General features: G+C 41.6%; 1 protein-coding gene across 1 annotated transcript; it reads right to left on the bottom strand.

Annotated features, from left to right (window-relative positions):
* Positions 1-21,063: 21,063 nt before the first annotated feature.
* LOC119657574 (uncharacterized protein DDB_G0271670) lies at positions 21,064-50,669 on the bottom strand. Its single transcript, XM_038064540.1, has 2 exons — positions 50,342-50,669; positions 21,064-22,628 (listed from the first exon to the last, which is right to left on the bottom strand). The coding sequence occupies exons 1-2, from the start codon at positions 50,412-50,414 to the stop codon at positions 21,127-21,129; spliced, it is 1,575 nt and encodes a 524-aa protein (XP_037920468.1). The 5' UTR covers positions 50,415-50,669; the 3' UTR covers positions 21,064-21,126.
* Positions 50,670-72,089: the final 21,420 nt, after the last annotated feature.

The raw sequence follows: 72,089 nt of genomic DNA, 5'->3' as shown, positions 1-72,089 counted from the left end.
CGTTTCGTCACTGAAATTCAATAACAAGCACAAGCGTCGCACGAGGAATTTAGCTGGAACAAAAGACATAGCAACGAAATTGACAAAAGAGACAATATTGGAATTAGTATCAGGAGGACGAAGGTAGACCACGGACCGCACGATTCGTTTCATCTTGACAACAGCAAGACTGGCGTAGGTAATGTTTCTTGTATGTTATCTAAATTGTCTAGCACGGATCACTGGGTTCAATTTGTATTACCCAAAAATGGTCATTTTATGAGGTCGTTGTATCAATCGATTTTCATTGTGAGCGTTGTTACAGATTTCTTCGTCCTTTCGTTGCTGGAGATCCCTTTCAGCATGCATGTTGTAAATATCGAGTGATGACACTGGGAAAGTGGTGATATGCCTAACTGTCCGAAATTTGAGTAGAAAATTTGGAGGAATATCACAGAATAGGTCCAGCTACACCATAACAGAAGGATGCTTTCACTGAAAACGGTTTTGAGGCAAGATATTGATTAATATTAATCACTACATTCTCCTTACCTCGACGGATGCAGTTGGAAACGACATTCTTCTGCCTTTTTTTCTTCAAGTGCTTCACGAAATAACAAGCTCCTCCGTCTTTTCCCGATGGGAACGGCATCGAAGCAGCGACGAAGGGTACTTTCCGTTCGCTATAGTGAGATATCAGTTTCCTTAGTTCTGACATCATCTGAAAGTGAGCTTTCTTCCCTTCGTTTAATATTACCGAACGATCGGCAATGGAGCAATTTGGCTTTTGAATTATTCACACTGTGTTGCACCTTTAGTTGAAATATTGCAGTATTGAAATAACAATGAAACGACTATGGCTGATATACCTGATGGGAGGACGTGCATCTATCTCTTTATCTACATATGTTGTACCGAGATATACTCGCATCTATTCAATTTTCCGACTTAATTGAAAAGAGTGAATCAATTCCAATAATCAAAGGTAGGGAAGAAAACTGGAAAAATTTAAACTCGTTGCAAATCCCGACCATAGTTGCAAACATAAAGCGGCATGGGGTCAGGCGCTTGCATGAACTGCGGATGATGGTATGACCCATTAAACGGGTCTGCAACCGTCACAAGTTAATCTTGTTAATAGGTAGCCATGGGTAGGGGGAATGCTTCCCTTCATGTAACTTTCATCCACCGCCTTTCCTGAGGTAATAGACCTGTTGTAAAATATTCCAAGGTGAATAAATCAGCGCATCCATCGCGTAAATTGCAGTGACGGTGCAGTGTCTGCCAGTGGCTAGACCTTATCAACTGCAACTACAGTTTGTGCGGGTTGACCATCCATCGCCGCCATAATGGTTGGAAGAGCAGTAGGCAACCACTTTAACTACAGACTTCGCATCAGTGGCTCTGGAACTGCGGTACCGCCGAGGCACTGCAGGCGACGGAGTGTTCATGCATGATCTATTTCAAACAAAATTTCGGGGTCATCGGGAAATCTTGGTGCGCACTTTGTGTTTGCACACATGTTACGTGCTTTCGGCATTTTCACCGTCACTGCTTTTATGTTTACCATCATCATCAATAACGTAACAACCGGTATTCGGTCTAGGCCTGTCTTAATAAGGAAGTCCAAGGAACTCCAAATTGATATCTGGATTGATAGCTGAATTGCGTCCTGGTCTACATCATCGCTCTATCTCAGGCAGTATTTGCCTCGTCTTCTTTTTTACCATAGATACTGCCCTTATAGAATTTCCGGGCTGGACCATCCTCATCCATACGGATTAAATGACCCGCCATCGTAACTTATTGAGTCGGATTTTGTCCACACCCAAAAGGTCGTGGTATCGCTCATAGATTGTAGGTCAGTGAATCGTCCGGGATTTGGAGGATTTTTCTCTCGAACGCGGCCAAGAGTTCGCAATTTTTCTTGCTAAGAACCCAAGTCTCCGAGGAATACATGAGGACTGGCAAGATCATCGTCTTGTACAGTAAGAACTTTGACCCTATGGTGATACTTTTCGAGCGAAACAGTTTTTGGAAGCTGAAATAGGCAATGTTGGCTGCCAACAACCGTGCGCGGATTTCATCGTCATAGCTGTTATCGGCTGTGACTTTCGACCCTAGATAGGAGAAATTATCAACGGTCTTAAAGTTGTCGACTCCTATCTTTATTCTTCCTGCTTGACCAGTGCGGTTTGATGTTGTTGGTTGGTAGGTTTATGATGCTAACTTTACTACCATATATTTTGCCTTACCTTCATTGATGCGCAGCCCAAGATCTGGATGAAGGCAGACTATTCGTATCTGGTCGTTCTTCCCATGATGTCGATATCGTCAGCTTAGGCTAATAGTTGGGGGACTTACGGAGGATCGTGCCCTTCGCATTTACCTCAGGATCACGCATCACTTTTTTTAGGGTCAGGTTAAAGAGGACACATGATAGGGCATCTCCTTGTCTTAGACCGTTGGCGATGGTGAATGGTCTCGAGAATGATCCTGCTGCTTTTATCTGCACTCGCACATTGGCGAGGGTTAGCCTAATCAGCCTTATCAATTTCTTCGGGATACCGAATTCTCTCATAGTCGTATACAGATTAGCCCTGGCTATGCTATCATAGGCGACTTTTAAGTCGATGAAAAGATGGTGTAACTGATATCCATATTCTACCAATTTTTCCATCGCTTGACGTAGAGAGCAGATCTGATCTATTGCTGATTTGCCTGGAGTGAAACCTCTTTGTTATGGAACAATAATGTTCTGGGCTTATGGGGCTAGATAGCAGAGAATATCTTATACATGGTACTCAGCAACGTGGTACCTCTATAATTGCTGCACTGTGTAATATCTCCCTTCTTATGTATGGGACATATAATACCTCGTTGCCAGTCATCAGATCGCAACAGATTCGCTGTAATTCCATCACCACCTGGCGCCTTATGATTCTCAAGCCGATGAATTGCATGGACTGTTTCTTCTACACTTGGTGGTGGCAGTATTTATCCGTCGTCTTCAGTTGGCGGGACCCCAACTCGCTGAAGTTCTAGTTGTTAAGCAGTTCATTAAAATACTCCACCCATCGCTCCAATATGCCCATTCTGTCGGAAATCAAATTTCCGTCTCTCTCTGGGGAGGATGGGCATCGAGGTGTGTAAGGCGTCATCTTGCTGACTTGTTGGTAAAACTTCCGCGCCTGGTGTGGTTGCTCCCTGTACTTTTCGAGTTCACAGACTTCTTTTTTTCGTCCGACTTCACAAGTCGCTACTTCTCTCGCCGAAGATCGTGAAAAGCTTCCGCGCGTCCTTTGAGAATGCAATATTACTCGATATGCGGCATTCTTCCGTTCCGTTGCTAGCTTACATTCATCTCCAAACCAGCTGTTCCGACTCTTTTTGCGACTGGGGCCAAGTATGTTTGTGGCCGTATTTATGAAAACGTTCTTCAGGTGATTGTGAAGACCATTTGTTGATGCTTCACCTCCAGGATCTCTGTTGACTGTGGTTATTGCGGCATCCATTTCCCTGTTATAGGTGTTGCGAAGAACTGTGTTGTGGATGACTTCAGTGTAAACTCTCACCTGATTGTCAGAGGGTAGTCTGGGTGGTGTTGTTATTCGAGCTTATATTTCTAAATTTGCCTCGCAAGAGCAGAGCGCATTGCCGTTGACTTATGTTTTCAAAGCCGATAACGGCAGGTTTCATTTTTGGGCATTCTCCGAGCACATGGTTTAGTAGATGGCCACTATACTATATGGTGTATTGACTCTTCTCCAGGAAACCGGTCCCTGTCCAACGTATCTCCTGCAATGCTGCTACATCAGCCCTATATTGGGACAGGGTATCGGCTAGCTGTTTGGCAGCTCCATCTATTTACAGGCAGCGCACATTCCATGAGAAAATGCGCTAATCGTTATATTTATTAATCGTTATTGTCGTTTCTGGGTCCGCCGTTCCGTAGTCAATCCAGTCCGGTGCTCCTTTTGTGGCTTCGTAACAGGACCAGTTGGTACAACTTTTCCCATTCTTAAGCGCGGGAGACTCGCCTATATCCTTCTCTGTTTGCAGCTTTTTGTTAAGAAACAGCTCCCAGCGGTCACCAGGTAGAGGTGGAGATAGGGTTTGGTAGTAGAGCCGTTGGTGTTGGTTCAGCAGGCGGGGAACCTATACTGCCCTTTGACCACTACCACGTTTACTATGAACCCGGCAATTCTTCTTTTGAATTTGGGGTCACGACTTTTGCCAGTTAGATAAATGGTTAGCAGCATAAATTTAGTGAAATCCTTTTTGTTAAACTTGATGTGTTTATTTGAATGTATCTGTCGCAGTGTTCCGCGGTGTGCACAACGTGGAAACTGTGAGTAAACTCCCGAGTAAAGTTGCCTCTATAGAGTGTTTAGGCCTCTAGATACCCTCCGCACAGATATCTACCCGTTTTGACTTATTTTCTTCTTGATGTCAACTTTTGTCTATTCTTCGGGGTACCCTGTGTTGTAAAAGTAGCTACTTTCGCCAGCTCAAATTTCATCGGGGAAGAAGCTTTTTGTTCTTCGCAACTGGCTGGATCCCGAGAGCCCACTGGCCCTTCTCTACTTCGTTTGCTCCCTTTTTCGCCTGTTTTATGTTGAAAAGCAGTCACCTGTGCTTTTTGCTTGACTTTCTCCGTTAACTCTTGGACATTTTCTTTTCCTGTGCCCTAATACCACTGAATGCCTTTTATCAAATACCAAATATACTGATGGATATTCCGCCTCTCTTTTATGAGCTCGCCTGGTTTACTTATACATTCCTGAAAACCCCGTTCTGATTGCGTCTCCCTCACGTTTTCACCAAAAGCAATTATTTCTATGCGGAGACTATCTGCATTCCTTTCTGATTTCCCCGGTAAATCTAGAAATAATATGGCTTTGGGTAGTAACCATCATTATCTCTGGGAGTGAATCTCCAAGCCTCCCCTGTGAAAGGGAGCAATTTACTCCCTTCATCAGTACAAAGCTACTGAAAAATAGTAGCTTTGTACTGATGAAGGGAGTAAGCTGCTCCCGATATAATATACATAATAAAATAAAATTGTAGTTTGGAGTAAGCTACTCTATAAATTTTTTACGTTTCTGACGTCAAGCGTTACGAGGAGCACCACCTGTCGAGTTCGGGCTATGTGTCTCCGCTCGTCGAATGGCATCCACGACGTGCATGACAGCGTCAACTACGGACCTCCCTACTCTAAAACCGAACAGCCGTAGAGATAAATCTTCCACATCGCGTATCACTTCAGTGAGTCTACTTCTCATGAGCTTTTCGAACACTTTTCCAGCAGTGTCAAGCCTACATAGTGGGCGGTATGAAGACGGTAACTGGGGTCGCCTTTCCCTTTGTGGATCAGCGCAAGTTTCGTCACCTTCCAACGGGCAGGGGAAGTGCCCTCTTTCAGTCAAGCGTTGAATGCGCCGAGCAGTAGGTCTGGCCGGTGTTGAAATACCAGTTTTTATACCGCTGGAATTCCATCAGGCCCTGGCGCCTTGTTGCTTTTCATAGGGAGGGCTGCCTGTTCCAACTCTTTATAGAGAAAAGCGGGCAGCCCTCCGTGCTCTCCGCGCCGTCGTCATCATCCCATACGCGCATCCCAATACGGTCCATCTGCCTTGAGTGAACTGGGTTTCCACTGAGCCCCGATTTTTCGGGTCACCAGTTTGTAACCGAATCCCTCAATTTCCCTCGTCGACCAGGTCCCATCGGCAATGAGCTTTGCTTTTGTTTACTGCGCTGCAAAGTCTCCTTTTAGCTGATTTGTACTCCGCCATTATGGTACATGACTCCTCCCGGTCGCTTAAACTTTGTGTTAAGCGACGAAGCTTGTGACATTCTTTCCGGAGCTCAGCAATTTCTACCGTCCACCAATACATAGAAGGTTTACCACTTCTCGATGCCCTCTAGACCTTGGAGGCTCCACAGGCCGTCGTTATCAGTACCCTCCAACGCAGCCGCGACTGTTCCAAAAGTTTCGACAAACCTCCCGGTGTTCACTTCCGTGACGTTCCTACACGGGAATTCCGCCGGGGTGGCGCACACCGAGAATTTGCATCCATCACTTCGAAGGCAATGAATTGATGATCACTTGCCGAGAAGTCTTCCAGAACTTGCCACTCGTCCACCAGCGACACTAGTGATTCCGACGCGAAGGGTACGTCTGGAATGCTTCCCTCGCAGCCTGGACGTCGGAACGTTGGTGTGCATCCGGTGTTTAGAACTGCGAGTCCTGTTCTCGCCGCCATTTCCATAATTCATTTCCCTCTGGAGTTTGTATGAGGCATACCCCATTGAAGTCACCCTCGACCAGGATCCGCCTATCAGCGTCCTCCAAATTATCAAGTCTGCGTCGAAAGTCCAGCATCGTCTCATTCGGCGTAAGATAGACACTGAAAAACATTATCCCTGAACACCGAGTCCACACAAAGCCGACCCCACGGCCTTGGTTAAGAACCCGAAGGAGGCTGCCGTCCCGAACCCATATGGCCGCGGTACCTGATATGTCAAGGTGCCATGAAACTCGGTCAGAGACAAAAGACCCAAGCCGTGTTTTAGGAACGGCATAGCCTCGGAATCGGGGAGTAAAACTAAATCTCAAGCTCCGCGAAGGGTACTTCAGAAGTGTCTGCACTATGTGTGTTATGAGAGGTATTGCGGAAAGTAATATCTAAGTTGGCAGAGCAGTCCATCGGGCAATTGGAGAGTTTGAAAAGAGTACACATATCAAGGAAGATGCGGCGTTGCTGCAGGAAAGGCAGATTGAGGGTGAGGACTCGTGACAGATAGTCAACCCATGGAAGGTTCATTTTGTAAAAGGGGGTCAGGGTGAATTTACGTTGTACACTTCAACAGCGCGACAGTCACGTATGCGGAAGGGGACCAGACTACTCAGCAATATTCAAGAATGTTTCTGACTAGGGAGTTGAAGAGTGTTAAGGAGGGTTGAATTGAGGTAAAGTTGGAGGAGGAACGTAAGACAAAACCAGACATTTTGGAAGCTCTATTGATGATATAAACGAAGTGGGAAATGAAACGGACTTCGTCGTCGAATATTACGCTCAATTCTTGGAAGGAGTTCAGTAGTGAAATGGATTTTCTACTAAGAGAATGGGAGAAGAATGTTGGGGACGGTTCAAGCGAATAGCACATCCAGTAGCATTTGCTGATATTCAGTGTCTGCTTGTTGACCGATCACCAACGGATCAGATTATCAAGGTTGAACTGCAAGAGAGCTCAGTCCAGCGGAAACGAAACGGAGGCACATAATTTAAGATTGTCTGCGTAAAGCAAACATGGGCAGGTGAGGTTTGATGCGAGGTCATTGATAAAAAACAGGAAGAGTAGGGAGCCCAGTATAGCGCCTTGGGGAAGAAGAGAAGGAACGAGTAACCATGCGAGATAAGAGGAAAGCCAGGAGATGATTGAGGGAGGGAAGTTGAGTAGAGAGAGTTTATATAGGGAAAAATTATGGTCAATGGTATAAAAAGCTTTGGAGAAATCAGTATAAATGGCATGTAGCTCCTGTCGTGAATTAAAGCATTTATCAACGAAGTTGCTAAAGACCAGAATGCTCTGTAGGGGTGTGAAAAAGAAACTTTCTTTATCAAATTTCCTAGACTGTTTCAGTCGGCAAGTATTCACTGAATTGCTTTCTACTCCACTTAAAAGTGAAATACAATGGTAGGATGGTGGGAAATATATTTTTGAGAGCCTGAGTTGCACTAAACCACAAAAATTAGCTCTAAAAAAGAAAGTATCTGAAAGAGACCACAAGTCCGAATACATTTGTTTCCCTATTTATGTCCAATTTAGCCGGAAGTCAAGTAAAAATCGATCAGTTTTACATCACGTTGTTGTTCCACCGCTACAATTCCTCGATCCGCTTTGCTCTTTCAAAAGCTTCTTTAGTTCCTTTGAAAAGTTTTCGTTGTGTAGACTATGTTTGGCACATTTAAATCCAGCTTTATCTGGACTCCCTGAAACAAAATCTGGAATTAGCAGTGAACTCAAACCCTGAACTGAAGCATGAATGCATTTTAATTACAGTCGTCATTGTCATTCGAGTCCTGCAGACACGATACCTTTCAAGATTGCCACAGAAAACGGACTCTTTCGACGAACTGCAAATATATTCCAAAAGTTGGGAGAGCTAAAAACAAAACAAGTAACGATTTGACCACAGCCCCAACTTGAAAAACTCTTCCAACATACGTGAAACGTACACATTCGTATGACGTACTACCCTCTCCATGGTAGGCAAAGAGATATCTTTAAACATTTAGCTGAAAAACAACTGTCGTCTCTATTCGGCTTTTGGAATGCTATCAAAAAGTCCCTTGAAGGCATGGTTTAAAATGAAAATAATGTCCGACTGGAGCAAGTGACCCATGCAAGAGGATTTCTAGCCAATGTGTATTTGCAGATGGACCGGACCATATTCCTGCAACACTTCCATTGCTTCCTCATGTCGAGTATCTATCAAACGAGGACGAGCACCAGCCTGCCGCCCCCAAGTTCCCCCGTACAAGGACAATGCCTAAAACTATGTTCCTGCAGGAAAAGCCTTTAATCTGCTTCAGGATTTTCTTCAGTTGAAATTTTTTTGCTTGGTCTTCGTGATGTGTGCCCATTTAGTAGTTGTGAAGTCGAGAGGTCCTTGTCTGCAGTATTATGTCCCTCGCTTGTTCCTCCACATTAAGCCCGAATTCATACACACACACCGGGGGAAGGTATTGTGTGTGTCTCTGCCCTTTTGAACACGAGCACATTAAATTATCACAGAAACAGGCTTTTGCATTAGCTTGGCAAATATATGGCGACATGTGAATAATCCTTTGGGGAAAGATATCCGGTTTGTACTTTATATGGGAGAAGTCATGTCAGTTGGTTAAAATACAATGCATATACTTTCATACATGATGATGTGCCTGTGTCATAGAATTAGTTTAAGTAGGGGGGATTCCAGTCATGTCGGCAGGTGGTCAGGTCAAACCATCCCCGCCGTCGCTGGGCGAATGTTTCAAGGAGTACGAGTAGCATTTGCAGGTCTGGTTAAGTAGAATTCGATGTTGGTCGAATTAAATGAATGCTTCATCTACGGGTGTTCGCTTCACACAAGGAATTCTTGGGTTTTTGGACATTCTCTCGTGATGACTGCACAATTCGTCCGTATACAGTTTAGATTTCTCATAGTGCTTATTCTGAAATATCCCTCCAAATAGATGCCTTAATATTTATAAAACACTTGAATGCCAAAAAAGCCAACCTATGCGGCTGCAGTTTATGCATATTACGAGTACCAGAATAAACATCACGTGTACCAGCAATGTCGCCATATTCCTCCGCAAGACGATGGTTCATGGCGTTCTGTGGAAGATTCCCGCCCCAGTAGCTCAACTGGAATCGCTAAATATTGACCAGTTAATCTTATTATACAATCGCTAGCTTGGTCAACAAAAACTCGATCTGGTGAATCCCCTCACCTGAAATACCTGTTCGTTAGTTTAGCGGAACTCATACTGCTTTTCAGAGATTAATGGACACATGTACATATATTATGAGTAAATATATGTAGATTAGATATCCGTCGGCATGGCTATGGTTAAGGTCATCTGCAAACCTTAACCGCTACCACTGCCTTCGGAACGGGTTGGCCTAATCGACCGCCATTGGTCGCTCGCTCCTCATAATTGCAAGATGAGATAACTTGTTTTCGGGGCTGAATTTCCATGGGGGTAATTACTCTTGAATCATTCAACGAATCGAACATTGAATCAATTAAAATGACCAATTAAATGACATAAACATTTCGTGCCATCCAGCCCAGTGAAGGTGAGAGTAGATCGATGAATTGATAATGTTCAAATATAACACTTGAAATGGCCATGATCGTGGTGAAGAACGGCAGGTTGTTGTTCCAACTGGTCCGGTAGTTGGGGGTCGCACTTCCATGGGTATATCAGGTTCTGAATTATCTATTTGTTTTCGATAGATACGTATCTACATATTTGCTTTGAATGTGTGTTTATGAATTTGACACGCCATTAGATTGGAGCCAAGAGATGTGATTTTCCATCGAAATGAAATACACAAAGGAACATGCGACGCATGTTTTTGTTTAACAAATGTTTGAAAAATGTCCTGGTTGATTGGAAATATTTTGCATGCTACCTAGCCCATTTGGTTAATTTAGGTATGAATAATTACGCGGGCATTCGGAGCTCTTGATTGGGATTTGCTGCAATTAATGGAAAATATTCTCGCGAATGACATCAACCTTTAATTACTAAGTCGTTACTCGAGATAGAAGATTTCAGAGCCATTTATGGCAATGATTGTGGAGGTTCATTTATTTATTAGCAAACAATGGACAGAATAGAGTCCAGTTACTTATTACCTTCAGAAGGACGAGAAAGCAAGAACCTTAATCTATTCTTAGAAATACTGAAGGAAGAGAAATTTAAGGGACTAAGCTGTTGCCCATTATAACTTCCACAAAATCTTGGAATCTCTAAATGGAAATAGATTTAGAGATCCACGGAGGGCGCTTTGAAAATATCTAGGCTGCATGTGTTATAAGACGCAAGACGGCATGTCGTTAAAGCTGGAGCAGTGCATAACACCCGTGGAAAATTTTAACAAGAAAAAAAAAAATAAAACAAAAATGGAAGAAGCAAGAAGTAAATTTACGGCGGAGGGTTTGAAACCCTGCCACCGGCGGCTACAAGTGATTCAGATTTGGAAAAAGAAGTGCGAAGTGAAACCTTACCAAGAACAGCAATAATGAAGGTGGACTGAATGGAAACTACTAGCCCACGGAGACCGTTTCGACACACACCGCATCTATCCAAGAAGGGCGGCTGTAAGAAATACTCCAAGATCGAAAGATTCACTGATTCAGTAGAAGCTCTTCAATTCTCCAATTTCCACCCATGACAAAGACGCAAAAAATCTGAAAAGTACATTAAAAGCTAAGGGCGACGGAGTCTGTATGGTTGATCGAGAACAAAACCCTGACACCCTTCATGTAGCTTAGAATAAAAATACTTAGAGTTTTTCATTTACCAAGCTATTAAAAAGATGAAAGAGTACCAAAGCAAAAGCTGCCACCAGCCATCTATACAGTGTCACAGGCGACCCATGTGTCATCTAACCATAGAGCCATCGACCTGCCAGTAAATAAAAGAGTGCGGCGAAGAAATGACTATTTATCAGCTGGCGCCTAAGAAGGAAGAGGGCACACTAGTAGCTCCGAAGAATGAAGCTAAAAGTATGGAAAGTAAATAAATAGCTTACAAAGACTGTTCCGCTCGAAACGTCTCACCATAGGGTCAAAGCTCTTACTGTACAAGACTATGATCTTGCCAGTCCTCATGTATTCCTCGGAAACTTGGGTTCTTAGCAAGAAAAATTGCGAACTCTTGGCCGCGCCTACACAATGACGAAATCTATGAGCGATACCATGACCGTCCGGTTGTGGATAAAATCCGGCTCAATAGGTTACGGTGGGCGGGTGACTTAATCCGTATGGATGAGGATGATCCCACCCGGAAAGTCTATAAGGGCAATATCTATGGTAGAAGAAAAAGAAGACGAGGCAGACCCTGCCTAAGATGGAGCGATGGCGTAGGTCAGGACGCCAGACAGCTTTTAGGGATATCGAATTGGTGGACCTCGGCGCAAAACCGGGATGTCTGGAGTTCCTTATTAAGGCAGGCCTAGACCGGATACCGGTTGTTGCGCCGTTGATGATGATCATGATGATGATGAAAGTAAATAAGCTTGAGCCCTTAGTGTCATTGTTTGCAAAGGGAACCGATTATGGTAAATGGACGAAGGTTACTCACAAAAAGGCAAAGAAGAAATCCAAGGTGCGAATTTGATCAGAGGCAATTGCTATCTCCACCAAGGGCAATTTGTCCTGCGCTGAGATACTAACAAGGTCAAAGCTGACTTCGGTCTCATAAATCTAGGTGGAAATGTCAGCAAGATCCGAAGGACCTAGAAATGCGATCTCATGTTTAAGCTAAAAAAAATCTAGCTTGGCAAAACTGACAGTTTTCGCAATCATTATTTGGGAACATGTTACGGTATGGACCCAAAAAAATAAAATCTATATATAGTGCAAGGATAATAACTCCGTCGAAAGAGCAATTTGAGTTGGAGGATCTGTGTCATATAGATCCCCTAGCTCGAATTGCTCTTTCAACGCAGTTAGCATTTCTGAGCCTGAATAAACCTTTTAGTAGTACTTAAATGGCCGCAATGCGACTTCCAGTGGAAGCATCGCGAAAACTATTAGCCACAGGGAAAGTTCGAATCGAAACGGTTGTCTGCCGTTTGATAGAGCAGAGAGGTGCCTCAAGTGACGAAGGCAAAGTGAGAAAGATCATATTGGCAAGGAATGGTGACCCAAACACCTATTGTGTGAAGAAAAGAATGAAAAAATGAGGTTTATTCAAATAAACCTTAATCATTGCAGGGTCGTATGTCCGGATGGCCCAAATGGTTAGAGCGATGGGCTGTCGTAGCGGAATGTCGCGGTACAAATCTCACTGGTGGTAATGGAATTTGTATCGTGAAGCGACCTCGGATTCCAGTCGACTCAGCTGTGAATGAATACCTGAGTATAATCAGGGTAATAGTCTCGGGCGAGCGCAGTGCTGACCACATTGCCTCCTGCAGGCTATCCTGAAGTGTGCCGTTTCGATCTTGAATGGAGTGCTCTTCAACACACTACAAGGCCCTGAGCCAATATGGATTGTTATGCCAACGAGTATTTTATCATTATCATGAGTCTGAAATGGAGCTTGTGACTGTAAGTGAACCATGGCGTATAGGTCACGGTTATGGGCTCACGGAATCAGTCGATGAGTGGCTTCGTGTGGAAAAAAGTAAGTAATCAAGCCACACTCAATATTACATTGTCTGAGTTTGAAAACGTGTTGGACAACTTTGTTCAAGGTGAAAGGGGCGGGTGATTTTAATCCGTGGGTCTTGGAATAGGTAAGCAGAGAGAATAATCTAAAGGGTCGAAGTCTGTTACAGGCTTTGCCCAGTTAGATGTTGGTCTTGCCAACGAAGGTAATGTAAGTACCTTTTGGAATGAAGGGTCTGCTTCAATCCTACCTAACCTTTGACAGGGCTGCACTGAGGCATTGTATGACCGTTATCGGGAGGCAACGAGGCAACGGACGAACTAGCCAAGAAGGGAACAGGGACGCCTTTATACGGGCCAGAACCCTTCTGTGGAATCGGAAACGGTTTCATGGCTATGAATCTAAGAAGTGAAGAGGAACGGTTGAGGGAACTATACTGGGCAGGCCTACCAGGGATGGAGCAGTCCAGGGTGCTTATTGGGGGATACGAACCCCTATGCACAAAGGATTGCTTAAAACTCACCAAAAACAACCTCCGAATCATAGTGGGAATTCTCACTGGTCATTGTCGGCTCAACTATCACCTAGGGAAGCTAGGGATATCTACAGACACTGCCTGCAGGTTTTGTGAGGAGGAGGACGAAACCTCTATACACGTCCTGGGACAGTGTCCGGCACTTGTGCAAAGTAGGTCGAGACATCTGGGAGAACACTTAATACCAGATGCAAAGCTGACAGATCTGGAAGTGGGGAACATACTAAAGTTCCTAACGGTTACAGGCCTGCTTGAGATACTATGATCAATAGGTACACTATAATCAGTAAAAGGGGCAAAATAGTTCTTCAAGGACGCGATGCGACTTTCCCTTAACAGAATAATAATAATGACTGTTATCGAGAACTAGACCCAACATTGAATTAAAGAGGAAGTCACATGGTAGGCAAATAATATACTTAAAGCCGAGAGGGACATCAGGTCGGTCCAAATCTGTGTTTGCACCAACCTACTACGGCTGGCCGCACCGCAAAAAAAGCTGGCCATGTCACATAATACGTCTCTGAGGGATGTCACGCGGCCATGCCTAGGAGATACACCTTGCCCAGTAGAAAACCCGACTATTGGTGGAATAGTGAACTGGCCGACCTTCGATCAACCTGCCACAGGAGCAGAAGAACGGCCCAGAGAGCGCTAAGTAGGATCGACCAGGTGGAAAAAAAAATGTATAAAAGAAGCCCACAAAAATGTCAAGTTTGTATCCAGCGGAGCAAAGGGGAATATTTTAAGGAGCTCTGCCCTGCGGCGGAAATAAACCCGTAGGGGAGCGCCTATAGCGATGTGATGGGATGATTCAGAAGCCAGTCATCTCCACAGATCACGTGCCTTATTCTCTTCTTCAAAATCATTCAAGGGTTATTCCACCAGCTAGATAGGGGCGCTTATGTCTTTTAAAGACCTCTAAATGTAACGACAGCGATCATAGTCGAATTCCTGCAGTTCGGAACCGAATATGTGGCAACAGAGCTCCAGGTGGTCAAAGGGTAGTATACATCTCAGGGCGGAACGTCGATTGGTACCCACGATGGAGCATAACACCTCTAAAACTCCTGCTGAACCAACACCAACAGCTCTACTATCAAATCCTATCTTCAACTTCACTTGATGACCGCTGAAAACTCTTTCTTAATGAAAAGCTGCAGATGGAAAAGAAAGAAGGCTAGTCCCCCGCGCCTAAAAACGGGACAAGTTGTACCAACTGGTCCTCCAGCTTGGAGGTTTGGTAGGGCTGACAACCCTATATGGAAAACAACTTGTTACGAAGCCACAACAGGAGCTTCGGACTGGACTGATAATATAATAACGATTTGCGATTTTCTCTTGGAACGTAGGCTCCCTGTACAGAGGGAGCTGCCAAGCAGCCGACACGCTGTCCCAATATAGGGCTGATATAACAGTGTTCCAGAAGATGCGTTGGACAGGGATCGGTTTCATGGCGAAGATTCGCTACACCATCTATTGTGACGATCCAGTAAACCATGTGCTCGGAGTAGGTTTCTTAGTCAGCCAAAAATGAAACCTGCTGTTATCGGCTTTGAAAATATAAGGTAAATTTAGAAATATAAGCCTCACTAACGTACACGCCCCTATAGAGGAGACTGCAGAGTCGGAGTATACCTTCTGCAATGCAGTACAACCAACCCTCCAAGCCTGTCCCAAGTGTGATATCAAAATTTATACTTGGGGATGGAAGGAAGGAGCCCGCATTCCCACGATACGTTGGCTACCATAGCCTACATAGGGATACCAATGATAATGGACTGCACATTATTCAGTTAGCAGTATCGCACGAAATGGTTATTGGAAGTACCTAGTTTGCGCGGAAAGTGGTCCACAAACATATGTGGGCCCCTCCAGACGGGACCACTTTTAAAAAAGTACAGATTGAACGCCGCCACCTCTCAGACTTCATGAATGTCAGAACATATAGGGGGACCAATATAGGCCCGCATCACTATCTCGTTGGCATAGTGCTCCGAGCTGGAATTACGACACCACCTAAAATCCCCTCTGACAATCAGCTGAGAGGAAATACTGAAGCCATTCACAACAAAGCCCTCCGCAATACTTAAAAGAGGGAAATGAATGGAGTCAACAGAAATTTTGGTGTGACCTTCACAATCACCTGCGGAAACTTATCATATATTCGGACACAACGATACTTGGCCCAAGCCGCAAGAAAAGACGGAACGGCTGGTTTAACAATGATCGTAAGCTAGCTACGGAACGCAAGAATGCTGCATACGGAGTAATGTTGCATTCACAACGAACGCGGGCACGTGCAGAGACTTATCACGAACTCCGTCGAGCGGAGAAGCAACTTCACAGACGGAGAAAGGAAACCTGGGAGAACCAACAGGTCTGCCAACTTGAAAAGTACAGGGAGCAACCGCACCAGGCGCGGAAGTTTTACAAACAAGTCAGCTGGATGAATTCTTACACACTTCGATGATCATCCTGCTGAGACAAAGAGGGAAATCTGATTTCCGACAGAATGGGCATGTTGGAGCGATGGGTTGGGTACTTTGATTAACTACTGAACAACCAGAACATCGGCGAGCTGGAGGTCCCGCCAACTGAAGAAGACGGACAAATACTGGCACCGCCAAGTATTGGAAAAACAGTCCGTGCAGTTCATCGGCTTAAAAATCCTAAGTCGCCAGGGGTCGATGGAATAACAGCCGAATTGGTTAAATATGGAAACGACCAATTATACCAAGTGGTTCATTAACTTGTGCTCAAGGTGCGAAACAACGAATCAACGCCTGACGACTGCCAACTAGGCATTATCTGTCTCATACATAAAAAGGAGATATCACACAGTGCAGCAATTACAGAGGTATCACGTTGCTGAGTACCATCTATAACATATTCTCTGCTATCTAGCCCCATACGCCCAGAACATTATTGGTCCATATCAAAGAGGTATCGCTTCAGTCAACCAGGCAAACGGGCAAAACAAAGGATCAGATTCTGTGCGGCAAAGGATCAGAGTCTGTGCGGCAAGCGATGGAAAAACTGTTGGAATATGGACATCAGTTGCACCATCTGTTCATCGAGTTTAAAGCCACATATGAGAGCATAATCCGGGTAAAACTGTACACGGCCATTAAAGAATCCGGTATCCCGACCAAATTGAAAAGATTGACTAGGCTGACCCTGACCAATGTGCGAGTACAGATAAAAGTAGCAGGATCACTCTCGAGACCATTCAACATCAACAACGGTCTAAGACAAGGAGATGCTCTGTAATGCGTCCTCTTCAACATGACCCTGCAGAAATGCGAGAGACACCATCCTCTTCAAGTGGACGCAACTACGCTGCCTACGCTGATGATATCGACATCATGGGAAGAACAACCCATGATGATCATCCAGATCGAGCAGGCTGGCCGAGATCTTGTGCTGCACATTAATGAAGGCAAGACGAAATACATGGTCGCAACGTCAGCGCCAAAATCAAAAGAACGAATAACATCGAATCGCACTGGTGAAACGAAAACAATGAAGATAGGAGACTACAACTTTGAGAACTTTTGACAATTTCCCCTATCTAGGGTCGAAAATCCCAGCCGATAACAGCTATGACAATGAAATCCGCACACGGTTGTTGACTGCCAACAGATCTTATTTCAGCTTACCAAAAACTCTTGGCCGCGTTCGAGAGAAGAATTCTCCGAAAAATGTTTGGCCCCCTACATGAGGATGGACGATTCTGTAGCCTACATAACGACGATGAGCGATACCACGACGGTTGTGGATAAAATCCTGCTCAACAGGTTGCGGTGGGCGGGTCACTTAATCCGTATGGATGACGATGATCGAGCCCGAAAAATCTATAAGGGAAATATCTATGGTAGAAAAAGAGGACGAGGCAGAGTCTGCCTGAGATTAAGCGATGGCGTAGGTCAGGATGCCAGACAGCTTTTAGGGATATCGTATTGGTGGACCTCGGCGCAAAACCGGGATGTCTGGAGTGCCTTATTAAAGCAATCCTAGACCAGATACCGGTTGTTGCGCCGTTGATAATGAAAAACTTATTAAAGTCGGTTTACTGTCTATCTGTCTGTCTATTTGTCTGCCCGTCTGTCTGTCACAAGCATTTTTCTCGGAAACCATTGTAACGATTGATACCAAATAAGGAAAAGAAGGGGGGGGGGCACATTTCTTTTTTACCAAATATAGCCATGTGGGGTATTAAATGAAAAGTCTTGATTAGTACTTTCCGATGCTGGTCTTAGTTTTGACATCGGCTGGAAAGGTGGGGAGTGCGGGTGGCCGAAAGTAATCATTACTTTCACGGACCCATTCTCAGAAACTACCCAATAGATAAATGTGAAAGTAAATAAAGAGGCTACCACTATATGGTGCCTAGGCTCTGAAATACCCTTCATACCGATATCTATTCAAATAAAGTTAATAATAGTATAATTATTAGTAATTGGCTGCAAAACCCCCCTTAAGTTCATCCTAGGATGACCGAATTTTAGAACAATGTGCACTATAAGATGGAGCATACTCCTACCAGTCCGTATGGATGATCCAGCCCGGAATGTCTATGAAGACAATATCTATGGTAGAAGAAGAAGACGGGAAGAAGACCCTGCCTGAGATGGAGCGATGGCGTAGGTCAGGATGCCAGACAGTTTCCAGGGATATCGTATTAGTGAACTTCGGCACAAAACCAGGATGTCTGGAGTTCCTTATTAAAGCAGAAATCGCACTATTACTAACCAAGTTATAATAGGTTAAAATTGTCCCTGCTGTGCAAATCCAAGACTTTGTCAGTATCACGAGAAACTGGGTATTCTTACATAACATATGTATATATTACGTACTGGGTTCTAATAGAGCATATATATTTTTATAGAAGGAATACACAAAAGCTTTCGTACCTGAAGTGTCCAGCTTCCGGGTTCCCAACTTGTTCGGTTGACATTCGTGTTTCGTTAAGTTGGTTGTTGTTGTTGTTTGAACTTTTATGAAGGTTTTCTGTGCATACATTGTTGGTCCTTCTTGTTCAATTTTGTCTTTCATGTTGAACTCCCCAAATATTTCGTGCGAAGCACTCGAACAGACGTTTTATACGAATGTTTTGGGAAAGCATTTAAGGCTGAATTGAAGGGAACCTGAGTTATTTGAAGATTGTAATCCTTATGTTAAAGCATTCAAAGCAGGATCTTGGAAGGGTGCTGCGCCCAGCTCTCTGTTGCCTCTCCCTATCACAACGCGGAAAACTTTCACTAGCCTAAATTTTACGTTACTATGTAGTTGGTGTTTCAACTCGAAAGGTATAGCTGGAAAGCTCCAATGAAATATCTCGACCTATCCTTCAGGTGCGGCAGTACTCGTAATAACTATTCGATAAAAAGTTTAATTATTTTCAAAGGCTTCATTACGGTCTCATTATGGGAGAAATGTTACACGCTGGTATTAAGCAAACAAATATTCTGAAGGCTACTTACTTACCTCTTGATCAGCCATCTAAAGAGAGTAAGCTCCACTGCAAGGCGTAGCCAGTAACGGAATTGTCGCCCCTCCTTAGAGTGTAACCAATCCATTGCCACTTCTGCCGCCTCATCATACAACTTTCAAATAACTATATTGTCAAAAGGCTACTCTTTTAAATATATCGCATTAGTTTATTAAATCTAGAAATAACTCTTAAACTCTAAGGAATAAATTATAAATTTAACCTTACGCTAGATTGGCACATCTGCCTACATAGGTTTATCCTGCATTTCTTATTTATTTGTTCTATTAGCCATGGAACTCCGTGGAACTCCGTAGATAATATTGACTCACTGAAGATATATGTAGCCTCCAGCATTTTGTACGGCGCTTCCAACATTTTGTATATTTCCGTTGCTTTGGATAGTCCTTCCAATTCCCGGAACCAATGAATAATACCCATATGGGTTATAAGTTCCTCCAACAGCCAGTAACGGATAATAAGGATACGGACGATAACAGAATTGTCCACACTGTGGGCAGCAAGGGTAGCGAGGAGGGATCGGCATAGGTGGAGGAACCACCGGTGGCCGAACAGGTGGGCCGCAAGGATACGATACACATGACGGTATTGGAGGAGGATTGCATGGATAGAGTACGCAAGGAGGGATTATAGTTGTTGTAGGACTTATTAGATTTACAATATAGTCGTATATTATATCGAATGTTCGAGGTTGGCTTTGGTATTCTGCAGATTCATTTTGAGATCGGTTCTTGTCTTTATCAAGGTGTTGCTTATTTCGCACATTGACTGAAGCTACGTTTAAGGATTTTCTTTTCTTCAAATTATCACGTCGCTGTATCAAACCTTGGCTGTTTCGAAACGCAGATTGAAGTCCTGAAATGGGAAGCCAGTGGATTTGTGATGGTTTTACAGCAATGTGCAGAAACAGATCATTGTTCAAATTTTCAACCCCGTGGGAATGTGAGGCAGACACATATTTACAAATGCAGTAAACCGCCAGCAAGGTATCCTTATTATTTACAAATCAATATACAATATTAAGATGAACACTTCAATTTGATTTTAGTTAATTGCAGCTTCCAGCTCTCACACTTCTAAAGTATATTTCCAAAGGATATACAAATATAGTAGCTAATAAAACTACTACTGGATAAAAATAAAAATTTATTGGAATTTCCAGTGTATATACAATTATATTTACATTAGGTGCTATGAAGTTACAAACCGTAGATTCCTAAATAAATTATAATTAAGAAGTCTTATCTTTCCGAATTTTTCTTCTGCGAGTCCGAAAAATGTTGGACTTCTGAGGAATTGCCACTGTGCCAAATTCTTCCATTCCTCGCTCGGTAATACCCGAAGGGATAATAAGGTCCACCATTTGGAAAGACGTAAATATTATTATAATTTGGCGTTGTTGCTCCAAATCCGAAAAACGATGCCGCCGTGGTGGTGAAAAATGGCGGATATGTTCCTCCTATTATTATCGGTGGATAATAAGGGTAGGGACGATAGCAAGGTTGTAAGCATTGAGCGCAGCAAGGGTAGCGAGGAGGCATAGGTACAGGCACAGGGGGAGGAGGAGCTGGAGCCATCACAGGCGGACGCATCGGAGGTCCACAAGGATACGAACCACATGGTGGGGGCATAGGAGGTCTGCAGGGATAAAGAACACAGGGCGGAATCCTCGTAGTAGTAGGAGCGAATAAGCCAGCTATCGCACTGAAAATGATGTCGAACGTGCGAGGCTGGACTTGATACTCTTTGGACCCATTTTGATATTTGGCATCCCCAGCAGCGTTATATTGCAGAGCAATGCCGTTGTTTGGTATTTCTACTTCGGTGCTATTGGCTTTGAAATTTCGCAACGATCTGACATGATGATGGCGTCCTGAAAAAAGCAAGTTTGCCCAACAATAGCATTTCAAATTGAGTGGCCAATGTTCCGAAATAAACTCTGTGCAAATCTTGATTCCGTAATCATGTGCAAACACTCAGTTCAAATAATTGAAATTTGTCACACAAATAGTTTTCAATTCCAGCAAAATCTACTTTGGTCTGATAATTTTGTGACGAACAAAGGTGGTTGCAACTTTTTACTAAATATCCAAACTAAAAAAAAAAACTTTGAAAAGAAAATTCAAACCACACAATCCAATTTATAAAAAAAAACCTTTATATTTACGTTATTTGAAAATCCACAATTCATACAGAAATTAACCGAAAACAAGTCCAGGTTGTCTGTGTCTACCACCAAATGGATCAAATTGGCCAAATCCACCGCCACCGCCCGAAAATGAATTGCTGCCAGCAGAACTGAATGAGTTACCTCCTGCCGTTCCGGATGATGATGATGACGACGAACTAGTTTGTCCACCACGTCCATTGCTGAAACTGGAAGAGCTTGATGAAGCGGAGCTACTCGAAAATCCGGGTCCTTTAGATGATTGGGCATTTGATGCACTGTTAGATGCTGAGTTTCCGCCATTTGGTCCAGTGAAAATGGACTGACTTTGACCGCTGCTCTGTGATCCTTGAATTCCCTTCTCATTAATTGTCTTCGAGTTAGTTTGAGCTGAGTTGCTGGCTGATCCAAATTGATTTTGTTGATGAGACATTGAACCGCTATTGGCCTCAAAGGTTTCTGAATTATGCCCGATTATATGGGAAGTATCGGCGTTAGATGAAGAAGCATCTGTGTTGGTTTTATCAAAGTTTAAGCTCTGACTTTGCGCACTGTTTTTATTTCCGGATTGGCCAGCGGTCTGAAAATTCTGTTGCATGGTGTTCGCACTGCTCAACTGTCCCGAGGATCCATCTTGAGCTAAATTTGATCCCTGACTGGACGCTGCATTATTTTGGAAGTTTCCGTGCTTATTGCGCTCTGATTGGGTTTGGGTATTTGCAGCACTTTGTTGTTCAAATCCGGGGCTCTTGAATCCGCCACCACCTCCCCTGTTACGTCCACCAAATCCGGCAGCATGTCTCCGCTCTGTAGTATGTAATTCTTCTGGAAAGACAATATCTTGCCTCTTAAAACGGCCAAAAAGGCCTTGAGTTCGGCCCCCAGATTGAGCTGCATTTGCTAGACCATCAGCGTATGCTCCTGTCTGACCATTTTGTGAAACAGCGTTAGATTTCGATCTAGATCTTGATGAAGAAATATCGAGCAGTCCAAACTTTCGATCATTTGATTGTGATTGGGATTGGGCGTTTGTTTGAGCTCCAGCTCCAGTAGCAAAAGCCCCAGCATTGGTTTGTGCTTGTGAACCGCCTACAGGATTTTGTTTGTTTTTATGCAAATCAAATTCCAATAGTCCGAGATCCAATGTTAGGCCACCATTCTTATCTTTCTTCAATCCGAAACCATTCCGCAAGTTATCAGTGGATAAACTCGTTTCTAAACCCACCTTTCCTACATTTACGTCATGACTAAGTCCTCCTCCAAGACCTCCGTTTGTTGAGTACGACTTTGATGACGAAAGGGAGCTGGAAATTCCTAAATTGCCAATGTTGACTCCTTTTGAAATGGATTTACTTTTGTCAATTTCAATTCCTCCATTTTCTCGAGTGACAGACTGAGAACGAGTTCCAGACGTGCTTATTCCACCTAAGTTGCCGATTCCAACATTTCGGGAGAACGCGCCGCTGTTGGCGTTTGAAGCTGAGCCATCTTGATAACGTTGAGAGCCAAAAAGTGCATTCCGAAGCAGTTGGGCTGGGAAGAGAGAAATAAGAAAAATTATTAGTTGAACTCAGTAACCGAAAGAAAATATAATGATCTTTTCATCAACCAGCCGAAAGACCCTTTTGCTTTGAAGAAGCTTGAATTCCGAAAAAGCTAATCAAATTGTGTTGATTTCTCTGAGATCTGTGCCGGATGAAAGTGTTAAATTTTTTGCTGAGAATTGTACTACAATCTTCCAAAGATCATTAGAACGTGCTGAATAATCGTTCACGAATATATTTGTTTTTTTTTTCAACCTGATGGTACTAGCAGATTTTATTTTCATCTACGCGGCTAAATCTGCTTTACAACAGATACTAATGATATATAGTTGATATAAGGAAGTATCAGCAGCTTGCACCTAATTAGTTTCATCTGGATGGATGCTTAGGTGGCACACAATCTTCAGAAGCGATATCAGTTTTGTAGGTTTGAAGAGACTTTTCTGCCCTTTAATAGTCGAAGGCTTATTCAAGCTCAATGAAAGAATGATGCTAAAGGGGGTTTTCCTATGTAACACACGATATTTCTGGTAGGCGTCATATAGGAAAACCCTCTTAAGCAGTGATAAACTGACTAGATGACTAGATGAAGCCTTAGGTATTTTTATTGACCACAGTACAGGCGGTCCTAAATCCAAGGACAAAAAGGCAGATTAGTACCCATCATGGAGCAAAAAAAAAATGGAACACATTCTGAATCATTACTTACAGCTCTGCTGCTAAAGCTTGCCTCCACTTTTATGTAGTGGTTGCTGGAAGTTCTTTCATAACGCAAATTGAGATAATGGAATGAATGAATTGAGGGCAGCCGTGCAATAGTTTTGGGGTTGGTGTAGGGCGGATAATTTCATCCCATTACGGATTCATGAAGGGTACTTTGGACTGGATTGGATAGACTACGACAGACCCAAAAAAGAAAAGCAACGAAAGGTTTCCGAATTTTCTTAAAGAACTTTGGCTTCTGGTGCAGAGCATATACTCGCGGTGGATACTTTGTCACTTTGGTTGTGAAAGCTACTTCCTTTATCCATTCGTTGCATTCGAAGGATTATGAAAGCAATTACTGCCCCTCTCTTGCTAGAGGAATAACCACGGGAACAGCATCAGAATGGAGTACGTGATGTTTAGAGATGAAGGAGGTCTGAGTCGTTATTTTACAATTCGATTCTTATCAAAGTTTCTTCACGCATCCTCTCTTGTTCCTTATAGGCATACTCTTTTTTTATTTTATTCACCCATCTTTGAGCCGCTCGCTATTGCTGCACCTTCATAATTCACTTTTTCTACTTCCCTAATCGAAGGGCCACGGGCTCGTTTTCAACGACCCTTAGACTTCACCCACTTGCATTGAGAACAAATTTTTCGACCATGTCCTCAAAATCACGCAATGTGAGATTTGGTGGAGCATAGCAGCTACAAATAAGTCCAGCACCAACCTCCGCCCATTGTAAATTAGTTAGCATGGCTATCCCACCAATTAAATCGTTAACCCATGTCTATATATGAGGTTTAATTCCCAGCGCATTCTTCGAAATTTTATGGGCAGAAAGATCATTGCGTATCTCGGACCGCGTCGGCAGTTGCGGCTGAAAATTTCTGCGCATAAGGTTTGGAATTAATATCGTGTAGATGATGCAGTGCAGTGGTGTGCGCGCACCCGGTTGCGAGCATGTGGCATTACCCAACTGTTTATGGTGGGGAAACACACAAGAAAACTACCGAAACATCAGCACACTAATAAATTTATCACCGCTGGATTTGCTCCACCTCTATACATTTTTCTTGACCCACATATTGTCTTCTATATGGTCCCGAAGTATCCACTTCGGGTTCGTAAGTGGTCTGTGTAATCAAATTTCCACGTCTTGTATATCTTATGTTTGGCGATAAAAACTGCAGCATTCTTTTTAAAATTTTGTTGAGAAAACGAAACCTAATTAAAATCGGATTACTATATGTCTGTCCAACTGTCCTACGAACCTTTCCCAGAATCGGTTGCACCTACTGACATGAAATTCGGACTTGGAAGTCATCATATACGTAAAAGAGGGTTTTTTTTCACTGAATTTAGTCATGTGGAGTATCAAACGTGTTTTTTTCCGAAGTGGATATTAGTTGCGTTGTTGGTTGCAAGAGAACGTAGACGAATGGCTTTATATTCTGCGCTGGTCGCAGAAATATCAACGTATCAGCCTAGAATATGAGCATGAATTACACTATAGTTTCATCCACATAACGGCCGCCTATATATCCTGACAAAATAAATAAAGCTGACTAGGCTGAACCTGACTAATGTGCTAGCTCAATAACTATTAACAACGGTCTTAACGTCCCACCATTTTATCAGAGCTCCTATCGTACAAGGCAATGTTCTTGCTAGTTTCAATCTATTTCGCGATATCACGTCGGTTTAATTATGTATGAAATTTAGCGCAATATGTTGCGGTAGACAGGCTATGCATACGGCTGAAACCTGAAACACAATAGGGGCAATCTCTCTGGTAGAAAAAAAAGTCGTGGCAGATCCTAACTCCGATGAAGTGATGGCGCAACTAAGGATATCGAACCAGCGGACTTCGACGCAAAATCAAGGTAGGTTTGTCAGCGTCGGATTTGGAGGAACTTAATTGTCATATGTCAACGATTTGACTCCAGATGATAAAGAATAACAAGAAGGACCGTGTAATATACACCCCAGGTTTGACCACATAATTTTCACCACCCTGGGTTCAGATTCTCTCTACTGCTCTGCATTAGAGCATCTATAGTGTCTCTTCTTCGTGCTATTTTCGCTATTTTTGATTTTCACGCTTTATGCTGGGCAAGGGATTAGCCCAAAGCTGATGAACAACATAAAAACAAGAACGAACACTTAGGATGCATCGAGATTTGAAACTGGGGCAATCAGAATATGGGGAAGGGGACGCTTACGTACAACCAATTCCCCCATCGGACTGGCGTTGTCTATCAGTCCAGGAATGACTTAAAGTGCCGTCGGTGAGGAATAGAATATAAATATCGTTTACAGTAACGTTATTTACTGGGTTTCACCATGAGACGGACTGGCGATGTGTAGGGACTTTGTGACTTCTCGATGATTCCTACTGTCAGCATAAGGGTTCATCTCCGTATGGAGCAGTTTCCCAATGACGTATTACCACACAGCATCTAAGTCTTCTTTAGATGTTAAGTTTTCTGCCTTAAAGAATGGAAAACTACCAATGACACAATTAAAGCCACCATCCTTACTTCTGTGAGTTTGTTAACTGGTGTTATCTGCTGTTTTCAATATTTTCTATATAATAATAATAATCGTTGGGACAACAATCCATATTGGATCAGGGCCTTGAAGTGTGTTAAAGCACTTCATTCAAAACCAAATATTTTCTATGAAACATAAAAAAGTGTAGGTTTCCCGCTAGTTCGAATTTTCAAAAACTAGCAGCTACGTTTTTGACGGCATAACGAACAACTAAACTGATTCCACTTTCTTCATCTTCACCCTCTGCCCCTTTCAAAAGCCGGGATTTGATTGTTTGCACCATTTTGCTCTGTCAGATGCCTGGTCTGGATCCAGTCGCAAGGCTGTCGAATTATCATCCAGCGCATCAAACCATCGTTGTTTTGGCCGGCCTTTTGGTCATTTTTAAACAAGTGAATTTTCGTTGGCGCGAATTACATAACGATACCACCGACTCTGCCTCTCTTGTAATTTTTCCACGATTGGGGCAACCACATATTGATCCTGATCATCAATCACGAAAAGTTATATATATCAGCTGAAACTGTGCTTTTTTTTGGGTCTCTTCAGCTGTCCTGAAGTCAATGCATTATTTATCTCTTTATGGCATCCGTCATTAAGTAGTTTTACCGCACAATTCGTTCGCAAGCGATCCACGATGGCACCGGTGTCCATCAGTTAACTCATGCACCCAAAATTGTAATCTCCACTCAAAGTCCGATGTCGTGGATGGCTTGCCGCTCAGAAGTACGGATCAACGTTACCCCTTGCTACATATTTTCGCAAGCGAGCTGTCAAGCGTTTTAATTTGCGCTTTATCCACTCTTCTTTTCCAGAAATAACCAGTGGTGGGATTAAATTTGCTTGAATCAATACAAATAATTAGATTGCCTCAATGTAGAGAGCAGAAAAATGGAAAGGGAGCTAACTTTAACAGTCCAGCATTTTTAGGAAGCTGTCTCGCATATGTAACAGAAAATATATCGCGTTCCCTGAAGCTTCCTGATAGCCCAAATTTTATCGCCTTTGAGGGAAAACCTAACTCTGTTAGCTGTCAACACTATGATCATGGCAAATAGCCCGTTAGGTAACTGTCAGCAATGTTCTCCGCACGGTTCTGACCAAATTCATCTCTCGTCGACGTTTATCATGCCACCCAATGATTTATTACCGATCGCCCCCTAAAAGCTGTTCCTACGAATCCTGACAATGACAACCAATACCAATATCATTTCAGTTCCTAACGGGTGACCAATTGATGAGCATTTTCTACGGTTAGATGCATATTCCATGTAGTGAAGATAGGTATCTCTACTTGGAAAATGAAAGGATGCACAGGTATCATAAGGTCGATCGTGGTTGACAAGAAGGCGCCACTAGGGAAAGCAATTGTTTCGTGGCATGGCAGAAGTTCTAATTTTTCCTAAGTTACCGAAACAATAAGAGATTTAATTTATTACGCTTTACCAATAGCCTATAATCCGAAAATGAATCAATGCATACCAATGCCGATTGTGCAGATAAAGATGCCTGTGGAATTATTGGAAGTTCTAACCCTTTCACAGAACTTATGCAACACAACGGAATATCATATGTAACCCCACATCTCTAATAACCTCAAGGGACCTCGGGAGAATTTAAGCGAATGATTCTATACGAGACTCCTGAAAACTTTCGATTTTTGGGGAAAAATAAATTACCAACTATAGGAAAAAATCCCCCTGGTTTGCTTGCGACAGATAAACAAATGACACGATGTAATCACTAGTTCGATAGGCTGCGGTGGCCGAGTCACCAAATTCCTATGCATAAAGAATAATCGTGCCCAGTAAGTCTTTAAGGGCAATATCTTGGCAGGACAAAAAAACCGTGCCTCATATAGAGCGACAGTGTAGGCCAGAACGCCGGGCAGCGGCTAAGGATATTGAAATGGTAGATCTCGGGCGAGTTTCTGAGTAAAGCAGCGTTGAACCGGATACCGGCTATGACTTTATTGATTATGATGGGGAATCACTAGCTCATAGAGAGTCCATAATAATTCTGGCAAACTTAGAATTCCCAAGCCAATGAAATAGAATATTTTATTTTTCTATTATATGTATTTCAGTTACTCTTTCGTGTTGTCAATTTTTTTATGCCTAGGTTTTTCCCGGATAAAATTCTACTATTTTGAAAAAAAAAAACCTAACTGAATGCGAGAAAATTAAAAAGAAAAGAAACTAATAAAATCAACGAACCGACCTCAAGGGATGCGAAGTTGAAGAACCCTTCCCTTTCCAGTTTGCCGATATGAAAAAAACGATGACATTTTTGCCAAATTGAGAACAAGTAAATGTCAGTTACCATGAAAACAAAGAAATACACTTCAAACAGGCTCGGTCGAGGTATACCATAAATTCTTCAGTTTCCTAAAATTTTTGGAGGCCAAAAATTTCCAAAACCAACAAGCCAGCAGACGATTAGAAACTTTCTGTAATAGATTAAGGGAGTTAACCCGTGTGAAGGCCGTTTTTTTTCGGCTTCTTTTAGAAATTTTTCGTGAAGAACTGGATAAAGATACAAATACGAATTTTTCACCATAGATTTACTATTATCTTGAGCATGCATAGTACTTTTTCCAGCCCGATCGCATAGTTGGTTATTGAATTACAGAGCAATTTAAGCACCCATCTCCAAAAAAAAATGTTTTTCTGCTGCTACGCTAGAGGGTGCTGTGATCATCCTAAAGAAAAAAAATAAACGGCATTTTAATGTACAGACTTAACTCCAGTCCGCAAACTAGAATTATTAAAAAATATTAAAAGCTAAATTTTTGGTGCCGTCTTAAACTTTTTTTGTGAATTTTGGTGTTTTTCCACGCTTCTTCAATGAATAAAATAAAAAAACTACTGAATGAATCCCAATTATTTTAGTGTGCGGACCGTAGAAATTATTGTGAATAAGTCATTTCATTGAATAGATTTTGGGCTATGGTGGCAGCAGATTTTCAACTTGCAGTTTCGAGAAAAACGCATTTAAGGGGGTCATCCCGTGTGTCGGATTCGCGGAATCAAATTTTTTTTTGTTGGTATTAATTGTATCTAGATATATTGTAGAATTTATGGGCAAATTGATTTTTTGATAGTCGGAGTCGTTCAGAAATTATAGTGTTAAACACGTGATAATTCACATGCCAGATTTATGTAGATCGCCGTAATAAAGTTCGTATTTATCGGTCCGAATGACGAAGAAACCTAAGGTTTTTGGACTAAGTATAGCAGATTAATGGTCAGTTAAGGTTTTATGGCTAAAAATCGCATTCTACTTTTTAAATACGTTTTTCTCGAAACTGCATATTGAAAATCGGCTGCCACCATAGCCCAAAATCTATCCAACCAAATTCTTTGAAATATTCACGACTTATTTAGAAAATATTTCTATGGTCCGCAAACTAGGATAATTGCGATTCATTTAGTAGTTTTTTTATTAATTAAAGAAGCCTTCAAAAACACCAAAATTCTCAAAAAAAGTTTAACCCGGCACCAAAAATTTAGCTTTTAATATTTTTTAATAATCCTAGTTTGCGGACTTTAGTTAAGTCTGTACGTTAAAATGCCGTTTACTTTTTTCTTTAAGATAATCACAGCGCCCTCTAGCGTGGCAGCAGAAAAAACGCCTTTTTTGGAGATGGGTGTATAAATTGCTCTGTATTTCAATAACGAACTGTGCTATCGGGTTGGAAAAATTACTATGTATGCTCAAGATATTAGTAAATATATGGTGAAAAATTCGTATTTGTATCTTTATTCAGTTCCTTACAAAAAATTTATAAAGAAAGCGAAAAAACGGCTTTCACACGGGATGACCCCCTTAAAAAGTAGAATGCGATTTTTAACCTTAACCTTAACTGACCATTAATCTGCTATACCTAGTCCATAAACCTTAGGTTTCTTCAAAAAACGCATGTACAGCCTTGGCTTCAATTCTTGTCCTTTTAGCGAAGTCATTCGAACATCTTTCGGACTGATAAATACGCCCTTTATTACGGCGATCGACGTAAATCTGGCATGTGACTTATCACGTGTTTAACACTATAATTTCTGAACTACTCCGGATATCAAAAAATCACTTTGCCAATATATTCTGCACTACATCTAGATACAATTAATGCCAAAAAAAATCGATTCCGCGAATCCGATACACGGGATGACCCCCTTAACACAGAAAATGACAAGCAGGACAGAAATATTGTAGTACTTCCTTCTTAGGGAATAGCGCATGAAATTTTTGCTAAAGTTAATGCTGTTCAAATGATACGCATACAGTAGCGAAACAGCACAAATACGAATCGAAATTCGTACCCAAACCAAAGAGGTCGAGAGGCAAACTTTCAATTAACTCGGCCAACACACCTTCAAATTGAGTATGTATTTGAGCTTCAAGGCACTTTTCTACTATTGTATTGTAAAATCATCGAGTTCATGTACAAGAACTCAAAAATTGATCACCATTCTGACTATCAAAGATTACAAAAACAACCCTAGGCAGTCTGCATTGTCCAATTTGAATTAGCTAACCACTGACACCATAGAACCAACAAATGAATCTAAACATCTGGTTTGGATACCAAAAATTAATCTTCTATTTTATATCCAGATAAAAACGAATCTAATGCTAGCGAGATACTTCGGTTATATAAATTGCATTGGGAATCACTTTGAGTTGGCGTAATACAATAGACTTGATCGAAACTCTATTAGTGATATCTTGTACAGTAAAATTACGTATTTTAAATGAATGTTGCCTATTGGATAATTTGATGAATTATACAAATTTCGCAACATTCCTAGAGGTGTGATGTGCGTGGAATGACATGGCTCCCATGTTGCTAGGAGAACCATTAGTATGCTTCATCGATCATCATTAATATACATATATTGTTTCAGAATTTTTTGTTGTAATAATTATCTTTTTTGCCAAAGCATAAACGACGTTAAAAGTTCTGAAAGTTTTCCTCATCTGAAAATCCGGTTTATAATAACCGCCATCGTACGTTACCTTGTTTTTCACGTTCGCATACATCTGGTGATCATGAATTTTGAAAATCTTCTGATTATCAAGGCCTCGAGAATTACATGAACCAACATCAAACTTTCAGAGCGAAAAAAGTATCGGATATTGGTCTACCGAAAGCCACAACAATTCGCTATCTATGCCAGCCACAAATCCGATTATACCAGCACAGCGTCATACACACACTTCCATTTCTATGGTGATTTTTCGTATCTGTGCACATTTTAACTGACTGTTACGTTTTAAATACTCTGAAATGGTTTAGATAAATCCAGATGAAATAGGAATTGTATTAATTCTTATCAGGATATCATCCAATTGAAAACGAATCGACCAGAAATGTTGCGGCTTAGGCACGTCCAAATGCAGACGAGAGTCTCTTTCCGAATATTCCATTGGTTGAGGGATGATTTATTACATGAAATGCTATATTATATTTTGCATTCTGCAAAATGGTTTCGGATAAATTCAATTAGAGATACTTTCGACATGGTTTCAGAGTTAATGGTTTGTATTGTTTAGTTTATTTAGTTTCCATTCCACAGTACCTTTGGATAGTATGAAAAGTATTTGTTTATTCGCAGAGGAAAGTGTCGAAATTGGACGTGGAATTGTTTATGGTTAAGTGGACAAGAAGGCGAATTGTTGAAAGAGATTATTTCCAAAGATTTATTAAAGGTTTATATAGTATACGTATTTAGATACACTTGATTCATAGAATTTCTTGTAGAGTAGCACAGTTTCGTAAGACTTGTTATTATTGTTACGGAAATGGCAATCAAGACCTTACCCTATTGCGGGACGAATAAATACCAGAGACTTGTATATTTGATTCCATTTTTGGACATTTTCTCTCTTCTCTCTCAAATTTCAACTAAACCTATTGTAGCTATAGTCAAAGGCTAGTATGGGTCCTAGGGCGAAAAAGTTAATCGGTACCCACGGTGGAGCATAAAACCAGGGAAACACCTGCTTAACCAAAAAACAGCTACCAAACCAACACCAACGCTACCAAACCCTGTCTCCACCTCCAAGTGGTGATCGATGTACGTTTCGTGAGGCAAATTGTACCAACCGGTCCTGCAGGCTGAGGGTTCAGTAGGGCTGATAAGGCTACACGGAAAATAACTTGTTACGAAACGACAAAGGGAGCCTCTTATTGGATGCATATTACAAAGATAAACTCGGCAACAAACACGGACTTGCGGATTTGCGCATTTTTTTATTGGACGTACGCTTCAAATCGAATGCCGCTGAATAATTAGCCGATACCCTGTCCCAATATAAGGTTGATGTAACAGCGTTACAAGAGATGCTCTGGACAGGGACCGGTTTCCGGGAGAAAACGCAGTGCACCATATATAAGAGTGACCATCCAAAGAACCATGTGCTAGAAGTAGGTTTCTTAGTCTGCCATAAAATAAAATCTGCTGTTACCGCATTTTTATTTTATGGCAGGCGATGTTGCTCGAGATCATTCCTGCTATTAGACGCTGGGAAAAAATCGACTGCATAAAGCAGTGTATAGGGCGATGGACGTTGGATGCCCCGTGTGACGGTGTCCATAACAAGAACAAACAGGAATGGTGAGAGTTCCTTGATGAACCCCAAATGAGATAAGAAGCGGTTTTGATACACACACAGCAATTGAAGCCAGCGCACGAGAAATATTTCGATGTATACCATCTGCTAGACAACTGGTATATATTTACTGGTCAAATTATTTTAACGCTTCAACAAATGAAGTTAATTATTTATCAAATAAAGTTAACTTTTCAACAAATGGTATTTCAGATATTAAAAAATTAAATTCATTTGCGAAATAGTTAGTTTCAACAGCATCATCAAATCATTAATTTTATTTTACGAATAGTGAATTTGTCTTGCATATGGTAAAGAAGTTTAATTAACATTCTCGACCCTACAGAGGAGATTGCAGAGTCGGGGAAGCATACCTTCGATGAGGCGGTAGAAAAAACCCTCGAATCCTGTCCTCGCTCCCATAACTCACAATGATAACGGACTGTGGATTATTCAATTCACAGTGTCGCACAAAACGGTTGTTGTAAGTACCTACAAAACAAAGATTGCCGCATACCGAGTAATATTACAAGGCAAACGCATCGGCCTATACGAACTTCATCGAGTTGAGAAACAACTTCCCAGACTGAAAAAAAGCCTGGGAGAACCAACAGGTCTGTGAACTCTAAAAGTACAGGAAGTGATCGCACTATGCATGCATGTTTTACCAGCAAGTCAGTAGGATGAAGCCTTATGCATCCCGTTCAAACGAAGGAAGAAACCAAGTTTCCGACCGTATGGGCGATGAGTTTAATATTTGATGAACTGCTCAACAACCAAAATATAGGCGTACCGCCAACTGAAGACAACAGAAAACTTCTGCCACCACAAACCATGGAAGAAACAGTCCGTGCGATTCATCGACCTAAGAATCATGAGTTACCAGGCGCCGATGTCCCACACCAGAAACATCAGCGAATCAATGCCTGATGACAGGGAAAGAGGCAAGATCTTTACCACATATAAAAATGGGGATGTCGCAGACTGCAGCAATTATAGAGGTATCACGTTTCTGAATACCATCTATAAGATATTCTTCGCTAACTTGCTGGATCGGATAGGCCCATGCGCTCAGAACATCATTAGCCCATACCAAACATTCTTCACTCTAGGCAAATTAGCAATGGATCGGATTTTCTGTGTCTGCCAAATGAACTGTTGAAATATGTCCATCAGTTGCACCATCTGTCCATCGACTTTAAGGCCACCTATTATAGTGTTTCCAGTATAAATTTGTGCACGGCCATGAATTGGGTATTTCGACTAAACTAAGGCTAACCCGAACTAATGTACGAGGCCACATATCAACACCAACAACAGTCTAAGACAAGGGGGTGCCCTGTCATGCGTTTTTTTTAACTTGAAGAAAGAGATCCGTGATGCTGAAGTAAATGCGAGAGGTACCACCTCTTTTAAGTTTATCCAACTACTGGCCTATGTTTACGACATCGAAATTCGATCGAGTAAGCACCGAATGGTACGAGATCTTGGACGGTACATTAATGAAGGGAAGGCGGAACATACGGTTGTAACATCAGCATCACAAACCGTATGTAATTTCTACTATCTAGGGTTGGAAATCACAACGCATAATAGCTACGATGATGAAATTCGCACACGGTTATTTCAGCTTACAGAAACGTCTCTAGTCGAAACGTCGTTCCATAGAGTAAAAACTCTCACTGTACAAGACAATGTTCTTGTCAGTCCTTGTGTATTTCTTACTTATGTTGTTGCCTAGAACAAATGTGAACGGGCACCCGTTTCGGGTGTGCCCATTGGTGGAGAATATACATGCTCGCTGTTGTCTCAATTATAATAACAACAATAATCCTAAAACGGATCAAAGAAAGTCGTGAGAGCTTTATCAACAGAGGGCATGCGGATTCCCCTACATTGTCAAGATCAATGGCGCTTCGTTTCAGCTGCTCTTCATCGATTTCGAGAAGGCTTTCGATAGCGTGAACAGGGAATGTATCTGGCGTGGTTTACGCAGGAGGGGCATTCCGGAGAAATTAACAGACATTATCGGAACGACATATGGTGGTACAAAATGTCATGTGCTGAACAGGGTTCCGACCTCAGAGGATTTTGAGGTCCAAACCAGAGTCTCCAAGAGTAGCATCTTATTATCATTTATTCTCATTATTGATGACTTTATTCATGCTGCCTTGGCCAGAGGACGTGGAGGAGTTCAATGGATATTAATATTTTCCCTGAAACACTTCCGTTGTACTGATGACATCTGTTTGCTCTCCCACTGGGTCATGGACTTTATCCAAATTGCCCTGGATATATTATAGAAAGAGAAGCAAATAGAGTCCGACGAAAAATCAACATTGTTGTGTGCTTGTGTGCTTTTAGTGTTCCTATATGGTAGTATAGTATTGGTCAAACTTCTACTGCTACTATATTAGGCTTTCCATGTTTTGTGACTTTTTTCGTAACCGATTATTACGAACCAATTTGACAAATGGCAAATGAGTCGATTGTGGAAGTGAGCCACCAGTTATGAGATGATTGGGTCAGTTCGACCTTAAACTACTAAACTTAATGATTATCAAAAAACTAAGAGACGAGGTGGTCGTTCAGACAAAGCTGTTCGAGAAGAATGCAGTTCCTCTCACAGCAATAGTGAAAAGAAAAGGTGGAATTTATTCGCGGTGTTTTGTTTCTACCTATTATCTTCGCGTTTAAATGAAAACGCTTATAAGTTTTACGCGTTTATGAAGCCAAATTTATATACTGCGGTCCAAAGAAGCAGTGGCACCTGCAAAGCTCTCTATCAGATGTTAACGCTATTAATGAAACCCGGAGCATAATAAGCATGACCGGTATTTTGAAAATACCATCAGATATTTTTTCGCGATATGTTGTGAACTTTTGTTCTGATTCTATTTATAATTTCAAGCTTTTTCTATATACAATTTTACAGCAGCCAATTTACAGAGCGAAAATCCATTGAATAAACAATTAGCAAAACTGGTCAAATTTCTTGCCACCCCGAAAAAGTTCTTGTTCTCATAAAATGCTGACACAGCGTCTTTATTTACACACATGTATTAGGTTCAGTGCTCATGAGCAAGGGCAATAAAAAAACTAAATTGAAAATGACATCTGGCTTTGTCAAACCCAATCCCCTTGAGACAGACGCGGGTGAAAACTATTCCGAATCACCACGTCGGGTGAGAGTTACGCAGGTTTTCCTATTTTCCCTTTTTAAGGTTTTGTGTGAAACAAAACCTTATTAGAATCGAGACGGTGTCTGTCTGTCCGTCTGTCCGTCTGTCTGTCTGTCTGTCTGTCTGTCTGTCTGTCTGTCTGTCACACCCGATTTATTCGGAAACGACTAGACCGATTGTCACGAAAATTGGTGAGAGTATGTAATCTGGTGATCCCTTTACATGCAGTAAGTGGCGCCATCTTGTGTTAAGTTTAAGGGGGGGCTCCCCATACATGTGAATGGAGGGTGCAAATTTTTTTTTCACAGAATGTAGCCATGTAGGGTATCAAATGAAAGGTCTCAATTAGTACTTTTCGAATCAGGTTCAATATTTGATATTAGATGAAACATAGGGGAATGAGGGTTGAAAATATGACCCACAAAAAGTGTAACAGGTCTCGTTCTCAGAACCTATCCAACCGAAAAATCTGAAAAAAATCACAGTGGTGCATCTCTACGAAATCTAGGCCTCAAAATATATCCGGTTCCGATATCTGCACAAATAAAGTTAATAATAGTATATTTCCACATTTTAGAAATGTACCCGGCACCCCCCTTATGTTCATCCCAGAAGTACAAAATTTGGCATCCGTGTAATTAAGAACATAGTGCACAGTTTGGTCAAGTTTGAAGACAATCCAACTATTATTAACAAAGTTATAGGGGGTGAAACTTTACAATTTTTTGTGAATTTCGTGCACTCTACAACCTGCATGACGTCATCATCACATATCAATTCATCAATACCACAACGAAATGAGTTCTTATGAATTGGGTTGCAGAGAATTATTTTGTTTTAGTTTTTTAGTTATTTGTCAGCCAGACATGTGTGTATGTAGGTATATAATATATGCGTGCTAATGAACTTTGCGGGTAGTGCCTAATTCAGATAGATATAAGAAGTAAATCGGAAATATGGGTACGATCAATTTATATGCGTGCATATATTTGTACAGTATTTGGTAATAGGCAGTTTGTTTGTTTAGGGTGAGCGTGATATCTATGGCTGTAATATGTACGTATGTCTCGTAGTTTGGAAAAATATGAAGGATTATGTTGGATTTGTAGCTATATACGGACAGGAAAATGTGCGTTGAAGTTTCTCACATAAGATGAACACAAAACCTTTATACCCGAAGCGCGAGCTTCCGGTATTCCGACTTGTTTTCATTAAAATCACTTTTTCTGGACCCCAAAGAAGAGCTTGTTCTCAGGCCTTAAATAGACGCCGGAGTGAACCCGCTTTCTTCCCCACCCTGCTTATCGTAAATGCTTTAAAAGATGTGCCAACAATTTGAAACAAAAATTACATTGGAGCGTTCCATAGAACTCGATGAAAAACAGCAAATGAAAACCTAGTTTGATATAGTAAGCTCTGCGGTTTACAAAAGGTCTCATTCTTTTATATAGGGAGCTTGTAACATATGTATAAGCATAAAGTATACTTCACAATTGACTTTAATGCGATGATGACATTCTGAATATGATGTCTTGCACTAAAGTGGTGACTTCGGCATACTATAATTTTATTAATAGCGGGACGATTTCGACAAAACCTTCGAGTATTAGTCGACCCTAACGACCTCGTTGCAAGGTTTCCCAGGGAATTTAGAAAAAGATCAAATTCGAGGGGTGGTTTTCACAAACACTGTATTTCAGGAAATAACTGCCCCCTTAAATGAGCTCTCTTAAATCGAATCACACATACTGATAAAATATTATACAATATGTGTGATTTGTAATGAACAAAATTTTACCCAATGAGGCAAAATTCCCTTCGAATTTGTTTCTTTCGATATATCCTCCTCCTCCTTCGAAACTTACCAAATTAAATAAGAGCACCCTCACCTTTTTGGAAAGCATTCGCAAACTTACTTGCTCAACCACTAAATAATATCCCAAAAATTCCTGAGGCAGAATTAAGGGAACGATTTTTGGGGAATTTCGACGAACCACAAGCAACTGAGAGGGTCCCAGTATGGATCGACGGCAGAATTTCAAAAAGTTTACCTTTATTGGTCCACCGGTTGGCATAAATTATAATCGACTTATCAGTCAGCCCCAGGAAGTTCTATCCTTCCTGACTGCGGGGATTATTATACTTCCCTTTAAACAGGACATAGCTGATATCCCCGTGCATTGAAGTAAAACTTGCTTTGCGACCTTCCACTGTGATTCTGGATTGGTTTTAACCTGGTACGGTGGAAGCCAGTGTGCTGTTACATTTTGTGAGGGAACTAGCTGAAACCACAAACCAGAAAAACGTAGGACTACTTCAGGAGCCGAAAGGTCGAAAGGTTTCGTTGTAAGGACTCTCAAAGAATTTTTTAATATGAATTTTAAGTGAGCAACTATCCAGCTTGCCTCCATCGGGTGAATAGCTATGCGGCACTAGTTGAAAGGGACCGCAAGGGAACAGATTTTGCTTGAAGACCATCAGAATCAGAAGCCATTACAAGAAATGGACCCGGTTCTTTCAATACTTCTCGGGGGCCATTCACCTTCATCATTTCCCCAAAGTCTTATCCGAGTTAGTTTATGAGTGGCTCTCATTACATTGCTCGAAACAATCTAAATTCTAAGTAGGGAAGTAGGGAAGACAGTAAACCGGCCTTTAGTCAACTTTAACATCTCCAAAGTATAAATTGTGAAATCAACCAAATCCTACGTTGATAGTAATGAGGTCAAATGATGAAATCAAATAGCATCTCTGAGCTAGGAGCGATTTTACAATTTCACTAACAAACATATTGAATTTTCGGAACGCTAAACCAGTTGAGTCGGAAAATCATAGGGAAAGTAAACAGAGGCAAATATAAGGCAAATATTGTGTTTCTCCTTTTGTCCTTAACTTGGTAGTGTAAGATGACTACAGGGTCCAACAGCAAAAGGTTAACTTCAGCGATCAGATGTGAAGGTTTTGAAAGACTAACGAAATCGAAAATACGCTCGATATCCTCAATAGACTGGATCCCAGTATCGAGTTCACTCTGAAGATGGAAAAGGAATGTCAATCACCTTTCTTGGATCTGCTGTCGAGGGAAATGCAATAGAATTCAGGCCTTGAAGCCTACAGGAAACCAGGAGATACAAAACGTTTTACCCCCGGCAATTCGAACCGCACCCACAAAGCTGCCACGTTCAACCATATAACCCACGGGATGCTAACCCTTCCCATTCCCTCGGAAGACGTGGTGATTGAATGGATACAGCACTTGGACCATCATCAGAATGATCATCAAACGGAAAAGGACGCGTCAATGGCAGGTGCTCACCAAATTGACTCCGGGTCAACAACTCAGACAGAGAATAGCTTTGGAATTCAACTAAATGTCTTTATCGATGAAACGAAAGTGGGAAGCAGGAATAGCCAGCTAAAACCTTAGTTAGATGTGGCCAAAAGTTTGGAAATTTATAAAACCCAGAAACAACAGGCATAAAGGCAACGAATACTCCTGGCTTTTCTAATTGATCAGGAGACATACTGGTGAACACAATTATAAAATCCGTTTCATCGGCAAGAAAAGTTATCTGGGGAAAAAAAGAAAAAGGATAGCCCCCCCCCCCCATAGTTAGGAAAATGGGTATAAATACTACAATATTGAATTGAAAACGGCTTCCGACTTTTTTTAATTATGTAACGTTACTAAAGCGAATAGAAGAAGTAGCTTTTGTGAGTAAAAATCGGATGGTTTCGGGACACGTCAACTCTGAAGACATTCTTTCAAAGATTTCTATATCTTAAAAAATGGTTGTAACCGTTTGCTAGCAAAGTAGGTATAATGGAGAACCAGAAAAAGAGTTCTCGACGCCAGTGGGCGAAGTTCAAAGGTAATAGGCCAACGAGTGGGGAAGCAGTAAGGCTCGTGCAGTTTATTAGAACATTAGACTGTCGTAGTAGAATGTCGCGCGGTTCAAGTCTCACCGATGGCAAAGGGATTTGTATCGTGACCAAATATCAGATACCACCACGAGCTTGGCAATAGTGACGACATTGCTTCCTGGAGGGTACCATAGTCCCGTAGGGTATCATTACGACCTGGAATGAAATGCTCAAACAAGTTTAATGACCCAGACCCAATTGCATTGCCGCTTCAACAATTATTATTATTTACATAGTAAGATATAGCACTGGCTAGCGAAGGTGATGTAAACAGCTTTCGCAAAGACGGTCTGATACAATTGAAGACGCCACTTTTGTCAGCGCTGAGTTTGCACTTCTGAACCATGAAAGGAGCCATAGAACAGTGGATCTGTACCGCTGAAGTAAAACCCGGCAGTAACAAGAAATGACTAGATGGAGATCTAGGGTGGAACAGAAAAGCTGCCTGTCTGACCGACATATCGAAGAAGATCCTTAAGCTAGCCGTGAGATCAGAATAGCGTGAAAAGACCAAACATGAGTTGTTCGAAGTGTGCATAGCTGGGTGAATATTTCTTCAAACATGGAAGCGGCCTGCCATTCACATTCAGTTCGGCTTGTCACCTGAAGAGTCCGCATATGACCGGTAGCCGTAACGTGCAGTTGGTCTTTGAGTTTTAACTACTCAGGCAGTCAGCGATTGAAGGAAAATGTTCCGGCAAACCGGCCAGCCATGCTTGTTTAGGCTGTGAACGAGGATTTCATGTTTATTTGGGATGTGAACGATCATTTTATGGTCATCTTTATCGCTGGTGAACAGTTTTGATAAATGCCCACACGTAAAAATATCCCAAATTCGCGTCTCGGTGCCTTTCACGTCAAGAGTTGAACTGATGTAGTTCTGGCTTGCCGGAACTTGGATGACGCTTTCAGTTCAACTGGTGATGGTTGAAACATTGCGGGCTCATTCGGCGTAACTGATTGACCGAACTTAACGTGGATGTCGGGCTTAAAACTGGTAAACGTACCATCATCCTATAGACCGATATGTCTTCTAGAATATGTTGGTCGGTTCCCAGACAAAATGACGAACATATATAACGATGAGTCCATTTCTCGCGGAAAGGGAAAGTTTTTTAAGAAAATGGCAACAGCGATAGAGCCACTCAAAAAAGGGTCATTTGACACAGGAGATATGAGGAAGAAGAAGGAGATAGAAGACTGGTCATTAGAGTGTGGAGGAAAAGCGTTAGGTTATCAATAACAGCCTCGCCTATTTTCTCATAGCCCATGTAAGATACCGTCAATACGTGTAGAGTTTTGAACAGGACACCTCACCTGAGTTTGCAAACTGCGATGTGGGTCGCGAGGACTCAGCGAACGTATTCTCGCAATGTCCGAGATTCGTGGAAGAAGGAAACAACTTAGAGGAAACTCTAGGCGAAATACTATTACCAGAAAATTTTATGTGGAAAAGGGCAGGGAGACACAATTTTCAACGTCGCGCATGAAAGAGAGCAGACTGAGCTAAGCTAAACTAACGCCGCTCCTGATATAATGCCTAATGGTGATTCCACGTGGGAGAGATCCCTGGTTGTACAGGCAAGCGATTTTGATTTGGAAGCCTCGCGACTGCATCCAGATCGGGCAACCAGAGAACAATGGTGCAACCGATTACGACGTGCCTACCCCGCTTGTGAACGGGACAAAAGCTAAAGAAAAAGAAGAAGCAGGTCATCTTTAGCTATCTTGGAATAGTTTCATATTCGTCCAATTCTAACATATAACAGTTTTCACAGGTTCCAGTTTGCAATATCTTTAGAACTGCCAACTGAGTATGATGGAATATTTTAAATATTTTCGAAACATGAATTTTTAAAACTAATCAATGTTCTCCAAAATCTGACCGTATTTGCATTACCCTCAGCCATCTTCCAATCTTTTCCGCATATTTGCAATTTTCAAAGCTTTGATGTGGTCCATTTGCATCTGCATGTGCATTTGATGCTTTCATTTGTAGTCAGTCAATTAAGAGCACAACAATGGACTGTTCGCAAACAGCAAATAAAATTCCGAATTCCCATTTACTCGGAATTACATTAAACTACAATTGCAGCAAGGAATATCTGGAAGGGATATTTAGTTTCCGATTGCCTTGCACATACATACATATGTGTGCATATTCTCGTACACAGTTGGGTGTGGGCATCGACAAAAGTGCCCGCACTCAATTTAATTTAGTGCCAAAAAATATTTGTGGATTCCTGGCTAGGTGCATTCGCCGTCCAAGCAAAATTTGTTATTGTTACGGATTTATTAATTAAAATGCGACAAACAATAAATATGTGGCGACCCCAAAACACAGAGAGTGCATTCTTTTCAGGCAATGTATATTTATGGACCGCCACCGCTGTCCCGTGGAAAGTCGGGTGAAATAAAAGCTTCATTCCATGGAAAATTGAGATGTAGGCCGTGCGGTGCACAATTTGTAGAACAAATACTGGACCCAAGGTAATTTATGGATGCCGGCCATGCAGAAATTAAATAAAAAATTTATTCATGTAACAAGCCAAATAGGGAAAAGCGTTCTAATTAATTTCCAAATTGAAAACCCTTTGCTTTTGCCTATATGGGGGGTAAATACCGAAGGTCAACAACCAAGCAGAAATGAAGATGCAGGTTCAAGAAAAGAACTTGATTGCCTCCTGAATATCGTCCATAGTCAAATTAAGGAGCCAACGCAATATTCCGAATTTTATCTAGACCTCATCTTATCTACAATATTAGAAAATATAAGGAAATTTATGCAAACGCAAAAGGAAAATTACACGTAAATACGCCTGGCAAATATTACCTAAGTATCATGAAAAATGCAAAAGAATTGTTCCGTTCATTGATTTCTTTGGAAAAATCATTTTCCATTGAAATTGAAAATTGGTACATATCCTCAAGGCAACAGTAAACAGATAAACGTTTGAAATATCATTGGAAATAATGAAAAGCAGATTTTCCCACCAATGAAACGACAACAAAAGCCTGAGAAAATAAACAAATGGAAAATGTTATGTAACCCTTTTGGAGAAGGAAACATTGGAATCCAGTTCAAGATAAGAAAATTGTCTCAAATATTCTGGCACATTCATAAGCCACACAGCACGATTCAGTCGACCGAATTCCAAGGACTTCCCTGGGGGCTTTCGATGGCGCAGGTTGGAAAATTGAATAGAAATCGCGAAGAAGTATTTAAGGAAAACGATTTCTTTTTGGGCATTTTGGAAAACAATTTAAAGATTGCTTCTATAGAAATTGTGAGTTTCACATGTGCATATGTACAACATATGTGGGCATGTCATCATATTGCTGACTTAAACTGAAAGTCCTTCAACTTTGAAATTTAAAAGTCGCCAACATAATCTTTCAATAATGCCTTGGTGAAGTTCGATTGTTACCTCGCACGAAAGCAATATATGTACATGCACGAATAAAGGACATCACCACATAAAATGGGGATGCTCCCAAGAAACCCAACCAACTATGCTAGTGCAGTGAGGTCATCAGTCTGGCGATACTGCTGAAATCCTTTTCGGAACAAATACTCATCTATGAAGAGCAGGGAAAGACCGTAGACCTTTACGTCCTGCAGGTACGCAAGGCATTGAGCCTTTTCAGCGGCATACGTCTTCGACCAGGTTTTATGCTGTTGGAATGCATAACGGAGGACACTGTGGAATCGCTTTGGATTGCAGCCCCTAAATTCCCAGACTGGAACTGAACAGAACTGTTGACATGTGCTGAGGATAATATACCATAATGACAGTTTGCCTTCCCAAAACCGTAGCGGACATAGAAATGTTAACACGTAGTCCAACTCTACTTGGAGGGCAATGGTTTTTGCTACCTGATAAATTGAAGTCTTATGATTGGAATTAAACCAATTCGTCTGAAGTTTTGCAACTAATTTGAAGGTAGTGTTAAGAATGCCACGTTGTAGGAAAAATAGGTGAAAACGATCAAATGGAAATTCCCATATCATCGGAAAATGTAAATTTTTTTTCTTTACGACGAGATCACTTGGTAAAGAGATCGATTGCAAACAACGGGTTACATTAGAAGTCTGTGTATGGAAGAAAGTGGAGTTCAATGGAGCAGGCGGATAGTTACACGAAAACCGCAGGAGAGTAGCTTATATGCACAAAAACCTGCCAAAAAGAATAATTCAATCGGAAAATTCAGAATTATTTGCAATTGCTGAAAAAGTATGCAACACTCGACTTTTCAAGGATTTCAACAGTTGGTACTGGTAGAGGGAAATGCTTTCGTAGAATTTAGTCAACTCCATTTCAGAAAGTGCTCGTCGATACTTGATCCGTCCGGTCAGCAAGATACCACTGTCGAGTGACAGCTCGACCATGCAAGCATTTAATGTTGAGGGAAGTGACGGACGCAACAATCAAGTGATCCCTTTCGAGGCCGATGCCAACGATTCTCTTGTTACGCACATGCAGGAGACAGCTGCTAAAATAATGCTGATCGCAAAGTCTCGATCTTATTGCTCGTGCACGCCGGTTAGTTGAAACCCAACTGACATTTTGTAGCCTCCGCACCCAATAAAACGACGAAATCTATGAATGTAACCATGACCGTCTGGTTGTGGATAAAATCCGGCTTAATAGGTTGCGGTGGGCGGGGCACTAAATCCGTATGGATGAGCATGATCCAACCCGAAAAGTCCATGAAAAGAAAAAGAAGACGAGACAGACCCTGCCTGAAATGGAATAATGGCGTTGGCCAAGACGCCAGACAGCTTTTAGGGATATCGGATTGGCGCAAAACTGGGCTGTCTGAAGTTCCTTATTAAGGTTGACCGTAACGTTGTCGACGACAACCATAGTCTGTTTTCGATAACCATAAAGCAATAATGCTAACCCACAAATTTCTATCCCGCGCGTCTTACGGCAAGCAGGGAAGGCTTTAAATGTATTTTTAAGCCCCAACTCACAGGGCAGCACAATATCGATAAGCACTGGCCATCAAAAATACTCTTTTGTCGGGGACTGCACAAGTCGTTAGTCACGTACTGAAGGAACGTCATAAGATCTGGCTGACAGTGGAATGGTGCAAAGGGGTCGGTGAAAGGAAGGAGTTGAAAGCTCTACTGACCGCTGCGAGCGATAGTGGATGTGACTTGCTCAAATTCCGATACTGAGTGAAATCATGAGAAGTTCAGCACAATGTACGCCATGGCACAAAAGAATTTCCTATTGCGCAAGTCAGGAAAGCGGAAGATGCCGCAGACTGCAATGATTGCAGAAATGTATACCGCATAACGAAAGAGCAAGGGCACAAGTTTTGAGTGTGACAATTGGAGGGACCTACAAGCTCACTGCCGTCGCAAAGATAATGGCTTAAATAATCCCGGGATGTATCAAAGCACATCACGAAAGAAGAAGAGGGGAGCAAATGCAAAGGTGTAACCAAAAAAGTTTAAACTGCCGTTGCTCGAGTCAGCCTTCAATGCTCACTAGATACTAGGAATGCACAGTTTTGATTAGAAATTTCGTAGTCGAACACAAGGCTATGGAATTTATCTGATCTTCAGCATTGCCGAAACGTCATGATCTCAGCCGATGTTTGTTTTTCGCTTAAAGAACATGACAGACTTGCATAGTGAGCCAGATAAGATATTTGCGCTGACTAGAATGAGGGATGCAAAAAAAACAAAGAAGAATATATTTTAAACGTTACGAAAAGCTAAAACAGATAAATTTTGTAACACGCGACTTTCTAATGTGGAAGTTTAATTTTGCCGTGAACGTGCACTCTCTATACAGATGGAATGTTGCCCAACAACTATCAGGTACCCTGCCCCAATATAGGCCTATTATCTCCTTATTTTACAAAGAAAACCGGGAACAATACACTTTATCCTATAGCCCTGATGGCTCTGGCTGGGAAATTTCTACGAAAAAATACTATCGGTGATTCACCTGGTTGATGGTGGGCTTGATGGTGCACCTACCTCAGAACTTTCCAACTCTTTTATTCAAAATTCCTCAGAGGTCCACTGCGTTCAAACCTGTGCTAATAACGGCAAGATCTTCGTGACTTTCCAAGATAGATTTAGATTGAAAATATGTATGCCAAGAGTCAGCTAAATATGACTTGAAAATTATGCCCAGAATTAATTAGATATTTTTCAACACCTATTATAAAAGTTCAGGCGGGATCATTTTGACTACACAACTAACTCCATTATCGACACCTATTCAAGTATTTCTACTCGCCCTAAAAAACGATAAGGATTAAACAAAAACAACACAGCCGAGAATTGGCTTCGTTTGTAGCAGAACTAACCAACGTCTTGAAAATTAATATAATGACCCATGTGGTCTCTTCTGAAAAAAAAATAAAAACAATTTAAATTTTTACAATTAAGCGCAGACACCGGACAGGGGGTTTGTAATACAGCTGACAGAAGAGTTGAGAGTACCACACATGAAGCAAAGAAAAACTAATCCCCGCTCTCCTTGCCTTTGGGCTCTGATAGTTCCTCGCTTGGACGTGAGATTGGGAGAACACGGTGGTGGTGGTAGCAGGAATAATGTTGAAAGGTTTTGTGGAATTCTACAGGAGCCAGTTTCTCGTCATTGCCGACATATAGTTCGAGTACAGAGCCTTTCTTCAGCGCAAATGGGTTTTAACCGACCGACAACGCACGAGCAACCAGGTCGACTACATTGCGATTAGTAGTAGATTCAGGAATTGTTCCTTGGATATTCACAACAAGAGGGGACTGACATTTACTTTGCAAGGGATCCATGATTGCTTCGCTTGCTACTTCTCGCAAAGTTGGGGGCTTCAAACCACCAAGTTTCATTACGACCGTTTTTAGAATGCAGCTACTGTTAGACAGAGAGAGAACTATCATGTTGTTTTCAAATATTTCGCCTGAGAATATTGAGGGTCATTGGGCCTCCATTAAAAATGTTCTTTTGTCAAACCCTACTCAAGTGGGCGATCATGTCATCAACGCGAAGAATTGCATGGTCAATTGGTTGCTGTGAGTGCTGGTAAACGAGGCGCATAGTTATAATATCATGAAAAATCTTGGGAAGTGTAGCGCAGGGGGTATAGTGAAAAAAGGGAATTTCCTATTGCGTTGATCATGGAAGGAAAAGCTGCCTCATTAATTACAGACTTCAACGCGGAGGGATTTACTTCTACGGCCCAGAAATGGTTGCTAACAGTCGGTTCCTCATTCAGGATGATGGCGAGCTGAAAAGGTCGTAGGAATACTTCCCCACGATTCACAACCATACATCATACGATGAAGTTTCAACTCTCCAAAGTAGAATTTACCAGGGTTGTTTGTTCTCTCGCCGAGCAATGGACCTTCACCAAACGGCTGAGGACTTAGAGAAGAAGGCAGGCAAAGTCTAACTGCAGACAAACACGAACAAAACCGGCATTCTATTCCACAGGACCAATTTTCCTTATAACATTAATACACATACTATGGAAGGCGCCGAACAATTTGAATATCTAGGAAGAATTTTTCTGCGACAGTGGAACCGCACTTAATATAGTTGGACGTATAAACTATATACCATATGGAAGCAGTATATGGAAAGTGATCACCTCTATTAGTTAGTTTGTTTAGTTTAGTGGAGGAGCCGCAGTTTCAAGCACTCAGACCTTTTCTTAGGCCGATTATACTATCCTTGGAGATTGCCTATTTAACGGCCTCTTGCCTACGGTATTCGCTTTCGTGAATCTAAGAACATTTTCCAGAAACAGAGAATAGGCAGACTCTTCTCGGAAGACATCCATACTAGAGTATCTTCGTCTCAAATCTGAGGAGGCTAGGCAGCTGCATACGAAGTCCAGGGCCGTTTGTTCCTCCTCCTCACATTGGCTGCATATGGTGGAGACAGCCATTCCAATTTTTCATGTGGTAGTTTAAGGTGAACTGTTCCGTTAAAAGCCCTACCAGGGTTTTCCTTTCCCACTTCTTAAGGGATAACAAAAATGCCACTCTAGCTACCCTGGGTTCCTCCACGAAGGTATACGCCTGCCGGCTGAAGTTGAGGTTTCTTCATTCGGCTGCGTGAATTCTTACGATTTCCCTCTTCAAACTAGACTTGATAATGGATGGCCGCATGCCAGAAGCTGTTTCTGGCTCCACTATTGTGGATCCAGGACCTTGATGAGCCAGTTTGTCAGCTTCAGCTCAGGTTATAGTACCCTCTTGACACGAAGTCAGCGTGAGTTGATGAAAACCTGCAGCTTCCGAGTAACAGAGGTAGTAACTGTTACTCGGAAGCTGCAGGGTTTCATCAACTCACATGCGCTTCGTGTCAAGAGGGTACTATAACCTGAGACTTCGTCTACGTAGAGACCAGATACGTCTGGGCATGGCGATGAGATGGCGGAAGTGTCAGTGAGAGGAAATCAAATATAAAGCTGGGGCTAGAGCCTATGGAGTAATCAGTTAGGCTTCCTTTCTTACCAAATCTTTCGAAAAGTGAATTGAAGAACACATAACCAAAATGGCGATGACTTGTCCTTTTGAACCCAACGAGCATATTTGAAAGTCTCGGAAATTCTGTGAAGGAATTTTGCGTTAGCTTGTATCGAATATTGAAACCTCATTTAATGGCAAAAGGAAGGTTATACCAGAGACTTTCGATAACAGCTCCTTTGGCTCCTTTAAATCCACATATAATATAATCTACCAGAAATCATAGTGTAGGATATTTAGTTTGCCGTGATCGCTGCTGGAAGGATGGTAATTTGAGAGCCTCTGAAGGAGGGGGCGAGAATCTAATCTAGACTGACCGACCCCGCTATCAAACGGACGAAGGAAAAGAAGATAAATTGAATTATGCTGTTTTTTACACACTGATGCAAATATATTTATAAGTTTTTTTTATTTAAGAGGTGAAATAGCAAATTCGTGGAAGATTAATTTCTTTGAAGCATTTATTCCATTTACTCCGTTTTGTATCCAGTTTCGTTTGCCATTGTAAGTCCATTGTTGGTGTCTGTGTTAGGGAAAACGCATATTAAACTCGTTGGAGATAATTGGCCAAACTCGTTATACGAGTAAAGTACTAAATTTAAAATAAGTTAATAATTCTACATGGACAACTTCGCCAGTGGTTACAATACCATTAAAATTAACATTTGACCTTCAAATGTGGCTGCGTAATAAATCCCATTTTGAACGAATTAATCCTCCAAAATTACTTTCCTTCAGATCTTCCAGAACTCGCTTGGTAGTTCTCGTATTTTTATCGGGCTGAAAAGTGTGAGGAATGTTGGTCCTTTCTATACTAAGTACGAGTATTAACTTTATCTGTTGTACATTGAAAAGTCCTTACATTGCGGATATGGTTGGAGAATAGTATTAAAATACACCTACGTGAATGCTTGTTAATTGAACACGGTTGCCTAACATTGGTTCAATATTTTCAAAGAATCCAGGGGCAAGGTATCTTGATTTCCTTCATCACTGATTTCATGTTCACTTTTTATGTTCCTTGTAACTTATTATCTTTCACATTACGGGACGGGGTAGATACGATGCATCTGTGTCACCGCACTCTGGTGTTTTGGAGACTTCTTGCTTTGATTTCAGATTTTGCGATGGTAAGCCCGGATAACAATTCATTCAACAGAAACTTTTCCGCTGATCATCGAATTCTTTGTAACAAACTTGCTGGAAGTATATAATTACTAGTTTCCTATATTTTCGATATTTACACTTGGTATTTTCTTGTAAAACTTCAAATTAAGAGGGAAGGGGGATTTATAAAAGGGAGCAAATACGACCCTGTAATCTGGGAGCAACATGCCCAAAGCAGAGATGACAGAGTATCTGTCGAGTTGCCTTTGTCTTTGATGAAAGCGGAAATCCTATTTTGCAACTTGGTTGCTTACCTAAGACCGAAGGGTCCGTGGACCACAACCGGGGAAGTAAATTGCTTTCCAACTGGTCTGGTCCGCCATCAAGGGAAAGGCGGGCTTAGGACTCGTCAATTTCCGAAACAAAAAGAAAATAAAGAATTTCAAAGATTTTAGAAACATTTTCTTGTAAATTCTAGATAACACTAAATGTCCTTAAAATGGTTTTGAAATTTACGATTGAGACTCTTTGCAATCCGAGTTGTATCAACTTTTGTTGTGGGAGGTATGAATTATGAGGTACTCGGTATTCAGTGTTGCATTTGCATCAAGTTTTGTGTTAGGTAATCGCAATTACATATTCAAATTAAACAAATTACTTTCAATGTATCATATCAAGTATTCATTTCTTCGAACTTGCAATCTTCTGACCTTGTCCCCTAGGGTGGATCGCGTAAATTAGATTCAACGCGTTTAATTATAACCACAAGATACGGCAACCGCGGTATATCTCCAAACCCAGCAATTCGTTATCAATTTTCAGTAAAGCGCACTAATTTCCATCGAACTAAACCGTATTTAATTTCATTCAGAATTTCCAATCGAAATTTATGGAATTCCGAAATGAACGAGGGAATATATCAAGCCTGATGGTATGCTTCCTGGGCAGCGTGTCCCTGGACAGGATCAGGAGGAAGATTAACGTTACTGAGCGCCAAATAGCAAGGGAATGCGACATGTTGAAGAGATGCCTCAAATATGGCGCGAAAATATATGCAGCGGATCCTGGAATGCGCCATTTCGGAAGGACTGGAACTTTTTAGTATTCGAATTTACCTTGGGTATTGCAATTAGTCCAACTGTGCAGCAATAATCCGAAAACGATGATGGACACCACACGATAGCCCATTTTCAATTCACGCTAATTAAATTTTATTTAATTACGAACTACTCTTGCACTTGTTACACTGCACATACGCACTAGTAGGTCCGGCACAGTGTTCGCATATATTTTATAATTTTACAATTTTTCGGCAAAGCAATTAAAATTGTTTTAATTGTAGAAGTTTATTCACTAAATTTGAATCTGTTACTGGACGCGAGCATCCATGGGGTAGTTTTATTGACCGCTTGGGAGGACGCTATTTGAACGTCTAAGCAATAGAGGCGCACCCGCTTGGTTTTTAACGTATGAATGATAGCATGGAAATCAAGAAAAAATGCTTAATGTGTAATACACTCAACGGCAATGTCTTAAATTCACTTATGACATATTACACACTTCATAGGTGTGTACATAAACCTACGTAATTGTAAGGTCTTCTTTTTCATGTACATATCACTTATTGAATATTTTATCTTCTACTTTAAAATATTCGCCATTTTTATGTTAATATTAAAATTAGCTTCTAATTTTTACAAATATTTTTCCTGAATTAGGCTATCTCTTCCTTCAACAAAGGCACGGTCAAGTATTGATGGATGTTTTTATTTTTAATTAATCATGGTGCCCCTGATATCTTTTCTTCGTATTTTCGATGGTGCTTGCATTAGAAGTTCGATATATGAGATCCTAGCATTAAAACTGAACCCCGTATGGTCCCGACTACTTTATAGAGAAGAACCTTGTTCTTTAGATGAGGCTTTGGCATTTAGTTGATTAGCCAGTGAACGTTTCTGGCGTTAACTATCGTTTAGATCCATTTAGCTTGAAAATACTGTTTTTAACTTAGGCTCCTATAAAGAAGGACACCTAGGTAAAGTATTTTAGGACTTCTTTATTTTGAGCAATCTTCATTGCATTCAACTTAATCATTGAACATGTATAATGTTTCAATGTAAAAGTGATGTAGCGGCTCTCGTATTCCATTCGTTGTTATCCTCCTCTAAACTACCACTAACTTCACGTATTTTTGCAGAACACCGGGTTCGATTCTTAAACTTATATTCGAGTTCAAAATTACCATGTAATCCTCAAACTTAGTTTTAGCAAATATTTGCTGGAAGGAATTGTCTACTACAAAGGTATAATGTTAATGGTCTGTGCAGTTTAACCTGGACGAGTTTTCTTTCTATATTTGAATCCTTGATGTCACGTTTTGTCGAGGTTAGTGCTATGTTAAGGAAAATCGATGAGCAGTACTACTTTCCTTCAAAAACATTCAATATTCTTCTTTTTCCCGGAATCCAAACTGGTGATTGGGTATTTCGGGGATAATTTTAGGTAAAAGCAAATTTTAGAATGATTCTAATTTGCAAAGAACTTATTGATAGGAAGACAAGAACCTGAGGACTTCTCCCTCCCTTTGCAGCTTGGGCAATGCGAATTGTAGGGTATACCAAGGGTGGCAGCATAGTCCTCTACAGGTCAGTGCTCCGTGCAGATCGCTGTAGCCCTGACCGCATTCGCACGCGTCTGCCCCAAAAACTCTTCCGATCGGATTTTATTATAAGCGAACTAAACCCTCCTAGACTTGGCGCAGGTGGTAAACCTTCACCAGCTGCTTCTACGCCAACGGGACATAGACCAAAAGACTGCAAAAAGTGAACCCTGCCTGCCCAGTCCGTCTCCCCATTCATTCTTTTCCATGTTCGTATGACTGCGAACCTAAATAAATTTCGAATGTTGTTAACCCCGCAGCGCCACATCAATCCGCCCCCAGATGAAACCTAGGGGTTTCAGCGGCTGAACTCAGAACTGCGTTCCCCATCATACGGCGAAGCGAACGCGACGCGACGCGCTCGGGGCTGGCAAATTCGTCTCCGCGGGTTGTTTGTAGGCCGAGTAGGACGAGAGGCAAGACCTGAGTCCAGGACGGATCGTCGCGAGCCATAATGGCGTCTTTCCGCGTCCGGTGCCAACGCTCTAGCATTCCCTTGTCAGTGATGATCACTGCAGGGGCGCTAAAGCGAGGGATCCACTCTCGACAGAGGGCTTCGGCAGAAGATTGCGCCCTAATGTCCTTCAGGTATTGCCTCTGCACTTCGCAATTTTTTGGAAGCCAACTAGGGTGTATTGCTTGCAGTGTAGAGACCGTTCAACCGTAATAATTACTCGTGAAAAACGGTTTCTGTGAGTTTGCCTTCCAGTCCTTATCTGGCTGCCAGTATTGATGCCAATAGCATAAGTTGAGACCTACTTGGTCAGCTCCTTCAGGTAGTTTGCAGAGCATAAAACTTTGAAGGGCGGTTTGAATGCCTTTTCTAGAGCCCTTACCTTAGTAGCAAATTAAATAATTTGAAATTCTCTACTTAATGACTACACATTAGTAAACGAATATTGAAGAAATGGGTAAGTTATGTTGGGCAAAAAAGCAAAATTCATCGTAGAAAAGCCGTAATAATTTTTACAAACATGATTTTCACGTATAGACCTTTCCTTAATACATAAAACTAAATAATATATAAAACTAAATAAGTTTTTCCAGTGTACCATATGAACTGCAAAATTATCAAGAACTGTACACGGTTCCAGAACATATAAATTACAAGCCTGAAAGGGAACAATTATACATCTGTGAACCAACCCTAAAGTTCTAGATCAAGGGGTATTTTATTCTATCGTGGATATGTTTATTTTCGAGTTGACAAAATCTCGGCAAATGCTGAATTTTACCTGATACTAGCACTAACTGCCAAGCATTTGGGCTACAACGATTCTGGATATAATATATATATAGGGATTTTGATGGTGGTGGCCGGTGGTAAATTAGTGCGAAAATCCGCCGAGAACTCCCTGTAGTATTAAACACGTTTGCAGAATGATATATTTCTGCATGTTTAGAACCAGACTATGTGAACGTCCTAGGTCATGAAGAGAAGTTGTAAAGGGTTTAGGCACCATACCTGTAGCTGAAAATATTATGGGAATTACAGGTACCTTGTCGACACACAATTTCTTCGATTTCCCGAGCCAGTAACTCATAGTTTACCTTTTTCTCCACGTATTTCGTGTTGTTATTATGGGGGATAGCAGAGACGATAAAATACTTGAAATGACCCGTCAATTTAACACCCCAGACCCGTGGTTTCTGGCCGTCGGTTAAAAGTTGCTGTCCCAAAACACGCTGTAAACCAGAACAATCAAGTACTGCTTGGAGTTCAATCGGTAAACCGGACTTCACTCTACTCAGAGCGTTGAAAGACCTGTCTTGCAAACAGCTGCATGCAATACGCTGCAATGCGTGGCTAGTCGGGAGATTTATTTCGCTTCTAGTTTCCTCTCCTACGACTACCGACTCGACAATGTGTTGCTCTTTGCAACCCTTTCATCTAATCCAGCAGCCAATCGGCTCCTCTGACAGAATGTGGTGGTTCTCGAGGTGGCTTGTTGAAGATTGGTAAGCGAGTAATCAGTCTTGTGTCTGTGGAGCCTGCACTATGTCCTTTTTAGGGACAGGTTAAACAAATCTCGCCGGCCGTCTAATGACCTGGTTTGCGCCATTTGCTAAACGGCCATGTCTGCCGGTAAACTATTTATCGTTGTTTATGGCTCGTCGAGCCTCCATTTCCGTATCATCCGCAAAATTTATGCCCGGCATAGTAGTGAGGGTGCCTCCAGTGGTAATCCACTCCACATTTACAGCATACTGTACAGGTAACCCCCAAATTCCACCCGAATATTATTTTGCTTTTTTATCGAAACCTGCACTGCCTGGATACTCTAATGGGATGGTTTTGTGTATTCTGCATTTTGAACACACCCGGAGTGACTTTTGCCCTACCATCGCAACCGACTTTATACGACAGAAAGTTTCTGTTCTAATATGTTCGGGATTTCAACTCCAGGTGCCTGAATGGGGATGGCATAGTTCCGATAAATCCTTGGCAGTTTTTTCTTCACCCGCCTGCTGGCATTGCCAGTGCCAATTTCAGTCAGGCTTAAGCCTAGTGAGTCACACCGGGTAGGTCATATTGCCAAGGATTATAAGTCTGCGTCTGTCATACCCGATTTACTCGGAAACGGCTGAACCTATTGTCACGAAATTTGATGAGAACATGTGTTCTATTAATTTCTTGACATACAGCAGGTGGGCTTATTTCTTTTAAGTTTAAATTCATGGGAAAAGGGGTGAACATTTTCATCAAATATGGTCATATCGGACATCAGATGAAGGGGATCAATTAGTACTTTTTGCTAGTGAATGGGACATGGGGGGTTCAAAACGCGTGCCTCAAATAAAAGCAGGTCTCGTTTTCAGAACATATCCAACCGAAAAATCTGAAAAAAAAAAACACAGAAATGAATGTGTAGAAAATCTAGACTTTAAAATACACCCCACTACGATATCAAAATAAAGTTAATAATAGCACGTTACTATAGTTTGAAAATTTACTGAAAACTCCCTTTACGTTCATTCAAGAAATACAGAGTTTTGCGACACTAGAGGAAATGATATACGGTATAATTCTGGCAAGTTTGCAAGAAATCCAACTATCATTATCAAAATTTAGAAAGCCAAATTTTTGTATTTCGCGTGAATTGATTACATTTTGAGAGGTGTACGATATCATCTTAATTCATCTTGAATGGAATTATCTTAGTTTTCTTGTTTTTACTTTTTTCTAATTATTTATATATCAGCATAAACTACTCGAGACAGACATATATATATGTATATGGTAACGAAGTTTACAGGGAGTGTACAATTAAGATAGATAAGTATGTTATAAACGCTTTAAATTTAACCAATTTAATTAAAATACTTTATGGGAATTATAATTTAATTGATTTATGACAACTAATACAACGCAGTCGAAGCTAGACATCTTCTTTTGTAAGTCATTCCATTTTTTTTTTAAATATGACATTTTTCGTCACCTACATGGCACTCTGCTCTTTACTCCTGTAGCCAGGTCTAAACTGAGTGGAGAGCGCCGGTGACGTCATCTGTCGGCTGGTATTCGCAACATTCGAAATAAATTTCGATAGCCGTGAATCCTGCCGCGCCACAAGTAGGTTTGTTTAGGATGAGCGCAATATTTATGTCTTTAATATATATATAAGCATATCTTGGAGGTTGGGAATATATGAAAGAAAATTTTCTATTCTTGGCTATGTATGAAGTGAAAAACGTGGACATAAAGTTCATCACATAAGATGAACACAAAACTTTAAGGGAGTCATCCCGTGTGAAGGCCTTTTTTTGTCTTTTTTTTGGAAATTTTTATGAAGAACTGGATAAAGATATAGATATAAATTCACCATATATTTATAATTATCTTCAGCATGCGTAATAATTTTTCCAGCCCGACAGCATAGTTCATTATTTAAATATAGAGCTATTTATACACCCACCTCCAAGAAAAGGTGTTTTTCTGCTGCCACGCTAGAGGGCGCTGCGATCATCTTAAAGAAAAGGTGACCATGCGGACTTAACTACAGTCTTCAAACTAGGATTATTAAAAAATATTAGAAGCTAAATTTTTGGCGAATTGTTAAGCTTTTTTTTGTGAGTGTTAGTGTTTTTTTGAAGGCTTCTTTAATGAATAAATAAACAAGTCGGGAAACCGGAAGCTGGGAGCTTCAGGTATGAAAGGTTTTGTTTGCTTCTTGTTTGAGTATCCCATTTGTACGTAGCCCGTTAAGAATATGCATTTAGCATATCAGATTTAGTACTTCGGGTTGTAAATTTACACAGTAAAGACAACTTTGAGCTGCTGTAACTTTGTCACTAATAGTATGATTTTGATCAAGCTTGGGGATAATATGCTTCATATGATTTTTTATGCTACTACCAACTTTTACAACTCTGAGATGAACTTAAGGGGGGTTTTACTCAATTTTCCCAAAAATATGATAATATACTATTATTAACTTAATTTGAGCAGATATCCATATGGAGAGTATTTTGAGGCCTGGGCACCATATAGAGGCAGTTTCATCATTTTTTTTCCTATTTTTCGGTTGGGTAGTTTCTGAGAATGATTTTAACAAGGTTTTGTTTTACAAAAAAAACCTTAAAAAGGCAATTATCCTAGTTTGCGGACCGTAGAAATATGTTCTGAATTTCATTGGATAGATTTTGGGCTATGGTGGCAGCCGATTTTCAATATGCAGTTTTGAGAAAACCCCATTCAAAAAGTAGAATGCGATTTTTAACCATAAAATGTTAACTGACCATTAATCTGCTATACCTAATCCATAAACCTCTTCAAAAAACACAGGTACAGCTTTGGCTTCAATTCTTGTCCTTTTAGCGAAGTCATTCGAACATCATTCGGGCTGATAAATACACGCTTTATTATGGCGATCCACATGAATCTGGCTTATCACGTGTTTTATTTCCGAACGACCCCGAATAATAAATAACTTTGCCCATATAATCTATACTATATCTAGATACAACTGTTGCCAAAAAAATTCGATTCCGCGGATCCGACACACGGGATGACTTCCTTAAGACACGAAACGACCAGCGTCCGGTTCATTTTTTCAGTTCACTTCATCAACTGCCTACGCAGATTTGCTGAGATGGGCGTCACAGATTGTGATAAAACAGCTGCAGCAAGTAGAGCTATGCTCCTGGTCATTGGGGCGCCTAGATGTCGAACCGCCCCACAAAGTCAGAAGACCTCCGCCAGTTATCCTTCTTCTCATTTGATGGATATTCATTTTGCACCTAACTGGCAGATGTGGTGTTAGCTGCTTCGGTGAGCAACCTGCAAGTCCATAACGTTCCTGTCTTTTCCTCACCGCACCCTAAGACGCTGCGGTGGCCTAGCGCCATTCAGACTGAAGCTATTTATCCCTTATCCTTTCAGGACCTTGGTTTGGCACTAGCTACAGTGGAGTTAATTATTAATTATTTAATATCATTTTTAGTAGTTTAACTCACTTCACTTTATTATTTTCATCTTATTTTTTTTTTTACTTTAGTTAAAGGTAGGCACAGGTTGGTCTTTGCTCATCGAACAATCAAATTTGGTCAATACTTATTATAGAGTATGTAAATAAATAATGATTACATAAAGGAATTAGGATGAATTTATTTAATTTTTGTTTTAATACGATATTTGCTCATATTTGAATTTAGTAGTTTTCAAAATGTATTGCGTCAGGAATATCTCGGTTTGGAAAAAATGCATAGCGTAGGGAGTATCTCAAACATTTCTTCCGACTTATTTTGGTCACTAGTCCAAAAGGTCAAAATTTTTATTAGATATAATATACCCCATGCTCCTTCAGTGATTACCAAAATTTGATTGAACTTTTTTGTGAACATTTAACGAGTAATTTGCAAACTATGAGGCTCACAAAGTGATAGATAATTTTGGTTTCACGTTGTAAATTCGCCACCTAAAGTGTTGAGCTCATACCTGTTCCCGAGAGTGTAACTATCACTCGTGTTAATATTTCCATTTATCCGGTCTGCGATGCGCATCACTCAATGTTTTTTGACCGTGACGCTTAAATGTTAGTCATAATAGACGCGCCATTATGCAGGTGGGCACTGCTAATAACCGCTAAACGCCACTTGTTAAACACCCGCTATCTCTGGGAAGACCCAAATGATGATTAGCACGTATCTCGCATCTGGGTAGAAGGTGAAACCCCAAGTTTAGCTCTAGGAGATTGGGGAAATTGCATCCAACGAAATATGTTCTATTTATTTGCATTCTTGGAAACTTTCAATGTCCAGCACTTCCCGATGGGAAATTCTCAGCCAAGATGAACTTGAAGCAGCGAATTTAGTTGTTTGGAAATTAGTGAATTTAGCGCTCAGGTGGAAATGTTAATTTATTATCATATTAACGTGTATATCTATTTCAAACGATGAATATTCATCCACATAACCGGTAGCGTATGCCGGAATTGATGACGATTTTATTACCATTAAAAAGTTTTCCTCTTACAGAAACTAAAGAAAGATATAAGTTTTCATCAGTCCCTTTCAGTGCGAAGTTCTTACAGAAAATGTTTCAATTGGTACGTGTAAATAAGCTGGTTGATCTTCCGCCAATTCAGTTGTGACTCTAAAAGAATTGTACATATTTAGATACATCAGTATTTTGCGAAGGTCGGAACTTCACCTTGTGAAAAGCCTGTGATTCAACTACACAGTGGCGGAATCACCGATCATAGAACTAATCCCATCTCATTAACTACAATATTTAAATTTTTCCTGTCTGTCTTGAGCAATACTTGAGAAACTCCGGGACAGATACATTTATTAGTTGAATACTGATGAAGCTGAAATGCCAAGATCTGTACGTTTGGAGGTATTTCAACCATTCGTTCTTGAAGGAGGTGGACCCAAACATATTGTAAATGTGGGATCGATTATAGAAATTAGACGTAAAATAATCTAAAAATGAAATATTCTAAAATAAAATGTGGAATTTAGAGATCGGGGTAAATGTTGAAGTAAATCATGAAAATCAACTTGTTACATATTTAATAAAAACATAGACGACCTGAAGTGCCCTCATGGTGATGTTATTTGCTGAATTGATTATCGCAGTCAGCGTCGTGTATGAAGAGAAAGGGTGACGACAACTAGGGAATGATGTTTTGATCGCTGAATAATGCAAATAATTGAATCATTATGAATAGTGATGCATTGAAGAAAACTTGTACATAGTTGTCAAAGATGTTTCTCTCGATAACATCATCATCATCATCAACGGTGCACAACCGATATACGGTCTAGGCCTGCCTTAGTAAGGTACTCCAGACACCTTGGTTTTGCGCCGGGGTCCACCAATTCGATATCCCTAAAAACCGTCTGGCGTCCTGACCTACAACATCGTTCCATCTGAGGCAGGGTCTGCTCGTCTTCTTTTTCTATCATAGATGTTGCCCTTATAGAGTTTCCGGGCTGGATCATCCTTACTCATATTATTATATTAAGTGACCCACCCACCGCAACTTGTTGAGCCAGATTTTGTCCACAAGATGAGGGACGGGGTATAGCTCATACATTTCGTCGTTATGTAGGATACGGAATCACCCATCCTCATGTAGAGGCGTTCGTTCTTTCGCTTTAGGCGCTGACGCTGCCACCATGTACTTCGTCTTACCTTCATTAACGTGCAGCCCAAAATTTCGCGCCCACTGCTCGATCTGGAGGAAGGTAGATTATAGATTTCGGATTGTTCTTCCCATAATGTCAATATCGTCAGCGTATATCTGTAGTTGGGTGGACTTAAAGAGGATGGTGTCTCTTGCATTTACATTTGCATCGGGAGTCATTTTCTCCAGGGCCCGGTTGAAGAGGAAGCATGATAGGGCATCCCCTTCTCTTAAACCGTTCTTAATGTTGAAAAGCCTCGAGAGTGATCGTACTGCTTTTATCTGGCCTCGCACATTGGTCAGAGTCAGATACGGAATTCTCTCATGACCGTGTACAGTTTTACTCTAGTTATGCTATCACAGGCCGCTTTAACATCGATGAATAGAGGTTGCAACTGATGGACATATTCGAACAGCTTTTCCATCGCTTGGCGAAAAGAGAAAATCTAATCTGTTGCTGATTTGCCTGGAGTGAGGCCTCTTTGGTATGGGCCAGTGATATTTTGGGCATATCGGGCTATCCGGTCTAGCAAGATAGTGGAGAATATCATATAGATGGTATTCAGCAACGTGATACCTCTTTAATGATATCCCCATTTTCAGAACGCCCCTTTGCCAGTCGTCAGGCATTGATTCACTGTCCTACACCTTCAGCATTAGTTGATGAGCTGCTTGGTGTAATTGGTCGCTTTCATATCTAACCAATTTGGCTGTAATTCCATGGGGTCCTGACGGCTTATGGTTTTGAGCCTGTGAATTGTACGGACTTTTCCTTCTATCCTTGGTGGTGCGCAGTGTTTGTCCGTCGTCTTCAGTTCGTGGGACCTCCAACTCACAGATATTTTGGTTGTTGAGTTCATCAAAATACTCAACCCATGGCTCCAATATGCCCATTCTGTTGGAAATTAGATTTCCGTCTTTGTCTTGTGAGGATGAGCATCGAGGTGTATAATCCCTATCCCGCTCACTTGTTGGTAAAATTTCCCCGCCTAGTGCGATTGCTCCTGCACTTTTCAAGTTCACTGACCTGTTGGTTCTCTCAAGCTTCCTTTTTCTGTGTGTGAAGTCACTTCTCCATTCGACGGAGTTCGTGATAGGTCTCCCCGCGTGCCCGCGTTCTTCGAGAATCCAACATTACCCGGTATGCACCATTCTTCCGTTCAGTAGCTAGCTTACATTCATCGTCGAACCAGCGGTTCCGACTTTGCTTGGGGCTGGGGCCAAGTATGTTTGTGGTCGCATCAATGATAACGGCCTTCGGGTGGTTGTGAAGATCATTTGTTGATGATTCATCTCCAGGACAACGGTTAACTGCGGACATTGCGGCATCCGTTTCCCCCTTATAGGTGTTACGGAGAATTGTGTTGTGACTGGCTTCGGTATTCACTCTCACCTGAATGCCAGAGGGGATTGTAGGTGGTGTTGCAATTCGAGCTAGGAGCACCATGCCAATGAAATAGTGATCCGAGTCTATATTGGCCCCTTTATATGTACTGACATTCATCAAGGCTGAGAGGTGGCGGCGTTCAATTAACAGGTGGTCCCAGGAGAGGCCCACTTATATTTGTGACCCGCAAGCAGTTCGTGCGACACTGCTAACTGAATAATCCGCGGTCCGTTATCATTGGTATCCCTTTTATAAGCTATGGTAGCCGACGTATCGCCTGAATACGGGCTCCGTCCCTACTTGACTGTTGAAATCTCCAAGTATGATTTTGATATCATTTTTGGACAGGTTGCGTAAGTCCGCTTAACTGCCTCGTAGAATGTATCCTTCTCCGATTCTGCAGTCTCCTCTGTAGGGGCGTGAACGTTTATGAGTTTTTTATTTCTAAATTTGCTTGACAAATGCGGATTGCACAGCCTTTCGCTTATATTTTCAAGACCGATAACAGCGTGTTTAATTTTTAGGCTGACTAACAAACCTTCTCCGAGCACATGGTTTACTAGGTGGCCACTATAATATATATAGCTACTTAGCAGCTTCTCTGTAGAGGAAGCGAACGTTCCATGAGAAAATGCGTAAATCGTTATTCCGTTTTCATTGCCGGGTTCGTTGTTGTGTTTTCAATCCAATCCGAGGCTCCTTTTGTGGCTTCGTAACGTTGGTTTTCCGTGTAGGGTTGTCCGCCCTACCCAATCCCCAACCTGGAGGACCAGTTGGTACAGTTTGTCCCGTTTTTAGGCCTGGGAGATTCACCTTCTTCCTTCTCCGTCTGCAGTTTTTCATGAAAAAAGAACTCCCAGCGATGACCACTTGGAGGTGGAGATAGGGTTTGGTAGTAGAGCTATTGCCCACATTTCGCCCTAGGACCTATATGGCCTTTTGGCCGCCTCTCTCGACAATATAATGACAATCCAAAAATAAACTAGAAACCAGAAGCCTCGTGATTCGAGTATGAAAGGTGATGTATCTCTTAAACACATCCCCGTGAATCGAATATTTAATAGCTTCCCGCCTACGTTCGCAGGCTCTGTGGAATCTGAAATCATTGTCCACAGGGGTGTACAGATTCTTCATTCGAGAAAACCTTGCCAAAGTGTCTTCGTCTGAGATCTGAGGAGGGCTTGCAGCTGCAAATGCAGTGCAGGGCCATCTCTTCCTCCTCCTCACATTGGTTGCATAGAGTCGAGACCAACACCCCCATATTTTCCATATGGTAGTTTAAGGAGCAGTATTCTGTTAAAAGCCCTACTAGGGTATTCATTTCCCACTTCCTAAAGGACAACAGAAATGCGGCTCTAGCAGGGCCAGGTTCTTTCACAAGGATTTTTTCCCACTAGCAAGAGTTCAAATTTCTCCACTCGACGAATGCCAAATGTTGGTTCCGATCCAGTGATAGTGGATCCAGGCCATTAGCGAGCCAGTCGGTTAGTCCCCTCGTTATCAGCGATGTTTGAGTGCTCTGTCACCGACATGAGGAATGTTCCGTTCAAGTCAACCAAGTTTCAGCAGCAACTGATGGCAACTCCACACCAACTGGCTTGGTCTGTCGTTGCTGTTTAGTGGTGATAGGTTTGCCCGACTGTCGGAACAGATTCAAATGGTGCGACCCCTCCGCCTGGAATATGATCGTCATTTTTCCGAGGGGTCGGGGAAGTTCCAAAATCGGATTACTCGAGAACCCCGTTCCTTCCAATCTGCTATTCGTGACTGACACGTCGGTGACGTTTATTAAGCTTATAATCTGAAAAGACGCATGGCCATTTATCGACCATTCTTCTCTTTTGGTGGTTACGACAGTGTATGTCATTTCAAAGACAAAGCATATCGGCGAGCATCAGACCTACCGGAAGTCTGTACGGGAATATCCAGATCAACGCATGACCGAGTGGTATCAAGTCTATAAGCGTCTTTGGCTGCTTTCCGTTTTACCTTCAAGTGAATGGGAGGTGCATTTAGGATAGCACCAGACGATGCATGCATACAGCTAAATGCGTTTTATTATGGATGTATACATCCAATGAATCCGTTTTGGTGAAAGTCCTCAGGTTTTACCTATTGCAGTCCTACAGCACCAGAGCAATCTGCAGGATTTCTGATATTCTTCTTTTTTTTCAGCCTTTGTCCCGTTCACAAGCGGGGTCAGGTCGTCGTGATCGATGTTCAGCCCAATCTTGGCAAGTGAATTCTCGTTAGCGCGAATTGCCTGACCATACCATCGAAGACGCCTCTCTCGCAATTTTGCCACGATGGAGAGACGCGTCCAGGTTAGCTTGGAGTTAATATGTACTTCTAAATACTTGACTGTTTGTACCAGCTGAAATTCCGCTGCTGTTAAGGTGGGTAGATATAGATGCCTCACCTGACATTCCTAATAAACATAACTATTCCAGTCTTCCTAGCATTCACCGTAAGTTCATTGCGGAGGTACCAATTGTAGATTTCATCTAGAGTCGCATTCAAGTGGTCCCATACTTCGTCCGCAAACTTAATCAAAGGTAATTATCATGGCTAGATCGTCGGCAAATTCTTCCACGAAACTTTTTTGTCCTCCGAGGGCCATAGCAAGGTATCCATTAGCGGAAGCCATAACAGAGGAGAGAGAACCCGTCCCTGTGGGCAGCCCCTCCCCCTGCCTCAATAGACTTCTGGCCGACTAGTATGTGAATTTTTCTCCACTCCAAGATGTGAAGGATCCAACTGATTACTCAACTGATTGTCACAAATTGCCGCCGAATGAATGCGCCTAAGGCGTGTTCTTTTTCGGACATAGCCATTTTAATTTTTGCCCTTAGCTTATGGAGTGCTGTGTCCGCGGATTTGTCTTTCTGGTGAGTGTGTTGCTTATGCATTTAGGTGGGTTTCTCTGGCATGAGGATAAATATCAGCTTCACATCATGCCAGTTAATTGGAATATAAGCGTGTGCTAGGAGTGTGTGGCATATATTCCGAACATGTAGACCCAGGGAACTCTATTAAAAGCGCAGGAATGATGGCATTTGAACCTGTAGACTTGTATGTGGAGAACTAGCAAAATGCCCATTTTACTCGCTCGAAAGACATTACTTTTCTACAAGATTCCAGTCTCTCGATTGTGGGCTGTATGTACCTGTCGCCCCCGAGATGAAATTTTAGATTCTACTTGCAATTTGAAGCAAATGGTTTGTCATTTATTCATCGCCGTCCATACCTCTCGCTCTGTATACGTAAATAGTCGAAGGTTGCTCAAGAGAGTTAGTCTCATCGCAACATGGTGGTCGTTTGGCCAATCTTATGCTCTTCTTTATAGCTTTCTGTACCTTTTTATGCCGATTCCAAGCAGCGGCTGAATCAGACTTCTGAGCACCATTGAGGAGCACCCTTGTCTTACTCTTCTGTCAAATCCAAGTTCTACAATGGTGTTTTACCCTTCTTTAGCGTCTTGAGTTTTCTTCGAAACCTTCTCTCTTATTAAATGTGAACATCTATGTTGTCTTCTCAATTCTAACAATGGATTTAATTTGCCTCCCAGGGAACGTGATTCGGGCAGGTCGCCCAATATGTCTTTCGCAGATCCCGAAATCGGGTGGCTCTCCTTCAATGGTGTTCGGAGCCGAAACTTGTAATTGTAACCGGTAGTAGTAGTAGTCTTAATTTCGGGTTCGGGAATGCCGATAGTAAGAAAAGTTCCCGGTCTATCGGCTCTCTCTCCTATTTTGATACGTAGCATTCAGGTGGAGGTGTTGCGGTTATTCTGGACCAAGCTGTTCCAAAAATCTCAGCACCACTACGCTCTCCTCCTGGAAATCAGAAGAAATACTTTTTAACGATGGCAGCTCAGAGACCCTTTTCAGGATTAGTCGCGCAACATGTGACAAATGCTTTCAACGCGGTAAATGGTCGTCCATCACATTCGTCATGGCTACCCCACGTAACTAGAGCTAGCTAGCTATTTCGTCGAAACGTGTAAAACAAATCCATATTAAAATCAATTCAATGTCTGTCTGTCAGTTTGTCTGTTTGTCCTTTTTAAGGCTAAGTATAAATAAATCCTTATTAAAATTGGTTTACTGTCTGTCAGTCACATGAGCTTTTTCAGAAACGTTTACACCGAATAACACCAAATTTGACGTAGAGGTGGGAACTGTGAATGTCCATGAATGCGATAAGTTAACATACATCGTTCTATGTGAGACTTAAGGGGTTCTCCATACATGTAAAAAGCGGGGCGTGAAATTTCTTTCCATCAATTATAGTCACGTGAGGTCTCAGTTGACACTTTCCAATACTGCCCTCAGTTCTGACATTTAATGCAAAAGGAGAAAGGGCTAGGCCTGGAAAACGGCTATTTCTTTGAAGGGTTTATCGTCAGAGCCTACCTCACCGAAAAATCTGACAAAAAAATCTCCAAGGTATCACTATACGGTGCCTAGGCTCCGAAATACTTTCCATGCCGATATATGTTCCAATAAAGTTCATAACAGTAGCACATTTCAACAATTTTTAGTAATTTATGATGTATAACTATAACTTTTAGTAGCTAACTATAATCCCCTATTCTAATATTATGAAAGTTTGCAGTAATATTGGCTATGATATAAAGCATACTACTACCAAGTTTCTTTCGTATCTAATGCTACAATAGATCTGAATGGAGTGGAAATGAAATCCACATCGGATCCTCTTTGCAAGAGCTCAAAACTTGGGAAGTCACCACCGAGGACAACACTGCCGCTTGGCAGACTAGATTCATAACGGGACTCGGAAAGAACTTCGATAGCCCCAGAATCGACATGGTTACCGATGTTGTAAAGGAAAGCGTAGAAGGCAACGAACTGTAACATCCTCTCTTTTACTATATAACGCATAAGGGAACTCTGCGTGTTCATCCAGGAGAGGCGGAATATCCATGGAAATATCAAGGCTCTGATACGGAGGACAACTTAGCCGTATATTAGGGTGATGAAAGAAAACACGCCCAAGTGTCATGTTAAAAAGCCACGGAGAAGATATAAGTGACACCTGCTCAACATAAAGTAAGTAAGAATGCGGGCAAATGGAATACGGACAGAATAAGGGAATACCTTGGTGCCCAGCACGCGGCCAAAAGGAAAATGCCCCTTCGCCGAAGAAAGCTGAGCCAGCGAAATTTCCGTTTAGTTCTTCGATTACGGCCGGACATATAGAGGAATACAGATCGTTGTTATTAGCTTGTCTGGTGAATCAGGGGTTGGACTTTTTACGGGGGGAAAGTTTGCGTCGTGAGAGCCAGTATCTCTTAAGAGATGTTCCTGATGCCTCGACTTTGGTCACTTTGCAGAAGCATGTACTAGTGAGCACGAGAAGGTGTAGAAAGGGCAGAATCAATGGCGATCTTACCAAAGACTGAACTAATGGTTCACGATACATGTTATGCAAAAAGAAAAGGGAGTGGACAATCGACCCATCGCAGGTAGTGACAGATGTCCGGAATAAAGGAGAGACTTGAATCGTAGGAGCAAACAAAGATACAAATCAATTTCAACCATTGCGAGGCAGTTTAAGACTTGCTTTCCCAAACTATTGGAGAGCGAACATGGACGTAGCAGTAACCGGCGAACTTTATCGAAATTGCGGTAGTGTTATGTGGATGAAAGACTCATTTGAAAACTGGGGACATGGGCATGAGGATGGTATGTCATTCAAGCGGCACAGCATTCCTGGGAGTTGGTTTTGTAAATGCAGAACTCAACGGCGCCCATACCTACAGTTGTTACGCTCCTCCTAGCGTAACATTAGCACAATATGTGGAGATGCTAGACGGTTTGATGTTAGATATTTAGAGACCATAGCTCCAAGATCATTGTCAGCGATTTCAACCCTAGTTTCTTAGACTAAGGAAGTCGAATGACGAACACCAAGGGCCAAATACCCCTTGAAACCTTTGCGGAGCTGGACATCGAACGACGGGTACGCGCACACCTCCCCAGGCAAGGGGCTAGGCTCGATCGTCGATCTGACTTACCTCAATACCTCGTTAGCGCGAAGGATTGTCTGGCGGGTAAATGAACACTACACCCACAGTCACCACCAGGCCACTTTTCTCGACCTCAGAAACTGATCAGGCGACAGTCGAATGAGCAACAGAAGTGAAAAAACCAGGATAGTTGGATGGTCTACTGGAGCTCTCGAGAAATAGATATTTTTGGCGACCTTTCAATGAGGTCACGACCCAGAGAGAACGGTGCTAGGAAAGGTAGATGAGCTATGACAGCAGGTGAGAAGACGCATGCGACTGTACAATGCAGCGGCGGAGACCAAACTACTGGTGGAATCTAGAAATTTCGCTATTAAAAGCATATTGTCCGCTTTGCCAAAGGACAAGAGGGAAGCCAGAACTTTGGCAGTCGAAGAAAGAATACCACGATCTGGCCTTGAAAAGGTTATACGGGAAATTAAGCAGAATTGCTACAAGCAGTTGTGTCTTGAGGCAAATGAGAGCCCGTGGGTGCTCGTTGCAAGATAGTGATGAATAAGATTTGTTGACAAAAATTACCCCAAGCGACGTGCCGTGACTCTTGTCCAAAATAATCGCAATACTTTTTCCGCAAAATAAGGAAAGTAGACCTCAGCCAACAATGCAACAGGATGTCTTCTCAGTCCACAGGATGACCGAGGAGGAAAGACTTGAGATTTGTGGACAAATTGGGGATAATAAGGCTACGGGATTGGGTGGGATTCTGAATAGAATTCTAAAGTTGGCTGGTAAAATCGGGCTCGCATTGTTCGTAAGCACATTTGAATCATGCATGGTCGAAGGCGTGTTTCCCCCCGCAGTGGAAGCAGCAGAGGTTGGTTCTGCCACCGAAGTTCCAAAAGTCACCGGGACCACCCTCTTCATATCGCCCTATCTGTCTTTTAGACACTATATGGAAGATGTTAATAATAATGATTGTTGGCGCAACAATCCAATTGGATCAACGCCCCGAAGTATGTTAGAGCCCTTCATTCAAGACCGCAACGGTATACTACAAGATTAAATTACCCCATAGGAGACAATGTGGTCAGCTTTGCGCTCGCCCGAAAGTATTACCCTGATTTCACTCAGGTACTCACTCACAGCACAGTCGACTAGTATCTGATTTAAATCCCACTCCCAGCACTGAGATTTGAACCGTGACCTTCCGTATGATAGCCTTGTGTCCTAAGGACTCAGCTATCCTGGCAGGGATGACGTTGGTGATGGTGATATACGATGGACTGCTTCCCTTCATTGAGCTAGCGGATGGCCTATCGGAATGACAGTATAGGCGCGAATCACGTCGATGCAATAGCAACGGTCGTGGTTCGGAAAGCATCGGCCGCTAGTAAATGCTGCGCGGTGGCGACGCTGAATCTCAGGAATGCTGTTAACTGCCTTTAACTATTAAAGTTATTAAAGTCAAGGGCACCCAGACTAAATTGGGTGACTTGGATATTCCAGAGTTGCCTCTGAATTCTGGTTGGTTTCTTCTGCTGTGAATAAATCCTAAGCAGTTTGAGAACATTTTAATATTTCCATCTGCAACTAGTGAGTTCTCACGCGCGACCTGCTGTTTATTGTGCCACCTAGTCTTTCTTTTGTGGGTTGTGGGGAATCCATATAGTCTCCTTTTTAAGTGAAGTAATAAAAACTTGTTGTTGCTTTTTCGTTGGTGTGGGTATTTATTCGTGCAAATACCGATATTTCGGGAACCACTTGTTCCCTTCATCAGTGCAAACACTTTACGTCGAATTTAAGGCGGGGAGTGCGGGGGTTGAAAGTGATTATTTTTTTAACGAACCCATTCTCAGAGACTTCCCAACCGAAAAATCTCAAAAAAATCAAGAGGCTGCCACTGTATGGTGCCTAGGCCACAAAATACCCTCCATACTGATACCCGTTTAAATAAAGTTAATAATAGTACATTACTATAATTTTTAGTAATTGGCAGGAAGTTTATCCTAGAATCACCAAAAATGTAGGCTGCAGCATAGAGCACGATCCTACCAAATTTGGTGAAAATCGCACTATTACTAACAAAGATATAATAGGTCAATGCTGTCACTTCTGTGCAAATTCAAGACTTTGAATGTCAATATCAGTTGAAAGTGGATATTCGCACATAATATATGCATATATTACGTGCTACATACTAATGGGACAAATGCACACTCAAATCTCTTTATAGAAGAAATACGCAAACATTTTCATACCTGAAGCGTCTACCTTCCGGTTTCCCGAATTGTTTATATCTGATGTAGGTTAAATTCTTCACATTTTCTATCAAATGATTTATTTAAATCGCTTTCTGAAAAATAGAGGACAATGGAATTTTTATCTTCGTGACATGGAGCTGTCATGCGCTCGTCGCTCCTCACATCTTCTTGTTTTTCTTCAGCCTTTATCCCGTTCAAAAGCGGTCGGCTCGTCGTGATCGGTTTCGCTTACAATTGACTTCGATGTTCAGATCAATATTGGTAAGTGAATTCTCGTTAGCGCGAATTACGTGACCACACCATCGAAAACGCCTCGCTCGTAGTTTTTTCACGATCGGTGCAACGCGATGGCGATCGCGGATATCTTCATTCCGGCTGTGATCAGAACGTTTCACGTCACTAGTCTAATCCAACATCTTAGGCCCCATTACCGCAAAACATCGTTCGTTGTCTTTTTTAGTCGACCAACACTCATAACTATAGAGATCGGCAGACGGACGACATTATGGTAAATTTTAGATTTCAAACGTTCGCTGATTCGTCGATCACAAAGAACACTACTTCATCAACGCCACTTCATCCAGGTTGCGTTAATGCATGAAGCAATTTCATTACGCAGTTCTCTATTGGCTGATAGCATTGACTTGATATATTTAAATCGTTCAGTTCAGCGTTATGCTCCTCACATAGGGAAACACAAAACCTTTTATACCTGAAGCGTCAAGCTTTTGCTTCCCCGACTTGTTTTGCCTACTTCACTTTCAATGAAACTGCATTTGAGTTCCACAAATGGAGCTAGTTTAAGACGTCCAAGGTTTTCTTTATTCGGATGTCAAATATCAATATCTAGGTGGCGATTACAGCAATACCATACATACCATACACTAGTATGGTATCTGTTACATTATTCTCTTCCGAAGAGTAGTTTTCCTTTAAAAGCGGAAAAGTGATCTAAAATTCATGGGCTTGTTGCACCAAATTGTTGCAGTCGAGCATATAATGAACAAAAAATGGAAAGGTGATTGGAAAGCTGTCTTGAAGAACTGACGCAGGAAAGTAGCAGGAAGTGATTACTCAAGTGAAGCTCCTGTGAACTGTCTATTGGTCCATATGCTAGCCAGTACCCTAAATTCCTTTCAACTACCGGTACTGATTTCATCTCGGTTTTTAGTTCTTCCTCCAATCGCAATCGGATATTTTATCCGTTCACATGATTGCTCAAGGCACGGGAAAATTTTAGATAATCTTTACTTAAGACCTTAAAAGAGGAACCACACCAGATTCGTGGTGGAGTTTAAACAACTGTGAGGATATACTGAAAACCGTTACATAAACTCTCGCGAACTATTAAATTTCAGAACGTAATACCCACAAAGAGGCGTTATGAATACATAGACTATATCTCCAATTAAACTCAACTATCGTAACATTCGCTAACTGAACATCGTGTTTTAAACATAAGATTTAGGTTGCAGCCACATAATGCATCTGCATGATGTTCAGTATCCTTGGATACAATCACTCCAGTCAGTGATACATGTGTGCAGTCCTAATGATTACGTATGCACTCTACATATTATTAGACAAGGGCTTCATATGAGCACCTAATCTACATCATTGTTCTCTTGCTTTGAATACTAATTACATGCTAATCCAGGAGAAGATGATGTCTAAGTGTTGACAACGGTGTTAATTAATTGCAGATACATATACGCCCGAGAAGTGTCAAGACGATGATTACGTATCGATTTTATGAAAATTTTACTGGTTAAGATGTAAATCTTACGATGAATGCGAAGGGTCATCTGCTAATGGTGATTTGCCTCGCAAATCAAAGAATATTACCCAGATGAACACTATACGCTTTAATGAAGCTCACCTTTCACTTCAATGCCAACGTAAATGGAGTTGTAGGGAAATTTCCCTGTGATATATGCCTCGCAATAGATCTTGAAGTTGAGGGATTGCGGATTTGCGGATTTTCTCCTTCTTTTCGTTTTGAATGACCATAACATTTAAACAAAGGAGACCTTCCTGATTACCTCAAATATCGTCCACTGAATTCCTCCACGTACTCCGGTCAAGGCGGCATGACGAACGTCGCCGATGAGAAGAAAAAATAATATCGATGCCAGGATGCAACCCTGGCCGACCCCGCTTTCAACCTCAAAATCGTTTGACATTTTGCCTCGGTGCAGCACATGAAATTTTGTACCATCGTTTGTTGCTCTGATAATAGCTATTAATTTCTCTGGAATGCCCCTCATGCGTAGAGTACTCTAGATACACCTCCTGTCTATATTATCGAAAACTTTTTCGAAATCGATGAAGAGCAGGATTCGGTGCGGAAAATAGCATGTTATCTGTCGATTAAGCTTTCTAGATGTTCTTCAATTGTCATACTCAAAACGGGTGCCCTTTCTTGGCATCTTAACTATAATCTGCTTCTTCCACTCTCTGCGAAAGGTCACAGATTCCCAAGATTTCGGTACGAGTGCAGGCGCAGTGCCTTTACTCCATGTAAGTGCATTTATGGTTGAAATGCTTCCTCTTCTGCTTGGAAGAACAGTCCGTGTCCGTGTGTTAAGCTGACTAAAGCTTTCATCCCCAAGAGGAGGAACCTCGCCGGATATGATACGGTTGAACACCGTTCTCTACATCTCCTAAGTTGCTCGTCATCGTGGATAAGAAGTCGATCCCTGATATCCTTTGCAGAACCATCGAAAGATTTTCGAACACATGCAAGTTCTTTCGTGATGCGGTATACATTTCTGAAATCACCACAACCTACGACATTTTCTGCGTCCCTGTTAGCACAATAGCAAATTCTCTCTCGACACGGCCGGCGTACACTACGATGAACTTCCCGGCATCTCACTCGGTATCGCAACTTCCCAACCCTGTGAAAAGTAGCAGGCGTAACACGCAAG

Source organism: Hermetia illucens, chromosome 5 (genome assembly GCF_905115235.1).
Source record: "Hermetia illucens chromosome 5, iHerIll2.2.curated.20191125, whole genome shotgun sequence".
Classification (NCBI taxonomy): domain Eukaryota; kingdom Metazoa; phylum Arthropoda; class Insecta; order Diptera; family Stratiomyidae; genus Hermetia; species Hermetia illucens.
This window is presented reverse-complemented; position numbering and strand designations above follow the sequence as displayed.

Bases quoted from the DNA above. Each gene is read 5' to 3' on its own strand.
- LOC119657574 (XM_038064540.1), bottom strand. From the start codon at position 50,414: ATGGGCTATCGTGTGGTGTCCATCATCGTTTTCGGATTATTGCTGCAC. The intron at 22,629-50,341 runs GTAAATTCGAAT...CTCTCTTCCCAG, and splicing joins GACTAATTGCAATACCCAAG to CCCAACTGCTTCGGAATGCA.